Below are 72,089 nucleotides of genomic sequence, written 5' to 3' on the forward strand. Positions count from 1 at the left end.
AGTATCAGTGTGGCGGAACCTTTCCTGGTGTGTGTATTTGTGTGTTGGTGTGGCAGAGTCTGTCCTGGTGTGTGTGTTTGGGTGTCGATGTGGCAGAGCCAGTCCTGGTGTGTGTGTGTGGGTGGGTGTCGGTGTGGCAGAGCCTGTACTGGTGTGTGTGTTTGGGTGCCCAGAAATCAGTGAGAGGAAAAGTAAAGGTTTTGTGTTATTTACTCTGTTTCAATCTGCATATTTTATTAAAAAGGATCAGGTACTAAATTGTGATTTCAGGCGTCCCGTCAATTAGTATTGATAGAATGACATTTAAAAGTTGATAAAAAAAAACAGTTTTTCCTCTGCTTTTTTTAATTATTGCCAAATTAACTGTGTATTAATTACCGTATTTGCTCGATTATAAGACAAGGTTTTTTTAGAGCAAATGCTCTGAAATATACCCCTCGTCTTATAATCGGGGTCATCTTATAATCAGACCTCAAATAGGTCTGACTATGAGACGACTAAGATCCAGATCCCCCGCAGCTGCAGGAGACCTGGATCCTTCTGTCTCCCCCCCACACACACACTTACCGGTGCTTCTGAGTTCCCGGTGTGCAGCCGGGGCAGTGTGTAGATGTCTACGTGATTCGCGTAGACAACTTACGCTGCAGCCGGAAGGAGATGTGGCTAGCAGTGGGGGTTGTCTGCGTCCATCGCGCAGTCCTTCCCCGGCTGTCAGAGATCAGACAGCCGCACCGGTGCGGGGAATTCTCTCTGACAGTCGGGGAAGGTCTGCGCGATGGACGCAAACAACCCCCGCTGCTAGCCACACCTACTTCCGGCTGCAGCGTAAGTTGTCTACGCGAATCGCGTAGGCATCTACACGTTGCCGCGGCTGCATGACAGGGGAGTCAGAAGCACCGGTAAGTTGGGGGGGGCAGGGGAGTGTTAAATGGGGGGCATAAGGCATTTCTGGAGGCAGAGTGCTCTGTGAAATGCCTTTTAACCCCCTTAATGCCACTCTGCCTCCAGAAATGCCTTTTTAACGCTCTATACGCCACTCTGCCTCCTGAAATGCCTTAAACCTCCCAGAGTGGCATATAGGGGTATAAGGCATTTCTGGAGGCAGAGTGGCACATAGGGGGTCAAAAGGCATATCATGGGGCACAGTGGCATATAGGGTTAAAAGGCATATCATGGGGCACAGTGGCATATAGGGTTTATTAGTCATTTCTGGGGCAGATGCGCATAACTGGGGGGGGGGGCAGGTTGGAAAATAGAAGGAAATAAAACCAAAATATTTTTCTCAATCATAGCTTTTATTTAAAAAAATAGTTTACATGAATTAACATTTACTGGTAAAACTTGTTTCCTATAGTCTTATATTAAGTCTTTTTCTTTTTTTCCTGAATTAATATTCAGATTTGGGGGGTCGTCTTATAATCAGGGTCGTCTTATAATCGAGCAAATACGGTAATAAAGGACATATTTTCTCTCAGCGGCCCACGCGCACTTCTGATGAAGTGGCCCACTGCAGAAAAAACTTGGATACCCGTGATTTAGCTCATTTTTTTCCTATGGGAAAAAAAATCAAACCCTATTGTCTTTGGGTTATCTCATGCATCTTATATGGGCTGTCACATTACCTCCCACGGGTTAGATTATGATAGGTCCTCTTTAGATCAGGTTTGATCAGACAAATTTTTGGTTAGATCTAGTCTAATTACTAAGATACCCCTCAACTGAATTTTTTTTTTCTTGGTAGATATTCGTTAGATCAACTGGATTTTTTCATGAGATCTATCACGCAGGAGGCGGTATTCACAATTCTACTTTGTGTGCGTGGGGAATAGGAATACATATATGGGTTGGTCCCCCCTCAAGTGAAATTTGTAATTTATTTTATTGATTTTGGTAGATATTTGTTAGATCCGGAAAGATCAACTGTTTTTTTTCGTTAGATCTATCACGCAGAAAGAGGTATTCACATTCCTATTTTGTGTGCGGGGGATGGGAATACGTATGTATTGCCTCCCCTCAACTGAAATTTTTAAATTTTTTTATTGATTTTTGTAGATATTCGTTAGATCCGCTAAGATCAACTGTTTGGCCCCTGTTTGATATTGGGGAAGCAATATCTCAGTAATTAGACTAGCTCTTATAAAAATTGTGCCTGATCAAACCTGATCTAACATGGAGATATCAAGATCAATAACAGTTTGTTGAAATTTTTGTTGAGGGGGCTGGCTATGGGTTAGACCCCCTGAAAAAGATTATTAATATTGCATATTTTAGAATATGTCTAATGAAAAAACAGTTGATCTAACCTGATCTAACAACTGGAATGATCTTTTGTTAAAAATCTTAAAATGGAGGGGGCTAACCGGGGGGGGGAGGTGTCACATTCCCTAACTCTATTGATATCTACCACTTCTGCTTGAAAATAAGATTGGTAAGTTAACTTTAGAAAACTATATATATATATATATATATATATATATATATATATATATATATATATATATATATATATATATATATACCAAAAACATTTTTTTATCAACTGGATTTCAGTAAGGCATTTGACACTGTCTCACATAGAAGACTTATCAATAAACGACAATCTCTGAGTTTAGACCCCAATATTGTTGAATGGATTAGGCAGTGGTTGAGTGACAGAAAACTGAGGGTTGTATATTCGGAGCAAGGTCTTGTTACCAGTGGGGTACCTCAGGGATCTGTACTTGGACCCATTCTCTTTAATATTTTTACTAGCGATATTGCAGAAGGTCTTGATGGTAAGGTATGTCTTTTTTGCTGGTTGATGTTTCTGGAGGGATAAGCCAAATGGCAAATGATTTAGGGAAACAAAAAATAGTCAGAGCTGTGGCAACTGGCGTTTAATGTGGTTAAATGCAAAGTAATTCATCTAGGGCATAAAAACCCAAGGGTAGAGTATAAAATATTTGATACTGTCCTAACCTCAACGTGTGAGGAGAGGGATTTAGGTAGGTAGACAATGCAATAGAGCAGCAAGAAATGCTAGCAGAATGATTGGTTGTATAGGGAGAGGTATTAGCAGTAGAAAAAGGGAAGTGTTCATGCCGTTGTACAGAACACTGGTGAGACCTCAATTGGTGTATTGTTTAAAGTATTGGAGACCATATCTCCAGAAGGATATAGATATGTTGGAGAGAAGGGCTACTAAAATGGTTCATGGATTACAGGATACAATTTACCAAGAAAGGTTAAAGGATCTTAACATATATAGCCTGGAAGAAACACGTGACAGGGGGATATGATAGAAACATTTAAATACTTAAAGGGAATCAACAAGATAAAATGAGAAATACTACCACAACAAGAGGACATAGTCTTAAGCTAGAAGGGGCAAAGGTTTAAAGGAAATATTACTTTCCTGAATGGGTAGTGGATACATGGAATAGGCTTCCAGCAGAAGTGGTAGATGTACAGTGAAGTGATTTAAGCAAGCATGGGATAGGCATAAGGCTCAGCTACATATAAGATAAGGCCAGGGACTAAGGAAAGTATTAAGAGTTTGGGCAGACTGGATGGGCCAAATGGTTCTTATCTGCCATCACTTTCTATGTTTCTAACTATTGGGTTCTGAAGCAGAAGTACTTGAAAAAGTAAGTGACCTAGGGACTTTTGAATCTTATATGTGTTCTTTTCTTTGCCTGCTGTTTTTATATAGTGCTAATGCTCTGGGTAATATATATTTATGTATTGTTTTATGGTATGTAGTATTTCATTTTGCTTTCTAATTTATTATTGGTATCCTGTCAAGATTGAGACTTTGTACCACATGCCCTTGAGCCAACTGGCAGCTAACCCCCCTACCACCTGCATAATTCCATTGTATTTTGCTATACAAGATTTTTGTTAAGAGGGGGCGTGGCTAGCTGTTGAAGAAAATGGACGCTTGAATCTTGAGCTCCGTTGACCACCCAGTTTGTTTAGCACTTACCACTGTAATTTGCTGCCATGGTTCGAAACAAGCGACCATCCTCGACCCAGTCGACCTCTGGAGAGGGTGCTGCTACCTCCGCGCCGTCTCTGAGGGAATTTTTTCGTACCCCGCCACTGTTGGCCTCCCAGGGCCTAGACGACCACGAGGCAGACTCGCCTGCAAGGTCCCGCGATTCCGATGGCCGGGGAGCCACTTCCCCGTCTGGGGAGTCGGGCATGCCTACCTGTTCGGCGGAGATTCAGCGGCTCTTCTCCTCGGCCTCTGGAGGGCGGACTTTAGCACCTTGCTCTCAGAGCTGAAGCAAACTGTTGCTGAGGCCATCGCAGGCCTCCGTGCTGACCTAGCGCAGGTTGAACGCCGCTTAACTGCTCAGGAAGCTGATGTTGCTCATCAGGCCCAGAGAGCCGCGGCCGTGGAGAGGACTACCGACCATCATGCCTTCTACCTTGCCGACTACCAGAGGTGCCTGGAGGACCTCGACAGCAGAGGTAGGTGACACAATATGCGCATCAGGGGCCTACCCGAAGCCGACCAGCACGCCCCTGAGGATCTTATGGGTGTCGTGGTGCGCCTCTTTTACAGCCTCCTGGGGCGACCCCCTGAGACTGAGATTCACCTGGATAGAGCTCACAGAGCTCTGCAGCCTATGGGCCACCCACGGTCGCCTCCCAGGGATGTTGTGTGCTGCATAACTGACTTCCAGCTGAAAGAGCAAATTCTGCGCAAGGCGCGGGAGCTGGGGTCGTGGACCTACAATGACTCTACCATCACCCTCTATCAGGATCTCTCCGATATCATCCTCCAGACTCGTAGGGTGCTCTGACCTCTCACTGCTGAGCTCCGGAGCCGTGGCATGCAATATTTTTGGGGTTTTCCCTTTAGCCTCAACGTTCACTCTGGGGGCTCTACTTACTCGCTTTGCTACCATCGGGAGCTGCACCTACCTCATATCCGGATCGAGGATTGGAGCTTACCAGACTTACCGAGGAGTCTTGGCGCTGCAGCTTCTGGGCCGAGATCTTCTGCCCAGGAGGGGCGTGGGTCGGGCCGCGACACTCCGTGTGGCCGGATGGACCCGGCGCTTCCTGCCGCCACGGCTGCTGAGGAGTGATCCTTCGCCCGGGAGCTGATGTGACTGGTGGAGCGGCGTGCGGCTGGCTCCTAAGCCTCCTTGCCCTGGACTTCAGTTGCTGGCACCTTTGATTGCCTCCGGACCTGTGTACTAGCTCCCTGATTGCGAGCATGGGTCCCGGCCCTCCTCTCCTTTCTTCCCCTGCCGCCCTGCCAGTAGAGCCCTGTGGAGTCGTCGGTGATGTCCATGCTTTATTTCTTCCTTATTTTTTATGGCTATTTTTATTATTATTTTCTTTTTATTTTCATCGTTTTATTTTCTTATTGCCTTCTCTTGAATGGTATACATGAAAAGCTCATTACAGACTACCCTCTGTTGGCTTTTCTTATCTTACATGCACATCACATACACATACTACAGTCTCCTTCTGGGGTCACTATCGTGTGTTTTGCTTCTTCTCTCGCAGTATTGGGGGTAGTGTATGGGCTTCGGCTACATGTGACTCTTTTTTCCTATCCATATTTACTCTGTTCGCCATAACTACACATTCTTGATTTGCCCTGATAGCTTCGTGACCTCCTACTGTGCTTGCGGGGCTTCTCACTAATGTACGCTATAATACTCGATGCCGCCTTCATGTGGCCGCGGCGGCCCACTTGTGCTGTCTCCGCCATGTTTCCCATTGTGCCGCCTGTACTGCTTCTCGGTCTTTCATGTTAGGGGTTGTTTTTTTTTATCTTAGGGGTGGCTGTTTTTCGACGTTCATGGGGTGGGGGGTTTTGCTCTCGCTCTCCGGCCTTTATATTGTTCTGTCGCCGTACATTTGCTGTCTCCTGTCGATGCTCAGGGCTAGCTCTCCCCGTAGTCGGGATCAATCGCTCTCGCGGGTCCCTTGCCCTTCCCCTAGGGGCTGCGTTTTTACCGTTAATGGTGGGGGTGCTGTGGTGGTATCGCTCGTCGGCCTGTATGGACGGGGCACTATGTTTTGACAGGTTTGGGTTGTTGCTCTCTCTTGTGCTCTGGGTGTTGTCACGGGGTTTCACGTATTTTGCAGTATACCGTTCCGGATTCGTTTCCGGGTGTTGCTTCGTCTCCTGCTGTAGGCGTTGTAGTTACCTTGGTGGGGCGCTGCGGGACCTATTATTCTTGATCCTGCAGTTTCCCTGCGACGGACGCCACTGGTGTTTTTTTTTTCTCCCTTTTTTGTAGGGGTTTTTCTACCCCTTCTCCACTGTTGTTGGTTGTTTGTAGTTTGTTTCCTTCCCTGGTTTTGTATTTCCCTTTCCCTTCCCTCCCTGGAGATCTCTCTTGGTCTCAGAGGACCGTTTGACGTCTAGGGACGTTTGCTTGGAGCTATGGCTTTTCGGCCTGCAAAGCTTACCGTGCTGTCGCTCAATGTTAAGGGTCTTAATGTCCAGGAGAAAGGTTCTGCCCTGGCTAGGGATCTGAAGCGCCAACAGATCTCTGTGGCGTTAATACAGGAAACTCATTTCCGGGGCTCCTCCCATCCCGGTCTGGGGTCCCGGGACTACACTGTTGCTTTCTATAGCAACACCTCCCAATCTAATTCCAATGGGGTAGCCATACTGTTGTCCAAACATTTTCCGCTCACTGAGGTGGCCCATTTAGCCAACACGGAGGGTAGGTTTTTGTTCGTAAAGGGGAAAATAGCTGGGGACACCTACACCTTTGCTAATGTTTACGTCCCTAATACTGGGCACCATAAGTGGCTTTCTAAGACGTTGACCACCCTGCAGGGTTTCCAGGAAGGCTTGTTAGTGTTTGGTGGGGACCTTAATGTCGCATTGCACCCGAGGTTCGACTCTTCCTCGGGCGTATCCCATACCCCCTCCAGGGTTTTGAGGAGAATTCACTCCTTGTTGAGGGCTGATCACTTGGTAGACTGTTGGAGGGCCCTCCACCCTTCGGATAGGGATTTTAGCTTCTACTCCGTCCCGCACAAGCGCTACTCCCGTATAGATTACCTGTTCGTCACACACTATCACTTACCGCTCATAGAGGAGGCCAGGTATGGCTCCATAACGCTCTGACCATGCCCCTCTGACTTTGGTGCAAAGTCCCCCCTGACCCGGCCTACTCATAGCTCGTGGAGGTTGAACGAATCTTTATTGTCTGATGCTGAGTCGCTGCAGTCGATTGCGGATACGCTTCGTGCCTATTTCCTGGAAAACGTGACACCCGACTTGCCCCTCCCTATGATCTGGGAGGCTCATAAATGTGTGGTCCGTGGTCGTTTATTCAACTGGGGGCACAGCGTAAGAAAGCATATGCTTTGCGGCTCAGCGCCCTGCAGACACAGATAGAGGACCTAGAACGGGTCCATAAGGATACTTATATGCGGGACTGTGACTTTGCGTGCTTACTCGAGCTCCGGGCGGAGTTGGCTGTTATCCTCAATGGTCAGGCTCAGAGACATTACACTAGACTTAAGGCCCTTTTTTACGAACATGGTAATAAACCGGGGAAGTACCTTTTAGTGATCCGCCATTATCTGTCTCAATACCTGACGCGTCGGTTATCCTCGGACGATTCTGAGCAGCTGGAGGCCCCCATTTCTTTGGAGGAATTGGCCACTGCTATTAAACTTTCTAAACCTGGGAAATGTCCTGGCCCAGGCGGTCTACTGCGTTAGTACAAAATGTTTCTTGACATCCTTGGTCCGCAGTTGGTAGATGTGTTTAACTCTCTGTTGCGTGGGATGCCTTTTCACCATCACACTTTGGCAGCTACGATCTCGGTGATTCCGAAGGAAGGGAGGGACGCGGATCTCTGTGGTAATTATAGGCCCATTTCTCTTTTAAATGTGGATCTCAAGCTGTTTTCCTAGATCCTTGCTATGCGTCCGGGGCAATTTCTCCCGGCCTTGATCCATTCAGATCAATCAGGGTTTGTGCCTGGTAGGGAATGTAGGGATGGAACTCTACGGGCTGTGAATCTCATACATTTGATTAACCATACGGGTTCTGAAGCTCTCTTGCTATCGTCTGACGCTGAGAAGGCGTTCGACCAGCTTGACTGGTCGTTCATGCTTGAGGTCCTTCGGGGGATTGGTCTTGGCCCTCATATGGTGGGGTGGGTGTCTGCCTTGTATTCTAGACCCTCAGCTAGGATTCGTATTAATGGTGCGCTCTCTGCCTCGTTCTCTATCACTAATGGCACTAGTCCTTGGAACCCTTTTTGGAGGCTGTCCGAGCTAACCCGGATGTCTCGGGGGTCGTGTGTGATGGTTTACATCATAAGACAGTGGCTTTCACGGAAGATATGTTGTTTGCGCTTACAAACCGTTGCTTGTCATGACCTGTGCTACTCAGTGAGTTTAAGAGATATGGTGCTCTTTCTAATTTGAAAATTAAATTGACTAAGTCTGAAATTTTGTACGTCTCCCTTCCTGCGATTGATGCGGAGGCACTGGCCTCATCTTTCCCCTTCTGTTGGTGCGAGCAGAAGTTGAAACATCTGGGTATATGGCTGACGGCTGATGTGTCTCTTTTGTACAAGTTTATTTTCCCTCCTCTCCATGAGGCTATTCGGAGGGACTTTCGGGCATGGAACTCCCTCAATGTCTCGTGGATTGGCAGGGTGAATGCGCTTAAAATGAATGTTCTCCCCAAGGTGCTCTATTTGTTCCAAGCATTGCTGATTGTTTTGCCGAAGGCATTTTTCTCCTCGCTGAGGGCACTGCATAGGCCCAAGGCGGCGGGGGGTCTGGGAATGCCGTGCGTGCGCACTATTTTGCGTGTCACATACTGAGGACGCTGGAGAGGACTTACCGCCCGGCCCATCAGCTGTGGGTGTGCTTGGAGGCAGCTGCAATGTCGGTCCCACTTTAGGCGCTCATATGGCTTGACCCGCCGGTTGCTCGACGTCGGGTGGGCGGGAATCCTTTTGTTTTGGCCACTTTAGCGGTTCTGCATACTGTTTATAGCAAATACCGGGTCTTGACTTACCCTTCACCTCAGACTCCCCTCTGCCATAATCCTGATTTCCCTCCTGGCATGTCCCGGGGACCTTTCCTACTCTCGGCTCCAGATGAGTCTCCCACGTTGAGTTCGTACATGCGGGGTCCTCGGATCCTGCCATTGACTTCCCTGTTTCGTGACGTCACTCCAACTGCGCTTCAGACGCTTCAATACTTACAGCTCAGGGACTATATTGCTCCCATTCCACAAAAACATAATCTTACCAGGGACCCGACCCCTCTTGAAGCTTTGTATTTGTGTGATGTTTTACCTCCCCATGCGATTTCCCTTTTGTACAAATTGCTCCTGGGTGTGCATTCTTTACCACCATATGTGGGCAGATCGGAGTCGGCGCTTGACGTGTCGTTCACCGACGCTCAATGGGAAAAAATTCATTTTGACACATGGCTGTTCTCTCAGTACTAAATCGCAGGAGTTATCTTATAAATTTCTCTTGCGCTGGTACCACACGCCCTTTATGATTTGTGCTGGAGGTGTGGGCTGTCGGTGGGGACGGTGCTGCATATCTGGTGGGAATGTCCTCTTATTGCCCCCTTTTGGAATCCTGTCCATGACACCCTTCGGAAATTCACGGATTCCCCGCCACCTTTCGAACCCGCCAGCTGTTTGCTGCATCACACTTCCCTACCGCTCTCTGTCTATAAAAAATCAGTGGTGCGGCACCTCTTAACTGAGGCGAAAGCTTTGATTCCCTTGAATTGGGGAGAGGCCTCCCCGCCCTCCTTTCGGGAATGGGTCACTAGGGTGGAGGGTGTGCTGGCTGTGGAGGAGTTGGTTGCCAGCTCTGATCTTCTTGGCGAACGACACTGCCGGGCTTGGTTCTATTGGTCCCAATTTCTGTCCGATCTTCATTACGCACCCACTATCGGTCTACCTGGTGCTGCTGTGCTGACTGATGGTGCCGAACCTCCTCCTTGGGGGGGGGGGTTCTGTTTGATGCTGTCATATTGTGGTTACCCTGCTGCATCAGGGTTTTGCTATGTAACTTCATGTCCAATTGCTGTCCTCTTTTTTTCCCTCCCCCCGCTTTTCCACTGTTTTATGTGTTCCTATGTTGTTATAAAACCTAATAAAACTTTGATTTAAAAAAAAAAGACCTTTGTTAAAGAGGAAAATCTTGAATTTATAGTTAAAAACGGAGGCCTCCAAGAATGTGTAACTAGTTAGTAGCTTATCTAAGAAATAAAATAAGATCAGATTGCTGCCTGACAACAATTTACGGAGCGCTTCTTACAATACATATATTCAAGGAGTATGACAAGTATGACACGACTGGAATTGACAGACTAAGACAAACTGATAAATTAGGTGGAGAGAGCCCTGCTCGCAAGTTTACAATCTTAAGAGAATGGGATGAGGACAAACATAAGGAACAGAGAAAGGTGAAAGGTATTGTGGGGTTGTATCAGTGACAGGGACGTTCTAGCAGTTAAGATGGTATGCTTCTCTGAGGAGGTGGGTTTTGAGATCTTTCTTGAATGTTGGGAGGGAGAGTGAAAGCTGAAGGTTTGGGGGAAGTAGGCTCTAGAGATATGGGGCAGCACGAGTGAAATCTTGTGGGAAAAGGAAAGATGTAATAAGTGAGGAGGAGAGCCTTAGCCCATGGTAAGAACGTAAAGATTGAGTAGGGAGTATTTGTTTATGAGTGCAGAAATGTATGGAGGACCAGTGTTATAGAGGGCCTTATATGTTAGTACCAGGATTGAATTGAATACTTAAGGTAATAGGGAGCCAGTGGAGGATTACAGAAGAGGAGCGGCGTGCAAGGAAGATAAATCTAGCAGCAGCATTTAGGACAGATTGCAGAGGAGAGAGTTGAGACATTGGAATGCCAACCAGAAGAGTGTTGCAGTAATCAAAACAGGAAATGATAAGTGAATGAACCAGAGTTTTTGTGGATTCTTGGGTGAGGAATGGGCCGATGCGAGATATGTTTTTTACTTGCAAGCGGGAGGATCTGGCGAGGGACTGAATGTGAGAGATAAAGGAGAGGTTTGAGTCAAGGATGACCTGAAGGCATCAGGCCTGGTTAGTAGGAGAGATAGTCACGTTGATAGATAATTCAGGAAGGAGGGAAAATACCGTATTTGCTCGATTATAAGACGAGGTTTTTTTCAGAGCAAATGCTCTGAAAAATACCCCTCGTCTTCTAATCGGGGACGTCTTCTAATCAGACCTCAAATAGAGGTCTGATTATGAGACTAAGATCCAGATTCCCCGCACCGCTGCAGGGGACCTAGATCCTCCTGTCTCCCCCCCCCATTTAACACCCCCCCATTTAACACCCCCCCCACACACACACACTTACCGGTGCTTCCTGCTGTATTGCCGGGGCAGCGGGTTGACGTCTACGCGACAACGTCCGCTGCAGCCGGAAGGAGGTGTGGCTAGCAGCGGGGGTTGTCTGTGTCCATCGCGCAAATCCTTCCCCGACTGTCAGAGATTAGAGTTAAGAAATCTGATCTTTGACAACCGGGGAAGTTATGCGCGACGGACGCAGACAAACCCCCGCTGCCAACTCCACCTCCTTCCGGCTTCAGCGGAAGGAGACGTCAACCCGCTGCCCCGGCAATACAGCAGGAAATTGGAAGCACCGGTAAGTGTGTGTGTGTGTGTGTGTAAAATAGGGCATTTCTGGAATGCCTTATACCCCTATATGCCACTCTGGCACTTAGGGGGTTAAAAGGCATATTATGGGGCAGAGTGGCATATAGGGAGGTATAAGGCATTTCAGGAGGCAGAGTGGCGTTAAGGGGGCATTTAATAGAGCACTCTACCTCCTGAAATGCCTTATACCTCCCTATATGCCACTCTGCCCCATAATATGCCTTTTAACCCCCTAAATGCCAGAGTGGCATATAGGGGTATAAGGCATTTCTGGAGGCAGAGTGCTCTGTGAAATGCCTTTTAATTCCCTTAATGCCACTCTGCCTCCTGGAATGCCTTATACCTACCTATATGCCACTCTGCCCCATAATATGCATTTTAACCCCCTAAATGCCAGAATGATATAGGGGTATAAGGCATTTCTGGAGGCAGAGTGGCACATAGGGGGTCAAAAGGCATACCATGGGGCACAGTGGCATATAGAGGGTTAAAAGGCATATCATGGGCCACAGTGCCATATTGCAGTGGCAAGCCTGGGGGCAGATGTGCGTAACTGGGGGACAGGTTGGTAAATACAAGGAAATAAAAACAAAAAAAATATTTTTCTCAATCATAGCTTTTATTAAAAAAATAGTTTACATGAATTAACATTTACTGGTAAAACTTTTTTCCTTTAGGTTCGTCTTATATTCAGGTTTTTTCTTTTTTTCCTAAGTTAATATTCAGATTTTGGGGGTCGTCTTATAATCCGGGTCGTCTTATAATCGAGCAAATACGGTAATGAGTTTAGTTTTAGAAAGATTAAGTTTCAGGTAGCGTTGTGACATCCATGAAGAAGTAGCAGACAAGCAGTTGGTAATACGGGACATGAGAGATGGCGAGATGTCAGGAAAAGACAATTGGATTTGGGTATCATCTGCATATAGATGATACTGGAGGCCAAATGAGTTGATTAGTTTGCCATAAGACGAAGTATAAATGGGTAGGTAAGTGATGGACTAAGGGATAGACATAAAGACTTAGCGAGATGTGATGGGATGGGGTCAAGGAGACAGGCTGTTAGGTGAGAGGAAGAAGTAAGAGTGGCAAGCTCTTCTTCAGTTGTAGGGGGAAAAGGCAGTTAGTATGGAATAAGTAGAGGGAGTGATAGTGGGTGCTGTAGGAGGGGGTTGCAAAGAAGAGAGGTCTTGTCTAATAGTTTTGATCTTGTCTTTGAAGTGGGTAGCAAGATCTTGGGCAGTGACAGAGGTTTGTGGTGTCAGGGCCGGCCTTAGGGGTGTGCGACCTGTGTGACCGCACAGGGCGCCATGGTAGCAGGGGCGCCTGCACGGGACTTAACTTAAAACATTGTTGTTGTTTTTTTTGTTTTTTTTTAAACTTTATTTAACATCATTCATTAAAAAAAAAAAAAAAAAAAAAAAAAAAAAACGATGCTTTAATCTACGTCCCGGGCAGGGGGGCCGAGCAATTGCTCGTGAAGTTCTCAGCAACTGCTCGGCGCCCCTTACTCTCCGTGACTCCGTCGCGGTGCTGGCATCTCATGTTGAGCGCCGGACTCAGGGTTTGGGCAAAGCCCCTTAGTTCCAGTTAAGGGTAATGTTAATGCTACAAAGACTTTTAAGACAATTGTATTCTTCCAACTCTGTGGTAACAGTTTAGGGAAGGTCATTTTCTCTTCCAGCATGACTGTGCCACAGTGCACAAAGCAAGGTCCACAAAGACATTGTTGGATGAGTTTGGTGTGGAAGAACTTGACTGGCCCACACAGAGCCCTGACCTCAACCCCATCAAACACCTTTGGGATGGACATGAACGGAGATTAGGAGCCAGGCCTTCTCGCTCAACATCAGTACCTGAACTCAAAATGCTCTACTGGATAAATAGGCAAAAATTCCCACAGACATCCCTCAAAATCATGTGGAAAGCCTTCCCAGAAGAGTGGAAGCTGTTATAGCTGCAAGGGGGGAGCAACTATGTATTATTGTCTATGTATTCAGAATGCAATGTCTTACAAGTTCCTGTTGGTGTTACGGTCAGGTCAATACTTTTGTCCATATAGTACTGTATATAACCATGGCTAAAATAACCCCATCAGATAAATACGAAGGAAAAGATGATATTTAAACTTTTGAGGCATCTAAACTTTTAACGTACTTGAATTATCTTGAATAATGGTATAAATAATACTAAAAATATATATATATATATATATATATATATATATATATACCATAATATTATTTATAGTAAAACTAGAACCAAGGCACAAAATTCTGAATTTCTAGAGCATGATCAGTTAATGGACCCAGCAGTTTAAACCATGTTGACAGCTTAACATGAAAACTAATAGGCAGACGCGATCAAACAAATAATGAGGGTCATAAGCATACCTGGGAACCCGGTTTGACCCAGAGATTGCCAGGTGAGCGCTGATCCGCTGTTTCTCCGGGTCAAGACCCGAATCTTTCTTTAAATAGGAGTGTTTCCCGCTGCCGACGTCATCGGGAACTCCACCCGACATCAGTGGGAACGCCGCCAGCGTCATCGGGAACTCCCGCTGACGTCAGTGTGCAGTCCTGCTCGCAGAAGTTTTCAGGTAGTCCAGAAAAGGTTGTCACGTGATTTTGTATACCAGCGCCCAGAGATAGAGAGAGGGAGAGCGAGAGATCCTATTTGGGAGGTCTTTGAATAATTTAAACATTTTCACAAGCATGACAACCTTTTCTGGACTACAAATCTTATGACCATACCTGGGAACTTCTGCGGGCAGAACTGCACACTGACGTCAGCGGGAGTTCCCGATGACGTTGGCAGCGTTCCCACTGACCACATACCAGTGCCCGGTCATGTGACATCACCCCCTGCTGAAATCTTAAGGGGGTCTACTGGGTCAGATTAAAAAAATAAACCTGCATTCACACAAATAATACTTAAGTACTTATTATTTTAATAAACTGATGGCTGTGCCTGATCCCCTGCTAAATAACTGACTCTTACATCAAGGCGACATTTTTTTTTATTTCGTAAGTAAGGTTACAAAAAAAAAATATACCACCCAAAGTCCACTGCAGAATTATAACTGGCCATTTCCCAAAATACATTAAATATTAAAGGATTATTTCTTATTTGGCATTTTAACACCGCTCTCCTTTTTTGTTTTGTTTAAGATTCTGTTTAAACCTATTTTTGGCATTGAGCTCTAGTTATGATACCAACCCAATCAGTAACACCCCTCATTTTTTCTAAGAAAAAAATATTTGATATCCTTCCTGTGATCTGACAAAGATTATTGCTCTGTTAACCAATACAGCTATGACTATACGTGCTGTGTTGGCAATATGTGACTGTTTTTGCTGAATATGTTTTTTTCCCATCTTTCTATGCTGATAGCATATATATTTATACACAATGTCATTTCAGCTTATGTTATTCTGAGAATATTTGGTGTTTACTGATTATAATGAACATATATGACAAAAATAAATAAACTTTAACATTAATAAAAAAAAACAACTGTCATACCAGAGTAGTTATTGCAGCTTTCTGGAATTACAGGGGTTACCTGTAATTTATTAAATCATAACAGTCTGATGAGGGGAGTGATTGCAAAGTCTGAGCAGATTCCCACATGCATTCACATTTAACATGTTAACTTGGATAGAAATGCTTTTTTCTATTTTAAATACAAATTTATCTGGATTTAAAGCTCATGAATGTAGTTAGAGCTCAACCTGGAACTTATCTGTGATGATTTTGATGGCGATCTATTCACAGGTGTGGCAAAAGTTCTTAAAGTGCCATATGGGGAAAAATATCTGTAGTTTGTTTTTCAGAAACCATGAAATTTGCAGGGTTTAAAGGGATTGTAATTCTGACCAGCAATTCAAAATTGACAATTTAATTGCCACACTCAAAAGGTATTTGTTCAAAACAAAGTCACCAAGCTTTCAATAATACAAAGATGCTAACAAAACTTGTTAGAATAGCACAACATGAGACATGGGTTGCTTATGACAGCAAGACAAAGCCCAGAGAATGTCAAATACATTAATGACTAACATTTAAAGAAGGAAACTGTTGGCACGTTCTGAAATTGACAAGTTGATTAGGGAAGATCAGGGGAGGGCAGAAGTTTTAAGTATTTTTTTTGATAATCAATCATCAAGTGATTTAAAAACATCAAAGAATTAAAATGTTTACATCTACATTATACAGTATATTACAAATAATCAGACATATTAATGGCACATACTAATCAAATCCTAAGTAAATACCTTGTGTCTCCATAACTTTTCCTGTTGCCCTTCTGCCGATGTCTGATCATGTGACCAGACCAGATCACATGATTGCATGATGACATCACACCAAAAAACAAAAAGATTTGGTATTGACAGGTGGTCTCCCATCCAGGTACTAATCAGGCCCAACCCTGTTTAGCTTCTGAGATCAGACGTGATCAGGCGCATTCAGAGTGGTATTGCCTATCTCCCAAAAAGGGAAGAAGGTGTATCGGCAGAACGGTCATCAGGAAGACCAAGTACATAATGTATAAACAATCATTTAATAACATTAAAGAGCCACAACAATAAAGTAAAATGGGGAGAAAAAAAGAAAAAGAAATACTACGAGCAAATATGCAATTAAAGTATTAAGCACATTCCATACTGCCCTATACCCAAATTAGTCCATATTCTGAACAAAGTGCAACTTTAAGTGTATTAAAATATTAAGTCCACAAGGGGGTTAGTGGCTGCGCTCTCACGGATGTGTATGAGATATATAAAAGAAAGAAAAACACAATAGTGCAATATGTCTCAAAGCTTATTTTTGTTTGAAATGAAGGCCACAAAGGGCTACTCACATTTGGTAGGGGCTTCTTCAGTTAGCCCCAAAGTATACGCTTGGGCGATATAATCCTCGCTTTAAAGATTTCTTTGGCAGCACTATGTAATATGGGCTTCTTCAGTTAGCCCCAAGATGTGCATTTAGGTGGTATAATCCTTGCCTTGGAATTTCTTTAGCCTCAGCCTTTGAAGCAGTCTGGAGTGTCCACAGTTCCTTTTTGGTGAGCAATGATAGAGTTGCTCACTCCTCAGCGCATAGGTGGTAAAATCCCCACCAAGGATATAGTTGTGGCTGACAAGATATTTTGTCTTATAAATTAAAAAAGGTCCAGGAGCAAGATAAAAAAGTTTTTAAAAAAACTTATTTATTTTAAACTTTTGGTAATAAAAAACAATAAAAACCAACAAAGGGTTAATATAAAATAATACACAAACGCGTTTCGCCTAGCACAGGCTTCCTCAGAGTGTACACTCTATAAACTTTGAGGAAGCCTGTGCTAGGCAAAACGCGTTTGTGTATTATTTTATATTAACCCTTTGTTGGTTTTTATTGTTTTTTATTACCAAAAGTTTAAAATAAATAAGTTTTTTTAAAAACTTTTTTATCTTGCTCCTGGACCTTTTTTAATTTATAAGACAAAATATCTTGTCAGCCACAACTATATCCTTGGTGGGGATTTTACCACCTATGCGCTGAGGAGTGAGCAACTCTATCATTGCTCACCAAAAAGGAACTGTGGACACTCCAGACTGCTTCAAAGGCTGAGGCTAAAGAAATTCCAAGGCAAGGATTATACCACCTAAATGCACATCTTGGGGCTAACTGAAGAAGCCCATATTACATAGTGCTGCCAAAGAAATCTTTAAGGCGAGGATTATATCGCCCAAGCGTATACTTTGGGGCTAACTGAAGAAGCCCCTACCAAATGTGAGTAGCCCTTTGTGGCCTTCATTTCAAACAAAAATAAGCTTTGAGACATATTGCACTATTGTGTTTTTCTTTCTTTTATATATCTCATACACATCCGTGAGAGCGCAGCCACTAACCCCCTTGTGAACTACTCTACCTGTCTAAGCCAAGAAGAGGAAACCTTGGCAAGTGGTTCTGCTGCTACATCATCATCTATAATAACTTTGTTTTAAAAAGGACTTTTTTTTTTTTTTTTTCGTTTTTTGTTGTTGTTGCTTTTAGCGCTTTTATCCTACCCCTTTTAAGTTTACTATTAAAATATTAAGCATATAAATTTAAAAAGTGAAAAAAGTGCAGTTTATCAAAAAATACAATAATAAAGGAATATAATATTTTCTGTAATTTTCTTTAGAAAATAATGATATTTATGTATGTATTTTGGAATTATTCAGATTTTCTAAATTATAAAGTGATTCATAATAGGTTCTAAATGCCTCTTCTATCTAGGACGGTGATAAACAGTTTTTATCATAAAATTATATTTGCTTAATTCTGTAATTTTGGTTTTGTGCTTTAGGTTTATTGGTTAAGTCTCAGCATATTTGGTTATTGGATGGGGGAGTGAGCCAGGCCAAACAGGAACCAGAAAGTCAGAGAACCAACCGGGTCAGACAGGTAATCAGGATAAGCCGAATTAGAATCCAGAGACGAGGTCAACAAGCCGAATCAATACCAGATGAGCAGGAATCAGGAGCCGAATCAGAGAGACAGGAACGAGGTCACAAGCAAGTAGCAAAATACACCAACCAAGGGTGAACCAGAAGAGGAAGTCCAGGTTTAAATAGGGAGAGGAGGAGGCGTGTCCTGCATGAAGAGGTCACCCGAGGTTATAAGAGCACGTTACAATTGTAACGTGCAATATTAAGTTTGTGGCACCTGTTTGCCGCGTGGTCGGCCATGCGGGGAAGCAGCCTGAGGAGGAAGCGTTGCGGGAACAGCCATGGAGCGGTAGCGGAGAGGCAGGTAATTGCTAAGAATACCTGCCCCCCGAGAACCAGGGTGACCAGGACCCCTTCCGGGGGTACTTGGCATGAAAGTGACGAACCAGACGAGGAGCGCGGACTTCAGAGGCGGGCACCCAGGTTCTTTCCTCCGCTCCGTACCCCTTCCAGTGTACAAGATATTGGAGAGAACCCCTGAAGAAGCGAGAATCCAGGATGGAACGGATCTCATAATCGTCCATGGAGGACCAGGACTGGCCAGCGTCCGTGAAAAACGGTTAAATACCACCAGCTTCAGGAGGGAAACGTGAAACGTACGAGGAATACGGAGGTTGCGTGGCAAGTCCAGTTCATAGGTAACAGGGTTGATACGACGCTGGACGGAATAAGGTCAAATAAAGCAAGGAGCCAGTTTCTTGGAGGGAGTACGTCGGCGTATATGTCGGGTTGATAGCCAGACTTTGTCCCCGGGCATGTAAGTGGGGGCTGGCAACCGTCTACGATCATAGTACTTCTTTTGATCCTGAGAGGCAGCAATGGATGCAGAACGTACAGAGGTCCACACTGAAGATAGCCGCTTAAGATCATCCAACGCAGGAACTCTCGAAACAGGGGATCCCGCAGGAAGAACAGTCGGTGGAAACCATAGACACAGTAAAAAGGTGTATGCTGGGTAGAGCTTTGTACAGCATTGTTTAGACGAACTCCGCAAGTGGAAAAAGGTCAGCCCAATCGTTCTGGTTGTCATTAATGAAAGCCTGCAAATACTGTTCGAGGCGTTGGTTGGATCATTCAGCCGCTCCATTGGTTTGGGGGTGATAAGCAGTGGAAAAGGAAAGGGTGATACCCACAGCTTTGCAGAAGGACTCTCCAGAATCGGGAAACAAATTGGACTCCACGATCGGAAACAATAACCTAGGGAAGGCCGTGGAGTCGTACAACATCTCTGACGAAGATGACAGCAAGCTCCTTAGCTGCTGGTAATTTTACGAGAGGCACGAAATGAACCATCAGTAAGTATAGTGGTGTAGCGATGAGAGGGAGGTAGCTCCACTATGAAGTCCATGGCGATGTGGGTTCAGGGACGACTGGGTACTGGTAGGGGCAATAGCAGGCCGGAAGGGTCTTGGGGGTCTTGGTCGTAGCACAAGTGTGGCAAGATTTAAGGAAGTCTGCAACGTCCTGTCTCCAGGAGGGCCACCAAAAATGTCGGCCTAGAGACTGACAGGTGCGCCGGAGACCAAGGTGGCCCTCAAACTGGAGTATCTTTTCACGGTATTGCACGAACAACTTGTCAGAAGGGGTCTGGGCTGGAGCAGAGAGTTGACTGGCTTGAATACGTTGCAGAAGGGGAGAGGAAACGGCAAGAGTAACAGCAGAGATGATACGGTTAGTAGGTACGATGGGTTCCGGATCAGGCTTCTCCTCTGAGGCAGTACAGAACATACATGATAAACCGCCGGCCTTGGTATTCTTGGACCCCGGACAATAGGAGATTATGTAATTGAAGCGGGATAAGAAAAAGGACCATCGTGCTTGTCAGGGTGTTAGTCGCTTGGCATCGCCAATATACTGGAGGTTCTTGTGATCTGTGAGGATGGTAACAGGAATACAGGAAACCTCCAGAAGGTGACGCCACTCAGAAAGGGCGAGAATGACTGCCAGTAGTTCACGATTGCCTATGTCATAGTTCCTCTCCGCAGGAGAAAATCTTTTAGAGAAGAAGCCACAGGGGTGTAGAGGCCCTTCGTATGTTTTGCGTTGGAAGAATACTGCTCCGGCCCCAATTTCCGAAGCATCTACTTTGATTAGGAATGGTTGCGATACATCAGGATGTACGAGGATGGGAGTGGACACAAACAGGGTCTTTAGTTTATGGAAGGCTTGGACTGCAGCGGTAGGCCAGTTATGGCAGTCAGCTCCCTTCTTGGTGAGATTGGTCAAAGGAGCTACAACTTTGGAAAAGTCCCGGATGAATCGGCGATAATAATTGGCAAAGCCGAGAAATCTCTGGAGGGCTTTAAGTCCCTGTGGTTGAGGCCATTGCAGAATAGACTGTAGCTTGTCAAGATCCATCTCGAACCCTGTACCGCTAATGACGTAATCTAGGAAAGATACAAGGTTAACTTCAAATTCACATTTCTCTAGTTTTGCGTACAACCGGCTTTCACGAAGATGTGTCAGGACCTTCTTTATGTGTGTTTGATGTGAAAGCAGATCAGGCGAATGGATTAGAATGTCATCAAGGTAGATGGCAACGAATTGGTGCAGATAATCCTTAAAACAGTAATTTACAAAGTCCTGAAAAACGACCGGGGCATTATAGAGCCCGAATGGCATTACTGTATATTCGTAATAACCAGAGCGGGTGTTAAAAGCTGTCTTCGAATGAGGTTGTACGCACCCAGTAGATCTAATTTCATGAAAACCTTCGAGCCTTTGAGACGGTCAAACAACTCAGAGATGCGCGGCAAAGAGTAAGTGTTTTTGATGGTGATTCGATTAAGACCTTGATAGTCAATGCACAGACGTAGCCCTCCATCCTTCTTGGAAACAAAGAAAAATCCTCCGCCGGCGGGAGACGTGGAGCGCCGGATAAAGCCTTTTAGGAGATTTTCGCTGACATAGGTCTCCATAGCTTCAGTTTCAGCCGGGGATAACGGATACACCCTACCCCTTGGGGGTACGGTACCAGGAAGCAGGTCGATAGGGCAATCGTAAGGATGGTGTGGAGGCAAGGAGTCAGCCTCCTTTTTGTCGAACACATCAGCAAAGGTCTGATATTGTGGAGGTAGGATGGTGGTATCTAAAGAGGCAACCTTCAATACACAGGGTTGAGGTGAAATGCAAGTGGAACACCGCCAGGAGGTGATCTCACGGGTGGACCAATTGATGTCTGGGTTGTGTAGCTGCAGCTAAGGGTAGCCCAACACTATGGGAGCAGCTGGAAAAAAAATTACATGTAGAACCACAGTCTCTTTATAGAGAACCCCTATTTGGAGACGAAGCGGTGTAGTGTCATGGGTCACCGCTGCAGGTAGGAGAGGCCGTCCATCGATTGCCTCCACAAAAAAATAAAGTTTCCGGCGGCCTCAGAGTCAATAAGGGCCCGGGCTAGGATTGTTCTCTCCTGGATAAACATACGTGACGCCCGTTCGTGGGGAAAAACAGCAGGAAGGCCTAGAGGAGACTCCCCAATCCTCCTGGAGTTTCCTGGCTTCAGGGGCCAGGAGCGCACGTAATGACCTTGTTTGCCACAGTACATACAGAGGTCCTGGCGGCGCCGGGGGGATCTCTCCTCGGAGAGATGTGTAGAGCCAATTTGCATGGGCTCTTCAGCGGGAGGAAAGGCAGGTTCAGAAGGTGCTAGTCGAGGAGCAACATGTACTGGGGGCTTCTTTTGTCGACCTCGCTGCACCTGCCGTTCCCGGAGGCGCAGATCAATGCGGCCTATGTAGGCAATGTGTGATACCCCATATAGAGTTATGTTGCCGCTTCTTTTTCTGGTTATTCTCTAGAAGCATTGTAAAAAATTGTAAAAAATGAAAGAAAAAAAATATGTGCATCCTTCAAGTGAATGACATTTAAAGGGACATACCCTTAACTCGTGTCATATTACATTGAAACAGTAGTGTCAATAACAATATTCATTAGTACCTAAGTGAAACATCCCATTTATGTATTTATTCATTTAAAAAACCCCAGTTATTTAATTTAATTCTAAGCTGTTCGGGGTCATAACAAATATAGATTTTTTCTTTAAAGGTGACTTGAATTTTTACAGGAAATCCCCATGTATAAGGAATGTTATTTTCTCTTAAACATGCCATAAGGTCAGCAAATCTCCTCCTGTTACATCTTGTTATCTGTGAATGATCTGAAAAGGTGATTTAAGATGTAATTGTTTTATTTTTAAGTTGGTTCTTCCTCCATTCTTTAAGAAATAAGTCTTTGACCAAAGATTATTAAAGCGAACTATAATGTCTCTGTTGATGTCTTTTTTAGAGGGTCTAGGAAGTCTAGGAAGTACTGTCCCTACAGTTTTTGGTTCTATATATGTAGCCAAAAGTTCTTAAATATATTGTTCAATATTTGTAATTTCTTCAGAAACCCCTCTAATTCTCAGACTGTTTACTGCAATGTAGATATCTCCTGAGTATGGGAGAGTAGTGTTGCCTTTAAAGTGAATATTTCTTCTTTGTACTCCCTTAAGTTGTTATCCAGGTCAGGTTTGATTTTAGAGTACAATGCTTCTAAGGCCATTGATAAATCCACGCCGATCGTCGGCACCACAGCTCCGACACAGGTTAGCAGCCTTGGCTACGCCCCCCCGCTTTCACACCCACATCCTCTTCACCTCATTACGTCTCTTTTTTTTGTTTTTTGTTTTGGGGGGGTCACTTTCGGTTTTGGCCAAATGAATGCTGAATTTTTCGGTTTCGGTCCAGAATTTTTATTTCGGTGCATCCCTACTAAATACTAAGCCAGACACTGAAGTGGTAGGCCTACACCACATCAATGTTTGGTTTAGTATATAGTGATAGGGGTTATGCTGCATTATTGCCAATGTCTGGCTTAATGTATAGTGATAGGTGTTATGCTGTACCACCATCAGTGTGTGCCTCAGTATATAATGATAACAGTTATCCTGTACCACTGTCAATGTCCGCCTCAGTATATAATGATAACAGTAATCCTATACCACTGTCAATGTTTGCCTCAATATATAATGATAACAGTTATGCTGTACCACCGTCAATGTTTGCCTCAGTATATAATGATAGTTATGCTGTACCACCGTCAATGTTTGCCTCAGTATATAATAATAACAGTTATGCTGCACCACCGTCAATGTTTGCCTCAGTATATAATGATAGCAGTAATGCTGTAACACTTGTCAATGTCTGCCTCAGTCTAAAGTGATAGGTGTTATGCTGTACCCCAGTCAATGTGTGCCTCAGTATATAGTGATAGGTGTTATGCTCTACCACCGTCATTATCTGCCTTAGTATATAATGATAACAGCTATGCTGTACCCCTGTCAATGTTTGCCTATTGATAGAAGCAATGCAGTTTTAAAGTGTGTGTGTGGGGGTGCCACATACATGATCCGCCCCAGGTGCCAAATACTCTAGGAACACCCCTGGTCCAAGGGCCGGCACAGTGAGTTTTAAAGCGGCCGTAACATCGCCTCCGCCAGCCGCTTAATTATTTTAAAGCGGCCAGCGTGCCTATTCCATGCCGCAGGGCCGGACTGGCCCAACGGGATACCGGGAAATTTCCCGGTGGGCCGGCCAGTCTGTGGACCGGGTGGCCGGCAGACCAACAGTCAAAGCCACAGCCGGCGCCTAATGAAATTAAAGCGGTCGGAGTGCATGCACCACACCGCCCAATGTCCATGCATCAGCTCTTCGTCCCACCCCTTTTAATATGTGGGACGAAGAGCTGAGGCACTGCCATTGGGCGGTGGGTGCACAACAGCTACTTTCAATTCCGCTCGCAGCCTCTTAGCGGCTGTCAAGAGTTCCTCGTGACAGGGAGAGGATCGTCACGTTGGAGGAGAGCAGGAAAAAAAATGTAAGTATTACCAAAAAATAGGGTTAAAGGAAAGCAGACCCATATTCAAGGGAGGGGGGATTGCCTTGGGTTATCATTAAAAATCTAATAATACTTGCTTTGAAATGTAGCTGCTGTGGCCTGTCCCAAGTGGCGTCCTTACAAGTGGCTATGTAAGAGCTACACTGGAGTTAAGTGGCCTCCTTATAAGTGGCTATGTAAGAGTTACACTGTAGTTAAGTGGCCTCCTTATAAGTGGCTATGTAAGCGGCTACAGCACCATCGGAACCAGATCAACTCATCCCAATCCAAGCAGTCCTCTCCTATTGTCTCACTTCCCCCTCTTCTCCTTTTGTACCAGTTTGTTATTGTGTATGTTTTTGTATGTGAAATTGTTCTACTGACTGTAACAGCGCTGCAGAATCTGCCAGCGCTTTATAAATAAATCTAATGTCATATTTCCCGTATAGACCTAATATTGGGAAAAGCTGGGTTTACCCGCAATGTGTGTTATGTGTCAGTGTGGTAGAGCCTGTCCTGGTGTGTGTGTGTTTGGGTGTCGGCGTGGCAGAGCCTGTCCTGGTTGTATGTTTATTTGGTCATCTGTTTCCTGGCACCTTACTTTCTGTAAGAATAAATAGAGCTATTTATTTTTTACTTATCCAGAGATAAAACATCCTCCTGAATTTGTAGTCACTTCAGAGGACAAAGGACACTTTCTAGGCCCAGAAATCAGTCAGATGAAAAGTAAAGGTTTTGTGTTATTTACTCTATTTCAATCTGCATATTTTATTAAAAAGGATTAGTGGCACTACATTGTGGCTTCAGGCATCCAGTGTATGATTACTTTTTTTTCGGTATATGAAAAAGTCTTTAAATATGTTTGCAAACTTAAGTTATATGCTGATGATATTCTGGTTAAGGTGACGGACCCTGTTGCATCCAAACTGGAACTGTTGAGTGTATTCAAACTAGAGGACTAGGTGAAATAGCCCAACTAGATTCCAGATTTGGCTTTACATGGACAAGTCTATAGCTATTTAGTAGTTAAAATCTCAGTAAATCCAGCTAAATTAGTAGAAGTTAACTTACTCCCCCGATAAGAGATATAAACAGACAATTAGATCAATGGAAAAAAACGGAGATATCCTGGTGCGGAAGAATAAATTCAGTGAAGGCTTATGTTAGGCCCAAAGTAATTTTTTTACTAAGAATGAGTCCCCTAAAAATTTCCTTCAGTTGGATCAAGATGATTCAATCTGCTTTTACTAACTTTATTTGGGCAGGCAGACAACGCAGAACTTCAATTGACATCCTCGCAAGAAAGAGGAGACAAGGGGGTCAGAGAAGCCCTCTGATGCAGGACTATGCAGAGGCAGTGTTACTCTCCCATGCAATTTTCTCTCAGTCCTTTTGGGCTGAGAAGGAGAGATGGCTTAATTTTGAATCTGCAATGGGGGATGAAGGAAGGGATATTCTTTCACTCTTACCTTGTAATTCAGGTATGAAATTATAGCTCATGGTATATGCCACTCCCAAACAACACCCCAAAATATGTTCAGCAACATACCGAGTACAGTGATATCAACCATGCATGGGTTTGTCGGGTTGTTTGGTAGGTGAAAGACCACATTTGGGAAATGCACATTTTTAACTGTTTGGGACATCTTTGAAACCAGCCAATTCAATTTACCCTATCAGATCATTTATTTTTGAAAACTAGACACTCCAGGGTATTTCATATGCTGGTATTTTAACCCTTTCCATGCACTAATTTCACCACCAGCCTTTGTCAAAATTTGTGGTGGTATTTTTTTGGGGGGGGTTCCCACACACCTTGTACTTCAGGTATGAATTTACTACTCTTGGTATTTGCCATTGTCTAACAACACCCCAATATGTGTTCAGCAACATCTCTTGAGTACAGTGATACCATTAATGGGTTTGTCTGTTTTTTGGGGGGCTAAAAGGCCACATTTATGAAGTGCGCTTTTTTGCCTATGCCCTATGTTTGAACCCACTCCAATTTACCCCATCAAACACACACCTTGGGTATTTGAAATTCTAGTATTTTACCTTTTTCCATATCAGGATTTTTGGGAAGATACAGTGCTAATTTAATAATAAACTTTTTTTATTTTATTATTTTTGGACTTTTTTTAAATTTTGTTGGAACAGGATGGTTCCCCTGATGGTGACATTACTGGATTATTATTTTTAAATGTTACCACTTTTTATTATTTAAGCGATTTGTATTTTTTTTTATATATATATATATTTTTAATATTTTACTAATCACATTGTGATTAGAAAGTTGGGCTCCATTGACTTGCAAGTGGAGCCAGAGATATGGAAAGACCCTCTTGGAAACGTGTTTATTTTTTTAAAGGATGCTCCCATCTAGCGAGTGGTAAAGTCTCTTGCAGTGGCAGTTGTGACCACTCTCTGAAGTGGTCACAGTGCGTCCTGGGGTGGGTGTTCGGTGTCGCTGAATGCCTTAATATCGAGCAACCGCCTCCTATGTGCTTTTAAAATGGGCGTCCGCTGCCATACAGTGTATGACGGATGTTGATGCCGTAGGGAGGGGCCAGACATGGCCCCTGATGCCGATAGTGTTGCTGAATGCCTCAACACCGAGGCATTACAGCAACATCGTTTAATTGAAGAAAGGAATTGTAAATTGTTTCCTACGCTTGTTTAATGTCATGACGTGCCAGGAACATCATTGGTCCTTAACTGACCGTTTTTGCGTAACGTGCCAGGCCTGTCATTAGTCGCTAAGGGGTTAAGCATCCCCTGAAAAATTATGCATGGAGCAAAATTTCACATAATTAAATAATTATTTGGGGGAATTGTTTGGGCAACCATAACGTAAAAGCACAAGCTATAGTTAGTTATAATAAATTATATTAGTTAGCACAGCTCTCTACCTCAAAAAAGACAAGTTTAAACAACAGTTACTGAATTATATTTATGGATTATATTTAGACATCTAGTCTGAAATTCTCACCAGGCTCTGATGCACACTTGTTTATCTCATAAAAATAGACATGGTATTTTCTTTACTTGCCAAAGGGACAATAATTATGCTGCTTTACAATGCTTTATTGGTCTGTCTGGCAGCAAAAGGCCAGCCCGCAAATAAAGTAAAGCATTCCATCAGAAAAGCTGCATTCTTTGAAAGTGGAAACTAGCCAGTCTGTAATTAGCAATTTTCTTTTTTGGAAAGCAATCCCTGCATATAAGAGGGCACATAACTTGAAATTGGCACTTAAGCACTTGGCGGTGAAGTGGTTTGCCAAAATGCTGGTTTCTCTCTGGAGAAGTGGTTAGACCTCTGTGTGGTACATAGTGCATGCAAGTTATCTTGTTTGATGTAGGTCTGGTTCATAACAATAGACTATTTCTGCTCATGGGCAGAATTTTAATAACCTCTTTATTAGCAGCTGGAATAAATATACTGTCAAGAAAAGGCCCTAATAATTTGCTATATTATATATTTACATGAAATTATGAGTACATGAGATCATATGAGATAAGCTATACAACAAAAATATGTCACATACACTCATTCACCCTTTTATACTCTCTAACACTCTCATTCACGTTCTCTCATTGTCATATTGTGTCTTTGTCAGGGTAACCCCCTGAGGATGAGGACACACGGAGGTAGAGTTGAGTTTGGTCCCCTCTTCTATCTGGGCAGGCAGGCAAGGATTCTCCCCATTAGGGTGACTGGAAAACCCTGTCTGGTCTGCCATGACCAGGCCTAAAACGCACCAAATGCCTGAGCGGGACCTAGCCACAAATCCATCGAATTGTGCGGCTGCTAGGAACTGCTGAGATGCCCACCGACAATTGGAACTGCGCCGCTACGGACACATTGTTGTCCCACCAAGTCGCTCTTTTGGGGTTACACTATGATATTGGTGTGGCAACACTCTGTGGTCTTTACGGAGAGGGAGTTAATTTGGGAACCCTGGACTTATTACCTATCTTTAGAACCGGGGTTTACCCAGCCGCGGTTATGGAACTCTGGGCCGGCTGCCGCGCAGACTATTCCTGGGGATGTTTCCAACGCTGTGTCATGTTCTACCCAGGCTGTGGAGCTGCATATTAGACTTGTGCATTCGTCTTCGGGCGAACATGAAAACGAACACGAAGAATCGCGGCACAACCGACAAATTTTCAAACAAGTGTGAGCTGATCCTTGTCTGTCCAATCAGCTCTCTCTTGTGACGTCACGCTAAGAGTCTCGTCCATTGCCTGTGCTGCTGTTTTTTGAATTCAGAAACCACCTTTATAAGACCAGAGCTTGCCTGAGAGATCTATTCATTTTCTGCTTTGGCAACACTGCTGTGCTACATCCAAGCGTTACAGAGAGAGATTGTTCTGTGTGAGACTGGTAAGCCTCAGCCTGCCATTTCTCACAGTGTACTCTTCTTCACTTCAGTTCTACTGAATTAATAATTTAGTAATTTTTTAATTAAATTTTTTTTTCAGTGCTTCTGTCTGTCAACTGTGTAGTGCTGTTGAGTTGACAGTGCACACAGTGCCTCACTGGCACTGGGGTCCCCTTGTCCTGGGCTGGCAGTGCCTACTACCTGCCCTGTCGTCACTTAGTTGCTGAATTGTTAGAATTATTAAATAAATAATAGAATTTATAAATAATAATTTAATATAATATATAATAATTTAATACATTAATATTATTATATATATTGTCATATAATATAGTATACTAGTGTAGAGTGTAGACAACTACTAGTGTCTAATATAAAATCATTAATATTTAGTAATAATATTGTTATAATTCATTTTAGCTAGCTTAATAATTAATTAGCTATATTATTATAGAAACATAGAAAGTGAGGGCAGATAGGCCCATCCAGTCTGCCCAACCTCTGAGTACTTTCCTTTAGTACCTGCCCTTATCCTATATCTAGCTTGGCCTTATGCCTATCCCATGCTTGCTTAAATTCCTTTACTGTATTTACATCTACCCCTTCTGCTGGAAGGCTATTCCATGCGTCCACTACCCTTTCTGTAAAGTAATATTTTCTGATGTTACCATTAAACCTTTGCCCCTCTAGCTTATGGCTATGTCCTCTTGTTGTGGTAGTATTTCTCCTTTTAAATAAAATATCTTCCTTTACCTTGTTGATTCCCTTTAAGTATTTAAATGTTTCTATCATATCCCCCCTGTCACGTCTTTCTTCCAGGCTATATAGATTAAGTTCCTTTAACCTGTCCTGGTAAGGTTTATCCTGTAATCCATAAACCATTTTAGTAGCCCTTCTCTGAATTTTCTCCAACATATCTATATCCTTATGGCGATACGGTCTCCAGTACTGTACACAATACTCCAAGTGAGGTCTCACCAGTGATCTGTACAACGGCATGAGCACTTCCCTCTTTCTACTGCTAATACCTCTCGCTATACAACCAAGCATTCTGCTAGCATGTCCTGCTGCTCTACTGCATTGTCTGCCTACCTTTAAATCCTCAGAAATAATTACCCCTAAATCCCTTACCTCACACGTTGAGGTTAGGACAGCATCAAATATTCTATACGCTGCCCTTGGGTTTTTATGCCCCAGGTGCATTACTTTGCATTTATCCACATTAAATGCCAATTGCCACAGCTCTGACCATTTTTCCAGTTTACCTAGATCGTTTGCCATTTGGCTTCTTCCTCCAGGAACATCAACCATGTTGCAAATTTTTGTGTCGTCAGCAAATAAACATACCTTTCCATCAAGACCATCTGCAATATCACTAATAAAAATATTAAAGAGAATGGGTCCAAGTACAGACCCCTGAGGTATCCCACTGGTAACAAGACCTTGTTCTGAATATACGCCATTTACTACAACCCTCTGTTTTCTGTCACTCAGCCACTCCCTAATCCATTCAACAACATTGGGATCAGTTTATTTATAAATCTTCTATGTGGGACAGTGTCAAAGGCCTTACTGAAATCCAGATACGCAATGTCTACCGCACCACCTTGATCAATTACGTTAGTCACCCAATCAAAAAAAATCAATCAAGATTAGTTTGGCATGATCTTCCTGAGGAAAACCCATGTTGTTTTTGATCTTGAAACCCATGTGACTTCAGATGTTAAACAATCCTTTCCTTTAACATAGTTTCCATTACTTTACCCACTACAGATGTAAGACTTACTGGCCTGTAGTTGCCCGACTCCTCCCTACTGCCTTTTTTTGTGAATGGGCACAACATTCGCTACTTTCCAATCCCCAGGGACGACTCCTGTTACCAATGATTCGTTAAATATATCGATTAACGGTTTTGCTAGTACACCCCCAAGCTCTTTTAATAACTTGGGGTCTATCCCATCAGGCCCCATCAACTTATTTGTCTTTACCTTAGACAACTGAAAAATTACTGCAGTTTTTTGGACATGAAAAAGCTGCAATACTGCACTTTTACTGCAGTATTACTGCACATCTACTGCAGTTTACTGCATTTGTACTTCACTGTACTGCAGTTTTACTGCAGTTATTTTTGTAAGGAAGTAAAAATGCAATAAAGAGTTCGGTGCGGGGAACTCTGATCTCTGACAGTTGGGGAAGGTCTGCGCGATGGACGCAGACAACCCCCGCTGCTAGCCACGCCTCCTTCCGGCTGCAGCATAAGTGCGTGGGATCTACACGCTGCCCCGGCTACATGACAGGGAAGTCAGAAGCACTGGTAAGTTTAGGGGGGGGGAGTGTTAAATGGGGGGCATGAGGCATTTCTGGAGGCAGAGTGCTCTGTGAAATACCTTTTAACCCCCTTAATGGGATGCCACTCTGCCTCCAGAAATGCCTTTTTAACCCTCTATACGCCACTCTGCCTCCTGAATGCCTTAAACCTCCCTATATGCCACTCTTCCCCATAATATGCCTTTTAACCCTCTAAATGCCAGAGTGGCATATAGGGGTATAAGGCATTTCTGGAGGCAGAGTGGCACATAGGGGGTCAAAAGGGATATCATGGGGCACAGTGGCATATAGGATTAAAAGGCATATCATGGGGCATAGTGGCATTTAGAGGGTTAAAAGGCATATCATGGGGCACAGTGGCATATAGGGGGTATAAGGCATTTCTGGGGCAGATGTGCATAACTGGGGGGCAGGTTGGAAAATAGAAGGAAATAAAACCAAAATATTTTTCTGAATCATAGCTTTTATTAAAAAAAATAGTTTAGATAAATTAACATTTACTGGTAAAACTTTTTTCCTATAGGGTCGTCTTATATTCAGGCTTTTTCTTTTTTTCCTCAATTGATATTCAGATTTGGGGGGTCGTCTTATAATCAGGGTCGTCTTATAATCGAGCAAATACGGTTCTCTATCTGGACTTTTATCTAATATATTTATCATGTATGTCTCAGTGTATGTTATATGACAATTAAGAGGTATTAAGATGTATTTCAGATGTCTAACCAAATCAATTGATTTTAACAATGTCTCTGCTTGCATTGGTGTTTTTATCTGTATTTGTAAATTATAGTAAAAATGATTACTGAAGATCTATTTTTGCATCCGGTTTTACTGATATCTCCCTATTTTCTTCCACAGGGAAGATTCTACTTGTGAAATTATATTTGAAGAGAAGTATGAGGCCTTATTTTGATTAGAAAAAAGGTTAATCTGACTGGAGTCAGTCAAGTATTAGGTACTGTATTGCTAAGTAGTGCATGATGTTTTGTGTGAGCATATAAATTGTTTAGCTATTAACAGTGCAACATATATAGTTGGAGATAATCAGGAGTTGATCTTGTAGTGATCATAAACATTAAAATTCAGGTTTAGTTATACATAGCACCAATGAAATAGCTTGTTGAAGTGCAGTGGTGGAGCATGAGTAAAATCAATTGTTTTACACCAGGAGATTCATAAATTGAACCATGAGAGTCACAAACTCTCCAAATCCAAATGGCAGATGAACTGCATGTGGTTCTGGACAAGTAAGTATTGTAGACTAGATGCATGTCTCGCATTCTCTTACTTTACCACTCAATAATTCAGAATGCAACCTCAGTTCTAGGACATTTCCCAACACTGCTGTAGAGACCTCACACCCAACTACAAAGGTATGTAATACCAATGAACCACCACCTGGGACACCAACCGGGTCAGGATGCCCTAAGTTTCTCCACGGGATCAGGGAGAGGATTTTACCACAAGCGCTGCCATTTTCCCAGAAGTTCCTGCTGAGATGCAGAAGAAGACAAAGATGAAGATGAAGAGATAATATAAGAGAAATAATGTGAGAAGACAGAAGTTGAAGAAGATGGAGAAGCGGAAGTGGTCGGCGGAAGTGCTTGGCAGAGAAAGTAGCAAAACATTTAGAGATCGTGAATGAGAGTGTGAGTGAATGTGGACCCACAATTTTGGACGGAAATTCTGAGTTTTTTGCTTTGTTTTGGTCCAAATTTACATAAATTCAGTAAATTTGCAATTCCACAAATCAGAATGGACAAGTCTAGTTTCTATTGCATCTCCACTTCAAGCTATACATATAAAGATCCCTTAGTCTTTCCTGATAATTTCTTATTTTTGTGGCCCTCCTCTGAGCTCTCTTCAGTGTATCAATATCCTTCTGGAGATGGGGTCTCCAGAACTGTACACGATACTCAAGGTGAGCCCAGACCAGAGATCTGTAAAGTGGCAGAATCACCTCCCTCTTTCTGCTACTAATTGATTTTCCCAACATTTTATTACATTGTTTGCTTACCTTTAAGTCATCAGAAATAACTACTCTTAAGTCCCTCTCTTCCGTTGTTACTGACAGAACAGTGTCCCCAATGCTATATTCTGACTCAACCGGTAAAGTGCCCAGGTCATTCGGCCCTAAATGAATTACCAGTATATCCAGAGAGCTGTGGAGATGGGACAACAGCACAAGCTAGGTTGAACCCATTGCATGCCCCAGGTACAGAACTACCTCACCTCTGAAACACTGGGAGAAGACTGAGGCAAACCCCTCCCGGGAAGATCTTCACTTCCCTCCCGGCTCAATATATGTATAACAATAAGAACCATTTAGTCTGTCCAATTTCTGGATACTTTCCTTAGACCCTGGCCTTATCAAGGATAACCTTATTCATATCCCTTGGATTGTTAAACTCCTTCACTGTATTAGCCTCTACCACATCTGCTAGAAGGTTATTCCATTCTCATACTGCCCTCTCAATAAAGTAACATTACCTGATATTACTTTTAAACCTTTGCTCATCTAATTTAAGAATATGTCTTCTAGTTGTGGCAGTTTTCCTTCTTTTAAATATACTCTCCTGTTTTATCTTGTTGATTCCCTTTAAGCATTTAAATGTTTCTATCATAGCTCCCTGTCCTTTCCTGGTAAGTTTTATCCTACAAACCATGAACCAGTTTAGTAGCCCTTCTTTGAACTCTCTCCAAAGTATCTATTTCGTTCTGGGGATATGGTTGCTTGTACTGTACACAATACTTCATGTAAGATCTCACCAGTGATCTGTACGACGGCATAAGCACATCCCTCTTTCTACTGCTAATACCTCTCCCTGTACAACCAAGCATTCTGCTAAAATTTCCTGCTGCTCTATTGCATTATCTACCTACCTTTTAATTACCCTTAGATCCCTCTCCTTGAATGTTGAGGGTAGAACTGTATCTAATATTCTATATTCTGCCCTTGGGTTTTTATGCCGTAGGTTTATTATCTTGCACGGATACACATTAAATGTCCTATGCCTCAGCTCTGACCATTTTTATATCTTAACTAAATAATTTGCAGTTTAGCTCACCCCTCCAGGAACATCAACCCTGTTGCAAATCTTTATGTCAGCGGCAAAAAGACATACCTTACATACCATCAAGACCATCTGCAATATTACTAATTAAAATATCCAAGAGAATGAGTCCAAGTACAGATCACCGAGGTAACCCACTGGTAACAAGACCTTGCTACAAATATACTCCATTGACTACAACCATCTGTAGTCTGTCTCAGCCATTGCCTATATATATATACACAGGAGGATCCAGGTCACCTGCTTCGCTGCAGGGGATCTGGATCTTAGTCTCATAGTCAGACCTATTTGAGGTCTGATTATAAGACAACCCCCATTATAAGACGAGGGGTCTTTTTCAGAGCATTTGCTCTGGAAAAAACCTCGTCTTATAATCAAGCAAATACGGTATTTTAGCCACCCAATCAAAAAATCAATGAGATTAGTTTGGCATGATCTCCCTGAAGTAATCTCATGTTGTTTCTTATCTTGAAATCCATAGATGTTTATCAAACATATCTTTTAACATAGTTTTCATTAATTTCCCCCACTATTGACGTAAGACTTACTGGCCTATTGATTCCCGACTCCTCTCTACTTCCTTTCTTGTGAATGGGCACACTCTTGTTAACAATGATTGGTTAAATATATTTTTAATGGTTTTGCTAGTACACCGCTAAGCTCTTTTAATAACTGTGGTTGTCTCCCATCAGGCCCTATCAATCAAATTGTCTTTACTTTAGACAGTAGAACATTTCCTCTATAAACTCACATGTTTCAAATTACTCATTAGTCTTTTTTTCCTAACTGAGGTCTCTTTCCTTAATTTTAATAACCTCTTTTTATTTTAAATTTTTTATAATTACTAAATGCTAACTTAGTTTTTTTACTATTTTGGCTACTTCTGCCGAGTACCAAGGTGGTTTCCAAGATGCTTTTACTGACAAGCCTAATACAATTTTCCTCAGTTAGTAGATTATCTAGCCCTTCTACTTGTTCACAGGGTATCACACTACATGAGTTAGCATATGATTACTGAAAGTATCCCAAACTGACTTTATATTTGCCTCCCTAACTTGTGTTAGATTAGTTAGATTATATGCTATTTTTCACATAAAGGGCCACCCCTCCAGGGCCGACATGGGAATAAAAAGCAGCCCTGGGAATATTTGGACATATTGTGTGTTCAAGCTCATATGCCCACACGCCACACCAGGGGCGTAACTAGAAACCACAGGGCCCAGGTGCAAAAATTGCCCAGGACATGCCAACTTCAAAAGCAACAAGCCACCTTTGTCCACAAACAGTGTCTATGTGTCATCAGTTCCCCCGTACATGGCTGTGCCATCTTTGTCCCCAGACAGCTTGTCTGTGTCCTCAAACGGCCTGCCTGTGCCATATTTGCCCCTAAACAGCCTGCTTTTGCCATAACTACCCCCTAACTAGCCTGTCTATCTGATCTTTGCCCTAAACAGCCTGCTTGTGCCACCTCTGCGAGCTAAACGGCTTGCCTGTGCCAACTCTGCCCCTAAATAGCCTGGCTGTGCCATCTCTGCCCCTAATCAGCCTGGTTGTGCCATCTCTGCCCCTAACTTGCATACCTATCCCATCTCTGCCCTAAACAGCTTGCATGTGCCATCTCTGCCCCCTAACTAGCCTGCCTATGCCATTGCTTCCCTAAACAGCATGACTGTGCCATATCTGCCTCCTAAATAGCCTGTCTATCCCATCTCTGCCCTAATTAGCCTGCTTATACCACCTCTACCAGCTAAACAGCTTGCCTGTGCACCCTTAGCCCCTAAACAGCCTACATGTGCCATCTCTGCCCTAAATATCCTGATTTTGCCACTTCTGCCCTCTAAACAGTGTGACAGAACGACCTGTCATACAGGGCCCCAAGGTAGACAGAGATGGCTCCAGCCTGGCTGCATAACAAACATGGCTCAAGCAGTTACTCCATTGTGTTAACAAATCCCATTAACAGGATTACTGCCAGGAGGATATTCAGTAGCCAAAGGGGATTAAAGGTTGGGTCGTCTACATGTACCTGTTTATTAATGTTAATTCAATTATGTGGATATATAAGGCTATGTTTTACAACAATAAAAGGTTCCATTTGTTCTTCACAATCATGGTGGTCGTGACTACTTTTGTGATCTAAGACAAAGATCCATCTATTAGCCTTTTGAGGCCGGAGACTATCCTGGAGGGACAGACGAAGGATTCATAGGATATCTATAACCCTAACTAAGCAACCCATTACACTGGTGGCAGCGGTGGGATCCTTCTTCTTACTGTCCCAGAAGGATGGCAGATAACTATCGGGTCCTCAACGTACCAGTCCTGCAGGACCTACTGGCCCGCCGAGGCAGAGAAACTGCCGGAATGAAAAAGAGTGAATTGATCGCAGCCCTGGTAAACCTAGATCAGGAGGACGAAAGACCGATCAGCCCCTTGGACCAGGGTATGATACCCAGCTTCTCGACAGGTCATACGCCTCCCCTTCCCGAGGAACATGATGTGGTCGACCAGAGGGTGAAAAGGAGGCTAGCCAACTATGGGGCTAACCCTCCCTTTGAGGTGGTGGATCGCATCACACAAGCAGCAGAAAGGGAAAGAGCAGAGGAATTGCGGGTCCAACCCAGCGGGAACAGCTGTGGTGACTCTCCAGCAGTTCGGAGCACAAGCACCAAGCACAGACTAAAGGTTACCCATCAGTCCTTTCAGACATTTGATGACCTGAAGGGCGACATCGATGGCTTCCTGCAAGACTTCGAACGTCAGTGCAAGCTCCATGACATTGAGGACCGAGATTGGGTTCCTGTCCTAGCGGGGAAGCTCACGGGGAGAGCCGCTGAGGCGTATCGTGCCATACCCGACGAATGCAGTAAGGACTACTTTGAAGTCAAACAACGACTTTTGGCACGGTATGCTATCACCCCCGAGACTTACCGCCGGAGGTTCCGTGAACAACGCATGGGTCCTAAAGATACGCATGTGGAATGGGCACACCGGATGAGCCGGGCAGTCCACAGCTGGCTGCAGGGATGCGAGGCAGTCACAGCCGAAAAAGTGATCCAGCAATTTTTAATGGAGCAATTTTTTCAACTGGCAGCCGGAGACATCAAGGACTGGGTAAGAGACCATGACCCTACCACTGTGGAAGAGGCGGCTCATTTAGCAGACAAATATGTGGACATCCGCCGCCCTCTGACCCGTACTCACTACCCTTGCCCCGCTACCCAGCCAAACCCTACCATGGCACAACAGCATTCCCCTGCCCCGGGACCCCAGAGACTGTTTTCCACCCCCGTCCCACGTTCTTATGCACGCCCCCCCCGGATCCTTAAGCCTGCCACTGGATGTTTTCAGTGCGGGCAGTCGGGGCACATCAAGCGGAATTGCCCAAACCTATGTCCCCGGCCAGCTCCCTCCGGGCCTCGCTATGCTGGCACCACAACTCCTTTCCTACACCGGCAGGCTCATTGCGTGAGCCATCCCCCTGTGGTTACTGGGGACCTGATGTCTTTTGACCCTGTTGATAACCCTGTCCCAGCTGAGGATTGTACCCCTGTTTGGGGCTATACCCAGGATGTATCCCTCATACAACAGCCTAACATGGATAATAGAGAGCACCACTATCAGCCGGTCCTTATAAACGGGAGACAGGTCGAGGGTCTGAGGGACACTGGGGCTACCCTCACACTCGTACAACCTGGAGTACTGGAAAACATAGAGCCCCTGGATTACAAAATCAACGTTCGAGTAGCAGGGGGACAAGTCCATGAAACTCCCATGGCACGGGTCCACTTGGACTGGGGTGCAGAAAATGGATACCGGGATGTGGGCATTATGCACGGACTCCCCACCGATGTGCTCCTGGGCAATGACTTGGGACTGCTAGAAAGCCGCTTTGTACCTCGCAATCCAGATCTCACAGCCACCTGCTCTGCTGTAACCCGAGCCCAAGCACGCACGGAGGGAACCCCAGTAAGTTCTGACCCTGACCCCCCACCCCTGACTGACTCCCTTCCTTGGCCCAATCCAGACGTGTTCAAGCAGGCTCTCCTGTCTGACTCCACGCTACAACGTTACCGTACTAGGGCTGCCACGGGGGAAATAGGCAAGCACAAGGACCGCATTCTATGGAAAGATGGGCTCCTGTACCGGTCACCCTTAGAAGACACCTCTGATCCCCACACTGTTACACCCCTACAGTTAGTCGTCCCCGCTCCCTACAGAGTTCCCCTCCTCGCCCTAGCTCATGCTGCCCCCTTAGCCGGTCACTTAGGTAGTACCAAGACCCGTCGCCGGCTATCAAAAACATTTTTCTGGCCGAAATTGTCTCAGGATGTTGCACAATATTGCCGCACCTGTGATCTATGCCAACGGGTAGGAAAGCGAGGAGACTCTTCCCGTGTGCCCCTAAATCCCCTACCCCTGATCAGTGAACCCTTTCAGAGGGTGGCGATTGACCTCATAGGACCACTGGCTAAACCAAGCAGGTCTGGTAAGAGGTATATCCTCACAGTGGTCGACTATGCTACCCGATACCCTGAGGCAGTAGCCCTCCCCAACATAACCACTGAAACGGTGGCTGATGCCTTAATAGGAATCTTCACCCGGGTAGGCTTTCCCCGAGAGGTTTTATCCGACCAAGGCACCCAGTTCCTCTCAGATCTGCTACAGCAGGTGTGGACCCTCTGCGGCGTTAAAGCCCTCCACACCACCCCATATCATCCCCAGGGTAACGGACTCTGTGAGCGCTTTAATGGAACACTCAAACAGATGATCCGAGTCTTCATAGCCCAGCACACCGATTGGGAAAGGTTTCTTCCCCATCTCCTCTTTGCCTACCGTGAAGTTCCACAGGAATCAACAGGGTTCTCACCATTTGAGTTACTGTATGGTAGACCCATACGCGGGCCCCTGGACATTCTGCGAGAATTTTGGGAAGGAAAGGGCGATCCCGAGGAGACCCCGGTGGTCACCTATGTGGTAGAACTTAGGGACAAGCTGGCCAGGCTCATGGATCTAGCACAGGGGCACCTCAGAATAGCACAGAAAAGACAGAAAGAGTACTACGATGCCCACTCTACCCCCCGGGAACTACAGCTAGGGCAGAAGGTACTCCTACATCGTCCCACCCGACAAAATAAGCTGCAGACAGCTTGGGAAGGACCATACGAGGTAGTCGCCAAGAAAGGGACCACCACGTACGTGGTAGCAAAAGGGGCACACCTTGAGGTCAAACGCGTGTCCCATATAAATGCCCTCAAGCTATACCACGAAAGACCTGCGGATATAGCGGCCATATGCACCCCCTCTTTTACGGAAGAAGGGAATAAGGCGCTGCCGGACCTACTGGCCGAAACCAAAGCCCCTAGCTCCCTTGATCAGGTCCAAATCGGACCGGCCTTACAACCCCAGGAGGTCACCCTATTACAAAAGATGCTCCAAGCCCGTAGCCCCCTATTCTCAGCCCTTCCTGGCATAACACACTTAGCCACCCATCCCGTAGAGACCCCCGGCCAGACACCACTACGTCAACCCGCTTACCGGGTACCTGAAGCAGTTAAGGGACATATTCACAAAGAGCTAGAGGAAATGAAGGTACTGGGAGTCGTAGAACCCTCCTGCAGCCCATGGGCTTCCCCTGTAGTCCTCGTCCCCAAAAAGGATGGTTCCACCCGGTTCTGTGTAGACTACAGACGACTTAATGAAAAGACTGTCACGGATGCTTACCCGATGCCCCGAGTAGATGACCTCCTTGACAAACTGTCCGGGGCCAAATGGGTATCCACCCTCGACCTAAGTCGAGGGTACTGGCAAATTCCTCTGACCGAAGACGCTGCCCCTAAGTCAGCGTTTATCACCCCGTTCGGACTGTACCAGTTTAAGGTCATGCCCTTTGGAATGAAGAACGCCCCTGCTACTTTTCAGAGGCTGGTAGATCAACTCCTCGAGGGGCTGCAGGAGTTTGCATGTGCGTACCTGGACGACATAGCGGTCTTCAGCAGCTCCTGGAAGGAACATCTCCAGCACTTGGAGCAAGTATTAGACCGTATCCAGCAGGCAGGGATGACAATCAGACCGGATAAGTGTCAGCTAGGTATGGGGGAGGTACAGTACCTAGGACACCGAGTGGGGGGGGGGAAACAGCGACCCGACCCTGCCAAGATAGACAGTATAGTCCACTGGCCGGTGCCACAGACCAAAAAGCAAGTCTTGGCGTTCTTAGGAACAGCGGGGTATTACAGAAAGTTCGTACCCCACTACAGCTCCATAGCTAAGCCCCTGACAGAACTCACCAAAAAAGCCCGGCCCAAGACAATACTGTGGTCGCCAGAGTGCAGCCAAGCTTTCAACCAACTTAAGTCTGCACTGGGAAAAGCCCCAGTCTTAGCAGCTCCTGACTTTAACCGTCGCTTTCTGGTTCACACAGATGCCTCCATGTTCGGGCTCGGAGCTGTATTGAGCCAGGTTAACGACAAAGGGGAAGAGCACCCAGTAGCATACCAAAGTCGCAAGCTATTGGACCGGGAGGTAGGGTATGCGGCCATTGAAAAAGAGTGCCTTGCACTCGTGTGGGCCCTCAAACGATTTCAACCCTACCTCTACGGAAGGGAATTCACCGTTCTTACAGACCACAACCCCCTGGTCTGGCTCAACCGGGTGAGCGGAGACAATGGACGTTTGTTACGGTGGAGTCTCTCACTCCAACCCTTCAACTTTACGGTACAATACCGCCCCGGGAGGCAAAACCAGAATGCTGACGGACTATCCCGACAACTGGATGTATAACTTTTACCCTGAATGTTTTGTTATTGTTGAAGTTGTAAGCCACCCCCGAACTTACTCGTGTGAGTAACCCCGGGTCTGGCTCTCCCAAAAGGGGGAAGTGATGTGACAGAACGACCTGTCATACAGGGCCCCAAGGTAGACAGAGATGGCTCCAGCCTGGCTGCATAACAAACATGGCTCAAGCAGTTACTCCATTGTGTTAACAAATCCCATTAACAGGATTACTGCCAGGAGGATATTCAGTAGCCAAAGGGGATTAAAGGTTGGGTCGTCTACATGTACCTGTTTATTAATGTTAATTCAATTATGTGGATATATAAGGCTATGTTTTACAACAATAAAAGGTTCCATTTGTTCTTCACAATCATGGTGGTCGTGACTACTTTTGTGATCTAAGACAAAGATCCATCTATTAGCCTTTTGAGGCCGGAGACTATCCTGGAGGGACAGACGAAGGATTCATAGGATATCTATAACCCTAACTAAGCAACCCATTACAAACAGCCTGCCCCATCTCTGGCCCAAAACAGCGTGCCTATGCCACCTCTGTCCCCAAAACAACCTGGCTGTGCCATCTGTGCCCCTTAACTAGCCTGCATGTGCCATATCTGCCCTAAATAGCCTGCTTGTGCAATCTGTATCCCTAACCAGCCTGCCTGTGCCATCTCTGCCCCCTTACTAGCCCATCTATCTCATCTCTGCCCTAAACAGCCCACCTGTGCCACCTCTGCCATCCAAACAGATTTGGATATTTATAAAGCACAAACTATGATTTAAACAGAGGTTTAAAGAGAGAGCCAATGATCGATCAATGATATAGATACAATTATCTCTAAAATGGAAGGTATAGAGAGGTCAAAATTACTTGAATATAAAAATAGGGATAAGGACAATATGAATTATGACCACCCTCGGTTATTCTGGTCCATAATAATAAGTCTAATAAAGTCAAAAAAGCATAAAGCATTGGCACATTCTGCTAAAAGATGATGCCTTAAAATGTTCTCTACTGTTCCAAAAATAATATTTAGGGGAACTTCGATTTTAAAACAAGAACTTTTAAAAAGCTATATAAAAGAAAAAAAAAGGGGGAAACCTTTTACACAAACACACACACACACACGCTGGCAGAACTGTAACATTTCCATCTAAAAAAGTAGCAAATGTTTTGATTCCATTATGTTTAATTTCTGTAACTTATTTGGGCCTTTTAAAACTTGGTTTCTGGGATTTTAATACAAATAATGTGATAAAAAAAGAATGATTTATAGTTGTTTGGATGGCAAATGGTGTGACTCGGGTATGTATGAGGGGTGCGTGTGGCTAGAAGAGCTTGAATGTGTGATAAAATATGAGGCTGGTGTCCAAATGTTTCCAGGGCTGTTTTTTTTTAGGTAGGCAGGGAGAGGGTTGAAAATATAGGGTTAGCTGAATCCTATACCTCTGGAAATACACTTCCCCTCCCTAGTCTAATTTTTAACCCAAAATGATAACCCAAGATTTTTTAAGGTGATTTTTGAGTATGCTACGCAGCTACCTAGTTTGCCTAACAACAATCACACATGTGCACATTGGCATGAGTGTATCTTTATTTTCATATTATAATATTATGTTAACAGTTACGTTTTGTTATTGTCTAGTCATCAGTAGGATCTAATTAGCATGCAGTCTACATGGATTTGCGATCCTTTCTGACAGTGGCAGTGTATCTTGGTATGATCTTTCTTGGTAAAAACATATTTACATAGCGCAGGGCTTTCTTCTGTGTGTTTGTATTTCAATTTTGTATTTCACAGCTAGGTTACTATTGCTTCCGCCCACTCCATGTGGTCCCTATTAAGGGCTAATAAATGTGTAGGGGTTTAGAGAATACCCCTCTCTGTCTCATTAGAGATTTTTACCTTTAGCTCAAAGCAGCGAGGTGAATTGTTCAGTGTAGGACTCGCCTGAGAGGTTTGCCGTGACGTGGCAGGCGAGCTTCCATTTTAATGGCTATTGGAGTGAAATGGCACAAGTGTTTGGGATAGTGCGCGGGTAACTATTTTTTGGTGTTTGTTCATAGTAATCCCTAATGGTGTTCAGCAAAGTTTTTAAAATTTCCACCTATTTGGGGGAATTAACTTTACAATCAAGATAATTTAAGGAACAGGTGCGTCCCTGGGTCACCATATCTCCACTATATGTGTACAGTAAAATAACATATATACAATGCTATTTTATTGAGGCTCCTTGTTTCCTGGGTATACTGTCTGCCCCAAGCACAAGAGTGCTGCTGGGCTCCTCCTATTGTGGTTCGATGGATACCTCAATCAAAACCCGTTTTGCACAACTATTATTCAACAACATGGTGATAGTATGTCATTGACAAGAGTATATCATTTTTTTTTTAAAATACCCATATTTATGGTACAGAATGAAAATATATTCTTTATTTTCATGAGACTAACCACGTGTAGCCAGTAAATAATAACACACTATCTAGACCTATTTGTAGCTTAATGCTGATATATGAATTAATTTACTAGTGTGGCAGAGTAAGGTTTTTTTTAATACAGGTACTTTACAAAAATTAGAAAAATAGACACCCTTCTTTTCTTTATTTTCTTTGTGCTATTCGGTCTTAACTGATACCCACATGTTCAGCTCAACTGAGGTGTTATTCTACCTCTTGCAGTAGGGTAATGACATAAGTACAAGAAAGTGCCAATACAAAATGAAACTGTCTTTGTCTCTAATTTTGTGCTGTCTGCTCTTATTTTAGGTTTGTTGAAAACAATGTTTAATTAAGTTATTAGTATGTTATTGTTTAATAGATCATAAGCTGTTATGTACTATGATATTATTTATTGTTTTATAGAGTAAATAAATATATATACCGAAGTGCTTTAGTGTGTTTACGGTGCATTTTACAAAACAATGTAGGTGTTTGAACTGAATAATTGAAAAACCACTCTCAACACATTTGTTTTAAGCCTCTTTGTAATGTTATTGTTAAGTATATCAATACACTATATAGACAAAAGTATTGGGACACCTGACCATTTATTCTAAATACAAAGACATTAATATGTAGTTGGCCCTCCCTTTGCAGCTAAAGTATAACAGCTTCCACTCTCCTGGAAAGGCTTTCCACAACATGTTGGAGTGTTTCTGTAGGACTTTTAGCCCATTCATCGAGTAGAGCATGTGTGAGCGTCTAGTAGGGCATTTGTGAGGTCAGGCACTAATGTTGAACGAGAAGGCCCAAACTGTTCCCACAACGTTGGAAGCATAGCATTGTCCAAAATGTCTTGGTATGCTGAAGCATTCAGATTTCCCTTCACTAGAAGTAAGGGTCCTAGCCCAATCACTGAAACCCCTATCATTATCCCTCTTCCACTAAACTTTACAGTTGGCACAATACAGTCAGGCAGGTAACGTTCTCCTGGCATCCACCAAACCCAGACTTGCCCATCAGACTGCCAAGCAGAGAAGCGTGATTCGTCACTCCACAGAACAGAGTCCAGTGGCAACATGCTTTACACCACTTAATTCGACGCTTGGAATTGTACTTGGTGATGTGAGGTTTGCATGCAGTTTGGAGATCTTCAGCTATGGAATCATCAGAGCTATGTGACTTTATGTGGTTGCTGCTGTTCCTAAACACTTCCGGTTGCCAATAATACCACTTACAGTTGACCATGAAATATTTAACAGGGATGAAATTTCACAAACTGACTTATTACAAAGGTGGCATCCTATCACAGCACCTTACTTGAATTCACTGAGCTCTTCAGGACAACCTATTTTTTCACAAATGTTTGTAAATGCAGACTGTATGACTAGGTGTTTGATTTTTTACACCTGTGGCAATGGGTCTGATGGAAACACTTGGATTCAATAATTAAAAGGTGTGTGCCAATACTTTAATCCATTTAGTGTATGTAAATGCATCAAGAAGAGACTCACTACCTGGTGACAACCTAGAATTAACAGGGGTGACAAAGCCTCTTGTGGGGACTGCAGGATAAGCTGATAATACAGGTTGAGTATCCTTTATCTGAAAATTATTTATCCAAAATGATCCCAAATTTTATATTTTTTTTATTTTCAGATAAAGGAAATTCAGATAAGGGATACTAATGACTGAGAAGGGACAGGGGGAAGTTGTCTGATCTCTCCTGTAGTGGATCCCTGTGTCCTTTTCAGCTTATTCCTGCTGTCAGCTACATTGTTCATGCTTCTTCCCACGGTCCCAGAATCAGAGGCCTCTCCAATTGAAACGCTGTCCTATTCTGGTGCTCAGCAGTAAAGCAGAGCACACCGTTGCAGAGCAGTCCCACCAAAGGACCTTTGCCCCCTGACTGAATAGTACCCAGATCAGCAGGCAGCCTTGTTGTTAGCTAATGACTTCTAGCAGAGGTTTTGGATTCATAGAAACATACAAAGTGGTGGCAGATAAGAACCATTCGGCACATCCTGTCTGCCCAACCTCTGAATACTTTCCTTAGTCTCTGGCCTTATCCTATATCTAGCTTAGCCTTATGCCTATCCCATGCTTGCTTAAATGTCTTCACTGTATTAACATCTACCACTTCTGCAGGAAGGCTATTCCATGCATCCACAACCGTTTCAGTGAAGTCCTTTTTCCTGATGTTACTTTTAAAGCTTTGCTCCTCTAGCTTAAGACTATGTCCTCTTGTTGTGGTAGTATTTCTCCTTTTAAATAAACTCACTTCTTTTATTGTGTTGATTCCCTTTAAGTTTTTAAAATGTTTCTATCATATGCCCCTTGTCACGTCTTTCTTCCAGGCTATATATATTGAGATCCTTTAACCTTTCCTGGAAAGTTTTGTCCTGTAATCCATGAACCATTTTAGTAGCCTTTCTGGAGATACAGTGTCCAGTACTGTACACAATACTCCTGGTGAGGTCTCACCAGTGTTCTGTACAACGGCATAAGAACTCTCCTCTTTCCGCTGCTAATACCTCTCCCTATACAACCAAGCATTCTGCTAGCATTTCCTACATTGTCTACCTACTTTTTAAATCCTCTGTAATTATCACCCCTAAATCCCTTTCCTTAGGACAGTATCAAATATTCTATACTCTGCCCTTGGGGTTTTATACCCTAGATTGATTACTTTGCGTTTATCCACATTAAATGCCAGCTGCCACAGGTCTGACCATTTTTCCAGTTTACCTAAATCATTTGCTATTTGGCTTATCCCTCCAGGAACATTAACCCTGTTGCAAATTTTTGTGTCGTCAGCAAAAAGACATACCTTACCATCAAGACCTTCTGCAAAGTTGCTAACAAAAATATTAAAGAGAATGGCTCCAAGTACAGATCCCTGAGATATCCCACTGGTAACAACAGTGACGGCAGTTAAGAACCATTAGGCCCATTCAGTCTGCCCATCCTCTAAGTATTTTCCTTAGTACCTGCCCTTATCCTATATCTAGCTTGTCCTTATGCCTGGCCCATGCTTGCTTAAATGTCTTTACTGTATTAACATCTACCACTTCTGCTGGAAGGGTATTCCATGTGTCCACTACCCTTTCCATAAAGTAATATTTCCTGATGTTACCATTAAACAATTGCCCCTCTCGCTCATGACTCTTGTTATAGTAGTATTTCTCCTTTTAAATAAAATCTCTTCCTTTATCGTGTTGATTCTATCATATCCCCCCGTCACGTCTTTCTTCCAGGCTATATATATTAAGATCCTAACCTTACCAGGATAACCTATCCTGGTAAGGTTTATACTGTAATCCATGAACCATTTTAGTAGCCCTTCTCTGAACTTTCTCCAACATATCTATATCCTTCTGGCGGTACGGTCTCGAGTACTGTACACATTACTCCAAGTGAGGTCTCATCAGTGATCTGTACAACAGCATGAACACTTCCCTCTTTCTACTGCAGTTTATTTATAAGGCCTTGCTCTGAATATAGTCATTGACTACAACCCTCTGTTTTCTGTCAATCCATTCAACAATATTGGGATTTCAACTCAGAGATTGCAGTTTATTTATGTCTTCTGTGTGGCACAGTGACAAAGGCCTTACTGAAATCCAGATACGCAATGTATGTTGCACCACCTTAATCAATTACTTTAGTCACCCAATCAAAAAAATCAATAAGATTAGTTTGGCATGATCTTCCTGAGGTAAACCCATGTTGTTTTTGATCACGAAACCCATGTGCCAGATGTTCAACAATGCTATCCTTTAACATAGTTTCCATTAATCTATCTGCCACTGATATAGACAGACTCCGTTACCTTGCCACAATCAGGGGAGGGCTGGCAGCCTAAGGCTTGGGGGACAAGTATAGTCAAGTGGCCCATTGCGCCACCAAAGCAGCTGCGAGCGACATGGAAAGCGGCCGTCGTGCGGCAGTCACTCCGCCGGCGCCTAATGAAATTAAAGCGGCCGGCATGCACGCACCGTGCCGCCCAATAGCCGTCCCTCAGCTCATTATCCCACCCCTTTTAAGACGCGGGATGAAGAGCTGAGGCATGGCCATTGGGCCTGATTGCCGCACGACGCAGGGGCGTACCTAGAGTATGTGCCCCCCCACACACACTTTAAAACTGCATAGTTTCTAGGGTTAGGAAAACATTGACAGGGGTACAGCAAAATTGTTATCATTATATACTGAGGCACACATTGACAGTGGTACAGCATTTCTGCTATCATTATATACTTAGGGATTACGCTGTACCACTGTCAATGTGTGCCTATACATTGAGCAGACACTGACAATACTGCAGTACAACCCCTATCACTTCAGTGACTGGCTTAGTATATAGTAGGGATGCACCGAAATGAAAATTCTGGACTGACACTGAAAATTCAGCATTAATTTGGCCAGAACCGAAAAAAAAAAATTAAAATATGTTAAAAGTAACACACCAAAATTAGACAAAAAAATCAATAACAATATTAATATATATATATGTTTATATATATATATATATCTCTAATTAACCGCAATCACAATCCTATCATGCCCAGGTTCTAGCATGTGCTGGCTGACTTAGCATGAGAGGAGTGTGATTGCTGTTTGCAAATATATATATATATATATATATATATATATATTAATACTGTTATTGAATTTTTCTGTCCAATTTTGGTATGTAATTTACTTTTAATAAAAGTGTTGTTAACACACCGCAGTTGGACAAAAAAAAAAAATGATAACAGCAATCACACTCCTATCATGCCTAGACAGCCTCCCTATGCCATGCTATCCCCCACACTTCCATGCAATCTGAAACCCTCATTCACAAACATTCATCATAAACTACAGCATAACACCCATCACTCTCACACACTTACTAATATTTTCCTACCTTTTCTCTGTCACTGTCACTTTTCCTCCTCCTCTTCGTTCTTCCTCTTCTTCTTCTGTGTCCTGTCCTTCCGGTGCAGAGAGCGCGGAAGATGGTGGGCGTGGCTTCAGTGTTGTTTGCTGGGATTTGACATTAAGTCCCGACCCACAGCCACAGTTGCCGCGTGCATCGTTTTTGGAGGCGTGCCGGCACCCCTCAGTGAGTGGCACCCCAGGCGGACCACCCCCCGTCAGGTATGCTACCGGCATACCGGTCCCGGTGGCAGCTGCTTAGTTTTGATCTTTGCAGATGCTTTGAATGTCTCCCTGCCCCCCCGGCCCAGCCCACCCCTGGCCACAATATCTATATGCATTCAACTTGCTCAAGTTGAAATACAATTTATGCTTTATTAATTGTTTTTGTAAGTCATTTAGCAATCCCTCATGTTTCCTAATCTCATCTTTTGCCATGGAAATTAATTTACTTGTGACAAATTAAACTGCAGTGACAACATTTTTGAGAACTAATTTGAGAAACATTAATTTGAGTTCCATTTTCTAGTACATTGATCTCTATTGGATTTTTTAAAATAATAATAATAATAATTTTTTCAATGTGAAAAAAGTCAATTTAAATAAAAAAAACTTTATTTATGAGCAAGTTCTAAAATCTTTCCAAAAATCCTGAATGGAAAAGTTAAAATACTGGCATTTGAAATGCCCATTGGGGGGGTGTTTAGTTTTTAAAAATATATGGTCTGATGGAGTAAATTGAATTGGCCAGCTTTAAAGTCTCAAATAGGACATCTTTGAATGAGGCAAGATGACCCGATGTCAAAATTAGATGTTTCAATCAGACCCATTGCCACAAGTGTAAATAATCAAGCACCTATTTGTGAAAAAATGGTCTGTTCTGAAAAGCTCAGTGAATTCAAGTGTTGTACTGTGGTAGGATGCCACCTTTGCAATAAGTCAGTTTGTGAAATCTCATCCCTGCTAGTTATTCCAGAGTCCATGGCAGTCTGATGTGCACGTCTAAGTTTGAGGATGCCAGGATGCCTAACTGCTTTGTGCCAACTGTAAAGTTTGGTGGAGGAGGGATACTGATAGGGCGCTGTCTTTCAGGGTTTGGGCTAAGCCCCTGACTTCCAGTGAAGGGAAATCTTAATGCTTCAGCATACCAAGACATTTTGGACAATGCTATACTTCTAACTTTGCAGGAACAGTTTAGGGATGACCCTTTTCTATTTCACCATAAATGTGCCCCAGATTGCGAGACATGTCTTTTTATTATCCAACATCAATGCCTGACCTCACAAATAGTCTACTGCAAGGGCATCCAACATGTGGCCCGTGGGCCAAAAGCGGCCCGTCTGACCTTGAGCTGTGGCCCGCGTGAGATCCACAGGCAGAGCAACCGGCGTCGCAGAATCGCAAGGGCCCTGTTGCTTTCCTGTGGGATGCTCGCACAGCAGTGTCTTTTGTACTGCACAGGGGAAGCGGAACCCAGCGGGGTCACGTGAATTTATGTCACATCACATGACTCCGCTCCCTTCCTGCTTCCGCTGTTCGGCACAAGAGAAGTTGCTCGCAAGCTACACAGTGGGAAGCAGCAGCCCCTGTGTAAGTCTGCGAGTGAGAGATCTGCAGAGGGAATGAATCTGTGAATGAATGAGTATATGAATGAGTGTATATGTGATAGCACGGGTGTGTAAGTGGGGGGCATAGCACAGTGAGTCTGTAAGTGACCCCATACTGCTGGCAGCTAGACAAGTTTCAGCATGTATTGGCTGACTTGGAATTATAGGAGTGTGATTGCTAACAGCAACCACAGTACTATCATGCCCAGGTTCCTGCATTTACTGTTAACAATCACAATCTTATCATGCCAGATCAGCCAGTACATGCTGGAACCTTGGTATACTGGGCATGGTATGCTGTTAGCAATTTTATATATATATATAAATAATTTTTTATAAATTTTGGTGTGTTACTTTTATTAATAGTGTGTTTTTCATTTATTTATTTTATATTTAAAGATGGGGGGGAGGGCATTTTCGGTTTCGATCCAGAATTTTCATTTTGGTGCATCCCTAGAATAAATAGAACTATTTCATTTTTACATATCCAGAGATAAAATGCCCTTCTGAATTCATAAGTCACCAGAATCAGGAATCTGCACTCACTCCCCACAGGAACTCAGGTGCTTAGCTGTGCCAGGAAGGGCCAGCTCCCCAGTAAATCAAAATAGAAAAAGGCTCCAGGCACTCATGGGTTCCATCAGGCAGATGTCGTCTTATATTAGTTTCAGACCCTCATAATTCACATGATTTCATTGATAATTTAATAGCACTGTGTCACTTTAAGGGATTCTGTGCAAAATAAAACTTTCTCCTCTCTAAAATACATCACTGAATGTGTTACACTTTTTCGCTGACCTCTACTATCAATGCACTTTATTAACTTTCTTAGAATTGGTTACATTTTATGCCTACTTTGTACTTTATTTGATTGTGTCACATTATAACATACCATTGTATATTAATATAATTTATGATGACTTTGCCATTTTTGGTTTTTGTAAATATTCAAGTTTTTTTATCTATATTATAAGAACCAGTGACTTTTATTTGTTTTATTCACAATATTATTCATATAACTATTTATTCCTTCACAATAGATCATTTTTACTATTTGTTTGGTCTTTACGATAACAGATGGCGATCTGATGATACATGCACTTGGTAATGCACTTTAGAAATACACCTGCACTATTTTATCAGAGATAATGCTCTTGCGCATGCATGGAATGAGCTTGCGCATGTGCAGAACGTCACCACGCTTTAGTGCTGACACGTTTGCCTTTTTTTTTTTTTTTCTTACTTTAATCAGCATATTTGCTTTTGCCGATTTGGTTGTTTGGTTTGATTTAATTCACACTTTTTTTGGAGTATTAACACTGATTGTGTTTACATGGAACTGCACTAGTTAAATCTCTGTAAGTGTCTATTACAGACACTGATTGCACATATTTTATGGGTATCTTCTTAATGTATTCCCTTTGGTTATTTAATACATATGGATCTTAATATACTTCTTTATTTGTCACTGGTTTCTTTTAACATCTGCAAGTATCATTTATTTATTATGCGTTGTATACTTTTGAATATTTACTTATGTTAATACATGATTATCAATTATATTACACATGGTGTTAGATTAGATCGGTCTTTTGATTGGCTATCCATTTATTGATATGTGCTATTTAAACTTTTACTTTTTACTTGTGTGGTCAACTTGATAAAGACCTCATCGTGAGGTCGAAACGTTGTTGTTCATCTCTTCCAATAAATCTGCCTGATGGAACCCATGAGTGCCTGGAGCCTTTTTCTCTTCTGAATTCGTAGTTACGACAGAGGACAAAACTTTCTAGGCCCAGAAATCAGTGAGAGGCATTGTAAAGGATTTTGTGTCATTTACTTTCTTTCAATCTGCATGTCTTATTAAAGGCTGTTTTTTCTCTCAGTGAAAAATGAGTGCGGCCCCGAACATATACATTTCTGATGAAGTGGCCCACTGCAGAAAGAACTTAGACATCCCTGGTCTGGCAAAAATCCCAGCAGAAACACTTAAAAATCTTGTGGAAAGCCTTCCCAGTAGAGTGGAAGCTGATATAGCTGCAAAGGGGGGACAAATAACATATTAATGCCTATGTATTTAGAATAACCAGAATGAGGAATCTGCACACTCCAAAAGAACCCCAATGCTTAACTGTGCCAGGAAGGGCCAGTCCCCCAGTAAATCCAATAGATAAATAAAGGCTGCAGCCACTCGAGAGTTCTTTTTCAACTTGAAAAAGACCTCATTGTGAGGTCAAAACGTTGTTCTTTATCTCAATAAATCTGCCTGACATTGGAACTTAGGTGCTTGGAGCCTTTATTTATTATGTATTTAGAATGTGATGTCATCAAAGTCCTTGTTGGTGTAATGGTCAGGTGTCCCAATACTTTTGTCCCTATAGTGTACAGCCATAACATTATGACGACCTGCATAATATTATCTGGGTGTCACTGTTGCAGCCAAAGCAACCCTGACCCACCAAGGCATGGACTCCACTAGACCCCTGAAGGTGTGCTCTGGTACCTGCCACCAGGACGTTAGCAGTAAATCCTCTAAGTCCTGTGAGTTGTGAGGTGGGGCCTCCGTGTATGCATCCTGATGCCATGTGTTCTCCAGGTAAGCAACACACATGCACCTGGCCACCCACGTGGTGTAAAAGAAAACATGACTTATCATACCAAGCCACATTATTCAATTGCTCCATGGTTCAGTTGTTATGCTCATGTGCCCATTGTAGGCAATGTCAGCAGTGGACAGGGGTCAGCATGGGCACCCTGACTGGTCTGTTGCTACGCAGGCCATACGCAACAAATTTCGATGCACTGTGTATTCTAAAACCTTTCTATCAGAACCAGCATAAACCTTTTCAGCAATTTGAGCTACAGTAGCCATGACCCAGTTCTTGGTTCACCATTTTTCCTTCCTTGGACCACTTTTGGTACTGCAATGACTCCACTTTGAAACCAGCACATGTTCAATGACTTCTTTTTTGAAACAAGCACATGGTCATTGGACTTTACCATGGCTTGATATGTTTACAGTTCTATCCCTTACTCTCTTTTTCACACTCTCATTTAGGTTTAAGTGATGGTTTTTGCACATTTTGATTTTACGGTTTGCGCTTGCCATTTTTTAAACACAGAGGTTATTATGAAACTATTAGCGCAAAATTCTTGCACAAACAATTCCTAATTCATCCAAAACACAACAGTGAAGTAAACAAATGATTTTAGATCTGACTACATCTGCTATATCAGCACTAATCATTAAAGCCATAGTTGCTTACTGGAGATGGAGTTGATCTGAGCATTATATAACAGGAGCTGTTTTTAATGTTTTAGGAATTATCTCCTTGGATATGCATTCTTACACTGAGGAAATCTAGATGAAAATTGCCACTCTCATGTAGTAACATTTCAAACTATCATTATGAATTTACCTTCTAGAATAAGAGTTTTGAAATGGAGACCGTTTACCTGAAAAAGGGCTTGACTATTTAATTAGATAACTTTACCTTGTACATCCCCACATTTCTTTTCAGATTTTGTAAACTTAAACAATACTGATAATTTCCATAATGATATACAAACATATTCTGAGACCATTCTACTAAACCTCTGTTTATTCTCTGACAGCATGCCTTCAGCAGGGTAAGTGAACTACAAATGGGAGGGGGTAGAGGAGGGGAGAGGGAAAAGATAGTGAGAAGGAGGAGCGGTCGATAGTAAGAAAGGGGGTTAGTAAGAATATTAAAATAAACAGAGAGAATGAGTAAGAGACTGAATAATTAATGTGTGGATGAATTGTGTGAATGAGTGAGAGAGAGAATGATTGTGTGGATGAATCATCTGAATGAATTAATTTGTGGATGAATTGTGTGAATGAGTGAGAGAATTAATAAATTAATGTGTGGATGAATTGAGTGAACAAATTATGTGGATGAATTAATATGTGGATAAATTATGTGAATGAATGAGAGAATGAGTGAATTAATTTGTGGATGAATTGCTTGAATGATTTTTGAAAATGCATTAATGAATATGTAAATTATTTGTATGAATCAGTGAGAGAAGTAATGATTGTGTATGAATGATAGAATTAATTCATTAATGTGTGGGTGAATTATGTGAATAAGTGAGAGAATGAGTGAATTAATGTGTGGATGAATTGTTTGAATGATTTTTGCCTTAATGAATATGTGTAAATGATTTGTGTGAATGAAAGAGTGAATGAGTGAATGGCTGTATTAGTAACATAGTAACAAAGTAACAAAGATGTCTTCCACTGGGCTATTTGGGGGCTAGGATGGATCACGCTGGTGTGTTTGGGGACAAATATAGCTCATGCTGGGCCAATCTGCACACATGCTGTCCTATGTGTACAAATTGGGTGGTAGTCAGGTTCTATGTGGGCAACATGGATGCCAGGGCTGGCCTTTGGGTTGTTCAACTTGTAATCTTTGCCTGTAATTTAGGGATTTATAGTTACACATTTCATGCTGAGTTTACATGTAATTACCAATTGATCTATACCTGCAAAGCTGGGTTTGTGTGTTATTTTGTTGATCTATATCTGCTATGCTATGTTTCCATACATTATGTATACCTGCAAATATGGAGTTTGTATGTCTTAGTCAGTTGATTTTCACATGCAAGTGCTGTTTACATGTGTTTGTTTGATCTATACCTGAACTACAGGGAGTAAGTAAAAGAGAGGTGTGGTTTAGTGAACGAGGAGACAAAGGCACTCCGGGGATTATTACAGCGGAGAGGACCTCTCAATGTCACAGTAGGGTCAGAAGCAGGGAAGACTGCACTGACTCTCACAGTCTGACTTCCCCTAATCTGCAGTCAGTGTGGAAAATATTTTTCTTTGGTGTGATAGCAGAGGGAGTGGTTGCATGCTAGGGAGCGTGGAGGGGGCACCAAAAAAATCCCTGCCTAGGGTCTACTTCTTGATATTTAATGTATTTAGCATACATTATTGTTACCAGTATTTTCCAGTTATATATTCTTGTACTTCTTTGCATTCACACCTAAATAATCACTCACTAAACTAGTTGTTACAAGATGTTTTCCTTTTTTTGTGGGGTGGGTGGGCACCAGAGGAGTAGTCCCCACAGGGTGCCTGAACACCGTTTCCAAGCTGATACTTCCGTTCCGCTGCTGCTGTGTCTCCAACATCAGTCCCTCAGCGTTAGCTAAATAGCTTAGTTGCCGGGGGGGTATACGGCAACAAACCTATTTGTTTAGCTGAGGGACTGAAACAAAACAAGCTTGTTCCATTTCTGTCATGGCAGGGGAGGGTTACATGGGGGAGTGTGAAAGTTTTTTTCTGACCAAGGCGACTGCAACTCTGGTTACGCCACTGCTGAATGTCAAATGTCTCTGCCATAGTAAACTTTTGTTATGTTCCCCATCACCCATTGAACTCTTATATACAACTTAGTAAACAAAAATACCGTATTTACTCAAATATAAAACCATTTTTTTCAGAGCAAATGCTCTGCCAGTTGCCAGAGAGGAGGATCCCTCACAGCACTGTTGGGTACCTGAATCCTCCTCTCCGGCAGCCGTTGAACGTCTGTGCAATGCACAGATAACCTCTGCTTCTGCCCAGCACTTCCGTGGGGCTTCTATGACAGAGCGCCAGCGTGACATGACCTTCCGGTGCTCAGTCATAGGAGCCCCAGCGTAAGTGCAGGGCAGAATCGGAGGTTGTCTGCTCACGTCGGCAGGCGTCCACCAGCTGCCCCCACTAGACATCAGTGAGTCTGGAGCATGGAGACAAGTCTGGAGATTGGTAAGTCTGGGTGGGACGCAGAGTGGCATATAGGGGGTAAAAGGCATATCTGGGGGCAGAGTGGCATATAGGGGGATATAAGACATTTCCGGGGGGCAGAGTGGCATAAAGGGGGTGTAAGGCTCGTCTGGGAGGCAGAGTGGCATATAGGGGCAATTAAGGCATATCAGGGAGGCAGAGTGGCATATCAGGGAGGCAAAGTGGCATGTAAAGGGGGCAGAGTGGCAAGCCTGTGGGCAGATGTGCTAAACTGTGGGCAGATGTGCATAACTGGGGGGCAGGTTGGCAAAAAAATGGAAATGAAAAATAATTTTTTCTCAATTATATGAAAAACTTGTTTACATGTGAATTAATATTTACTAGTAAAACTTTTTTCCTTCTGAATCTAAGCTTCTTTTGAGTTTTCAATCCACTTTCTCCCATCTGCATACCTGCCAACAGTTTTGGATTTCCCAGGACAGTCCTGTTTTTTTTCAGTCCTGTCCCATCAAATTTGGGTAAAGTAGGTATGCAAATGTAGGTAGAATAAATGAATATATTACATTTAATAACTTTAATAATATAATAATAAATTAACCCATCATTTTTAATAACACCTATTAAATTTAAAATTAGATGAATTAATAATAGATCTTTAACCAAACCGGTGCACTACTAATATCCTTAACCTTGCCTTAACCCTACAACTCTAAGCTTTTTTGAGTTTTTGACCCTCTTTCTTCCATCTAAATACCTGCCAATAGTCCTGAATTTCCACAGGACAGTCTAATTTGTTTAGTCCTGTCCTGGCAGATTCAGGTAAAGTAGGTATGCAGATGTTAGAAGTATAAATTAATATAATACATTAAATTTAATAATATAATTAATGAACCCCTTATTTTTAAAAACACCTATTAAATTTAAAATTAGATAAATTAATAATAGATCTTTAACCAAACCGGTGTTCTACTACTATCCTTGAGCTTACATTACCCTATAACTCTAAGTCTAAGCTTATTCTGAGTCTTTGACCCACTTTCTTCCATCCACATACCTGCTAACAGTCCCAGATTTCCCAGACAGTCCTCTTGTTTTCAGCCCTGTCCCGTCAAATTTGGGTAACGTTGGTATGCAAATCTAGGTGGAAGTAAATAATACAATAAAAAATGAACCCCTTATTTTTAATAACACCTATTAAATTTAAAATTGGATAATAAATTAATACTAAATCTTCCTGAGCTGTCTTTAGAACGCTACCCACTAGACTCTCCCATCACAGTCCCCTTCACCTCCCGTTGCACCACTAGATAACCTGAGGCTTCACTTCACCAGCCACCAGTCAGGGCCCCCCTCTACAAGATGTTGCCCCCACACTCAGACAGAGCCCACCTTGACCCACCACCCCAGGGACCCACGCTCCCCCAATGCTTTCAGAATACCCTGTGTACTGCTGACCCGCAGGGCCAGATTAAGAGCATCATGGGCCTGGTGCTGAGGATTTTAGTGGGCCTTTTTATGGAAATAAATAAAATAGGCAGAACAGACAGAATCTTAACTCCTCTGCGCCTCAATGGGCAGTAGCCCCTTTTGCCCTGCATTAAAGACGGCCCTGGCGGCAAGGCTGGACTGAGAATGAAAAGCAGCCCTGGAAATATTTGGACACCAGCCCCATCTATTGTATCGCATGGCCAAGCTCTTGTGCCCACATGCCACATTCCTTACACATGCCTATCTGAGCCACCCTATTTACTATCCAAATAGCTATAAATCATTATTTTTAAAACTATATTAAATTGTTCCTTTACGATAACAGAATACCACATTATTATTAAAATCCCAGGAACCAAAAGTGTTAAAAGGCCCAAATAAGATTCTGTCCATTCCCAGGTACTTAACTCCTCACTATCCATGTGTGCTGATTAAAGATGACATCAGAGCTTGGCAGATGTATGAGATACAATCTTATGTGATGGGATTGGGAGTACATCCATACACTAAAAAGGTCATGATACACCTGAAGCCACAATTTACTGCCACTAATCCTTTTCAATAAAATATGCAGATTGAAATAGCATAAATAACACAAAACCTTTACTTTTCCTCTCACTGATTTCTGGGCCTAGAATGTTGCGTCCTCTGAAGTGACTACAAATTCAGGAGGGCGTTTTATCTCTGGAAAAATAAAAATTAAATTGTTCTATTTATTCCTGCAGTAAGTAAAGTGCCAGGAAACAGATGACCAAACACATCGACACCCAAACACACACACACCAGGACAGGCTCTGTCACCCCAACACCCAAACACACACCAGGACAGGCTCTGCCACGCCGACACCCAAACACACACACCAGGACTCTCAAATTGGGGGAAAGGATGACACCTAAAGCACCATTTTGCCCTCATTTGAATTTGCCCTCACCTCATGTGCAGCCATTTTAGGCACCACATGTGCCGCCATTTTAGAGGAAGTTTACGACGTGAATCATTTTTGGTCCATTTGCACGTAAAGCATCCAGCACTGGTCCACCAATGTTTTGAAGACCCGACTACACTGTGGATTTGGTGTTTTCAGTAGTGACCTACAGACTGATGCTGTCACGGACCGGGTCCAAAGAGATGACTGAAAGGACCCAGCGCTCCCAAAGATTGCGTGCAGGAGTTACAGTGCAGTAGCGGAGTTAGACAGGGCCTAGTTGCAGGGCGACCACACTCACCCAGGTGTTGAGCACCTAGGGAGGTGCAGCCAAACACCAGTGCCCTGATATAGCAGTGGATGTAGTCCAGAACAAAGTCAAATACTGCAGGTACCCTGGAACAGGCATGAGACATCACACAAGACTCATGTGCGGGATGCTGCAGGCTGGGAGTATGGAAGCTAAGCAGAGAAATATAGAAGACACATAACAAGCAAGGGACAGGGAGACCAAGCACGAAACATAACCAGACAAGATATACATGTTACTGAGCACAACAGTGAACAAGACAAGGAATAAACATAACCAGACAAGATATACATAACACAGGGCACAACAGGGAACAAGACAGGACACCCCGCTGCCGGGGATACAGGACAGACTGACACACATAAATACAGAAACTAGCCTAGGACTGATTGATAACTATTGGAGATTCCGTCACATCTTATAGCCATAGTATGCTTAGCCCACCACTACGCCAAAGTACTCCAATGACGGTGGGTCCTAACGCTAATCCCTGTTGACAAAGATACAAAACAAAACAAACATGTAACCAAACACATAGCACTGAGACATACCTTTAGACTGCAGACTGAGACAAACAGAACAAATGGGTGGGGCACACCTTATAAAGGAAACAAAGCTGAAGCAAAGAGCCGAAGCAGAAACAAGGAATGGAAGATCAGAACAGAGCAAAAGGAAATCCAGGAATGGATTGAAGCAAAACAGGGAAACTGAAACAAGAGTGAGATATGCAGCTCTGCAGCCTGGGTAGGACGTGACAGATGCCTTTTATATGTTTATATGTGGTTTATGACATTGGAAAGCCTGTAAGTACCACTATTGGTAGCGGGGCAATCATAATAAATATACTACACTATAAATTAGACTAGTGCACAATGGGTAAAAAAATTTTTTTACATTTTTGGTGTGTTTATTTTCTGTATCAAATTTTGTTTCTCAGCTGTTTGTCTTAAATGAAACTTGGGGGCCTTTTTTATTCAGAACGACATTCGGGGAGGTGTTGCTAAAGGGGGATTTCCCTGACACCTTCTTGACTCACCATTCATCATAGCAATTAGAAAAAGGTTCCCCAGACTAAGAACTAAGAAGAGGAGCAGTAGTGGTAGTACAGCATTGGACTTGGGCACCTGCAGCCCCGTAGAGCAGGATTTAATTTCCCCAATATTACAGAAATTTAAGAAAAAGGCAGTCACACTGTGTGCAAGCCCAGTAAATTACCTGGTTTTGTCAACAATATATATCAATGAAGAATAATAGATGATACGATAGAAAGATGATAAAAAAAATTTTACTTGTCCACAATAATAGGTTTGGTTGGTACTAGTCTAAATGGGCAACATTCTTAAACTATTCAGGAACAGGTTTTACATTTTAAACAATTAAGAATCATATATTATATGATAGAAAGGTAATAAAGAAATTAACTTGATTATAAATTATAGTTTGGGAGGGGGCACAGGTGGATTCCTGGGGAGACTCATTACCTGTCTGCCCAGTCCCCTCTTTTGTCTAAGTAACCCTGTGCTCATTGGGGGCTCAGGGTGAACCCCCATCTGGTCTGCCTGAACTAGACTCCCATGAACTAGCTGGAAATGGGGGCTCTACAGGCCAGGAAACACTCAATGTGCCTGACCGGGACCTAGCCGCAAATTCATGGAACTGTAGGTCGGCTAGGAACCACGGCAATGCCCGCTGACAATTGGAACTGCGTCGCTAATTGACGCCTTGTCTCATCACATCTCTCTTTTGAGGTTAAATTAAGCTTGTGGTGGACAACACTTGGTGGTAGCTACAGAGACCGGGATTTACCGAGCCGCAGCTATGGAACTCTGGCCTGGCTAACGTGCGGACTATTCCCGGGGGGAGTTTCCGACGCTGTCGCTCAGGGTCGCAATGTCGGATCACGGCGCTTTTTGTACCATAACATCTGCGGAGCCTGAGCTCTCCATTGGTACCTCAGGATTGACGCCGTTCCCTCGAGATCACCCCAATATTGTGACTCTTTGTCGGGTGGGCATTGCTGGCCATAGAACTCTATGGAGGTGCTGGGCTGTCTGATAGTTGATCGGATTAAACCGCTAATCCTATCTTGTTTGTGTATAAATATCTGTGCTGTCCTCAATAAACTGAGTTTTGTTTTACCCCTAAACTAAGTCTCAGCTAGTGCTTGGGGGAATCTGAAGGGTTAAACCACTGAGCAATTGAGCTATCAGTGGCAAGCGGCAAAGAAATCTAAGGCAGATCTATTCAGTCTACATTTGGTGACAGCGATGGGATGTCCTTCCTTGCTGAGGGATATTCAAACCACCATCAGGATACCTTCCTCATCCTAATATGAGTTACAGCTAATGGAAAAGCATTACTAGAAGCTCAAGTGGTGGAACGCTTTACTTTCTACCGGGATTGAACAACAGGACGGCAGACTTTGGTCGCCTTGACGGGGACATGGATGTGGCAGCAGAGTTCCAGGGGCTGCTGCGGGTCATCCTCTCCTGCTACATCACTTCTCTGCCTCTGGAACAATACAAAAATATAAACACCAAAACCTATTGCAAGGAGAGCACGTAAGGAAAAAAGGTATATACAAAGTAAATCTTTATTAAACAATATGATTTAAATACATATAAAATATATATATAATATAAAAGCATCTCGGCACCAAGATACATATAGGAAGGTACATATGAACAGAGGCACAAGACTACAGGTACTAGGATGGAAATACGTATGTATATGAAGGCACAAATAAGAAACACAAGGATGACCACAGCGATAAAGTGAAAAGGAACAAATGAAATAACATACAGCAATGGTACATTAGTGCTCAAAAGTTACAAACCAAACCTAGAAGAAAGGCTGAAAACAGCAAAAAGCCTGGTAATGAATGGTGCCAAGTCCAAATGTACTAACCCCAACGTACGTTTCACTACAATGAGCTTCGTCTAGAGCTGAGGCAACAGATTTCAGGGTCACTATGCGAGGTGGCACTCCAGGAGGCTGTTATAAACTGGGGCCAGTGTTTTCCAAGCTCCGGACAAAGGATTAGAGACCATGGGAGCGATGGGTATCCGAATTGAACAAACTGGTCCAACAGGAGGTAGAGCTGGACAATCGATATTGGGCTCTGCAGAGCAAACATATTTGGGGTCTGTGACAGAATGGTCTCCAGAGGACTATGATTTTGACCATCCTGGATTGTTGTGGGAGAGCCTCACTGATTTCTTTGAATTCGGCAGTGAGGGGGACTGTGATCTGGAGGACATTGGGGAATACAGAGAGGCTATGCATGGTCTTGGAGAAGTCCTAGAGCTAAGACTTGATCTGGACTATCCAGTCATGAAAGAGCGGCAGCTGGAAAGTGCATACAGAGAGCTGCTAGATGTCACGTCCTATCCAGGCTGCGGAGCTGCATATCTCGCTTTTGTTTCAATTTTCCTGTTTTGGAGGAGATTGGTCTGCTAAGCGGCAGTGCTGGTCATCGAAGGACTCCTAAGTGATTTCAGATTCCTGAGTATGCAGGTTCCTGGGCTGCCTTGTTGACGAAGTTCTTCCATCAGAGAGCGGGCCTTCCTTCTATTGATGTTCCTGTTCGCATCCGGAGGCCGCTCGTTTGGAGGGGGATACTGTCACGTCTTACCCAGGCTGCGGAGCTGCATATCTCGCTTTTGTTTTAATTTCCCTGTTTTGCTTGCTTCTGCTTCAGCTCTTTGCTTTTGCTTTGTATCCTTTATAAGGTGTGTCCCTCCCGTGTGTTCTGTTTGTCTCAGTCTGCAGTCTACAGGTATGTCTCAGTGCTATGTGTTTAGTTTACATGTTTGTTTTGTTTCGTATCTTTGTCAGCAGGGATTAGCGTTAGGACCCACCGTCATTGGAGTACTTTGTCGTAGTGGTGGGCTAAGCATACTATGGCCATATGATGTGACGGAATCTCCAATAGTTATCAAACAGATCTAGGCTAGTTTCTGTATTTATGTGTGTCAGTCTGTCCTGTATCCCCGGCAGCGGGGTGTCCTGTCTTGTTCCCTGTTGTGCCCTGTGTTTTGTATATCTTGTTTGGTTATCCTTATTCCTTGTCTTGTTCCCTGTTGTGCCCTGTAACATGTATATCTTGTCTGGTTATGTTTCGTGCCTGGTCTCCCTGTCCCTTGCTTGTTATGTGTCTGCTGCTTAGCTTCCATACTCCCAGCATGCTGCATCCTGCACGTGATTCCAGTGATATGTTTCATGCCTGCTCCAGGGTGCCTGCAGGATATCACTTTGTTTCCTTTTGGACTACATCCGCTGCTATATCAGGGCACTGGTGTTTGGCTGCACAACCCTAGATACTCAACACCCAGGTGAGTGCGGTCACCCTGCTACCAGGCCCTGTCCAACTCCACTCCTGCACCGTAACTCCTGAACACAATCTTTGGGCGCGCTGGGTCCTCTCAGTCATCCGTTTGGATCCAGTCCGTGACACTAGACAGCATTTAGCAGACTGCTCCAGAGCCAGAGGATATTACAAGACAGCTGGTCTCTGCCCACTTCTGACTGCGACAGTCCCACACCATCCAGCCCTATCGCCCCAGCTGAAGTGCTGATATCCTGGCAGAGTGTTGCCAACCTCTGTCCTCTTCATCGGGGAGATGGCGCAGCCGGCCCTTCTCCCCAGCAGCAGCCAGAGCACCAGCGTTATTCTCCAGCAGTTGAGTGAACTCCAGGGAGAAAGGGCAGTCGGCACTTCCCTCCAGCGGTGAGTATGTTCATCAGGAGAGGCAGAGAATGGGCTGGTGAGCACTACCCTTGTAGGGGCAATTGGGCTAGGGGACCAATGGGGACTGGATGGACTGACCCTAAATGGGCAGGAGCAAGTGGTTTTTGGCAAAAATCCTTGGACCGCTCTTGCTGTCTAGTCTCAGATTCACTGTTACTTCCCTAATCCCTTAATCTTGTTTGTATATTTGCCATTGTAGAACGTATGAGGAGAATAGTTTAGAGCCAATGTTGTCGGCCATTCTGTTCTGTGTCAATTATGTTAATCCTTTCCTGTTTCCATTGTTTGTTGATTTCACTTCTGGTAAATGGCTATATTTCACTTCTCCAGGCCCAATAAAGTGTGTTCTCTTGCATCCTGACCAGTGTGTCCTGTCATGACAGGTATTCTTCTTTGGGAGACCCTTTTTCCCCAGGGAAGCAACTTTTCTCTGAGAATTCTCTGAGAGTGATCTAGTAGCCAGCTTTTGCTACGAGGAAGGATTCAATGACAGCTAGAGGCATCCCGCTAGGTTCTTGTTACAGCTGCATCACCTTTTTTGACCAATATTGTTTGAATTGATTATTATAAGGGAAAATGGAGACACCTATGTACTTCCTGGAAAATGGTAAATTGTGAAGAAAAAGTGAGAATAATATATTGCTTACAATACTAGGAGGCAAAGGGTAACATCAGAAGTTCATGAAAATATGTATAATATTGTTTTTAAAATAATTTGTGGCATTACAGTATGTGAGTGTTAATGCGGACTTGATAACCTTTACAAATTACAGTTTCAGGACTAGCACAATAAGATGCAGAGATGAACTTAAGTCTGTCTCTGAAATTCCATTAAAATAAATTATTTGGACACATTTCAAACATAGGTTAATATGTCTGGATTTTTTTTTATGCCCGCCATAAATAAAATGAGCCTTTTATTATGTCCAGTAACCATACACACATGTGCTACTAACGTTTCCTGACAAGCAATAATTTGTGGTTTTTAATTATAAACAGAAAATATTTGTGGAGTAAGAGGAGTGAATAAGAAATAAGAACTGAACTGGGGAGTTTATATTTATGATGTTTTAGGTTATTTTTAGGTGTTATATTCCAGTTTCTCAGCAACCATGTTTCAACAATGTTGGTCAGAATACATTCATGTAACTCATTTTGCTAAGAAGGATATTATTCCATTTGCACCTACAGGCATATAACTATTACTTAATCTGCTTCTCTCTAATCCACTCCATATCTACCCCTTTTCTACCTTTTTATAGTACTGCTTTCTATCCCACACAGACTGTATTTTGTTCTGAACCTCTTACACTTACCATGCCTGCTATTCCACCTAAACCAAACTATTACTGCTGCCTCATACCTACTCCCAGTGTTCCTCTTTAACCTACATAGTGTCTTACCCTCTTCTCCATAACTCTAGTATAACTCTGTAATTTACACAATTTTTTCATCTTCTATCTGCTCATAGTACTCTTCCCTAGCTCAATGTGATTTTTGCTCTTCATTTACCTTCTCCTGGTACTCTATTCTATTCCACAATATGAGATCACCTCTTAATCATTACAAGAACAGCACTTGAATTATCAACACTCGTTTCCTAAATATTTTTCTTTCCTAATGTGCAGGTGGCTGCATGTAGGAGAAGAGGAGGAACTTACCAGCTCTAAAATTACCTTCTGTAAATGTATGTGTCACTATTGGTGGCAAACAACTTTTAGTGAATATATTTTGAGAGTGTTAGCAAGGTATGCTGCCCCAGTCAAGTCAACCCTTAAAACACCCTTCCCTCTCAGGAGCACCCCTATCCAATCACCTGGGACAGCTGAGCCTCGTTACATGAGTTTAGCCCTGCCCTTTTATACCTACTCTGCCCTTCAGTCTGGGCCTTTGCATTTGTTTGGCTTGGGTCCCTGTTAGTCTGCTTGCTGCTAAAGATCCGTTTACTTGTTTCAAATCCCTGTGCCCTGCCTCGTGCCCAACCTGTGTGCCCTGTCCTCGCTACAGTTCCCTGCCGCGTGCCCTGCCAGTGGGCTTCCTGCCGCGTGCCCTGCCAGTGGGTCTCCGGTTACAGGCCTGTCCGGCAAGACTTTCTAGTCCATGTATTACGATTAATGGTATCCTGTTTATGCTTTATTCCACTGTATATACCAGTCCTGTTCCTGATCAGCCAGCTTTCATCAATACAATCTATTCTTGTATACCAGCCTGGTGTGAGACTGTTATCTCTTGTCTGTACTTACCTGTCTGTCAATATGTCTCGGAGTACAGACAGAGCCTCAGATATCCCCTGCAATTGGGCTCATACTCTACCTGCTGGCCTGGGTCACTAAAGGAATGCTCCTTGTGATGGACATTACCATTAATAGGCACAGCTTTCCACTGGTTAATATGTATGCCCTTATAAAGCCTAATGATGTGGACAATGGGAAACAGTTTTTTCTCATTTGATAGTAGGAAGTGATCTAAATTCTTCTGGCTGTTTTTTAGGGTTTCGTCTAAAGCCCATTGGTTCCCTTGAATGGTAATGTTAATGCTACAGCATCACAAATGCTCATTTACTTGCATTGGCAAAAATTCCCACAGACACTCGCCAAAATGTTGTGGAAAGCCTTTCCAGAGGAGTTAAGGCTGTTACAGCCACTTAGTGGGGAACTCCATACTAATGCCCAAGGTTTTGGAATGGGATTTCAGTAAGCTAATAGGAGGTGTGATTGTCAGGTGTCCACATACTTTTTTCATATAGTGTATATTGATTACTTAGGTATTAAGTTACCCCAAAACCATTATGCACTATATTACCTCTAACATATCTCCTATAATCTAAAATGTTTTAAACTAACTCTCTTTGCCTAACCCTTACAAATAGGGCTCATCTCATTAACATGATCAACCTCCTTGTTCAGGTTCTCCCCTTCCTGATTCACACAGCTGATGATAAATTGATTACAGCATTTGTTTGATTAGAAGACTAGGTTTTTTTTACAGCAAATGCTTCCTTGTCTTATATTCTAGAGGTCTGACTACAAGAGTAAGATCCAGATCCCCTGCAGCGCTGCAGGGGACCTGGATCCTCCTCTCTGGCAGCTGGTGGGCATCTGTGTGATGCGCACAGAAAACCCCCGCTGCTGCCAGCACTCCCTCTGGGGCTTCTATGATGGAGCGCTGGCGTGACATGACCTTCCGGTGCTCCACCATAGAAGCCCATGCGGAAGTACTGGCCAGCAGCAGGGGAGGTTGTCTACGCGCATTGCGCACGTTCAGAGAGAAGGATCCCCAGCAGCGATGCAGGGGAACTGGATCCTCCTCTCTGGGATGGTGAACATCTGCACCATGCCGGAAACAACCGCTGCTACCCGACACTTACGCCGGGGCTTCTATAACGGAGCACCGGCATGACGTAACCTTCCAGTGCTCAGTCATAGAAGCCCCAACTGAAGTCCCGAGTAGCAGCGGAGGGTGTCTGTGCGCATGGCGTGGGGGCATATAGGGGGGTAGAGTGGCATATAGAGGGTATAAGGCATATCTGGGGGGGCAGAGTGGCATATCAGGGAGGCAGAGTGGCATATAGGAGGGTATACAGCATATCTGAGGGGCGGAGTAGCAAGCCGTGGGGCAGATGTGCATTACTAGGGGGCAGGTTGGCAAATAAAAACAAAAAATGACTTTTTCTCAATCATAGTTTTTATTAAATATGAAAAAATACATGTGAATTAATATCTACTAATACAACTTTTTTTTTTCGTTTATAGTAGTCTTATATTAAGGCTTTTTCTTTTTTGTCTAAATATTCAAATTTTTGGGGGGTCCACTAAGTCAAGTGAGTAAGGTGCAAATCAAAATTTGAGAATATATATATGTTTCAATATTTTTTTTTTGTATTGGTATAGTGTGCACACAGTAAACCACAAATTCTTGAGAGAATAGCCCAGGCCACATAAAGACCAAAGAGCTGCATTAGGGGTAGTTCCAAGGAATTTCCTGAGTTTGGGTAGGTGTTTGTAAGAGGGGTAGGTCTTGTCTTCGGGGGACAGGATATGGTGCCCTATTTATACCAGGCTTCTCCATCTTTCTTCTTCGATGGCAACATGTGGTTATTTACTGTATTTTTCTTACAGGATTATTATCTGTGGCTGGAACGGAAAGTTGGTAGTGCTTCTAGTGCGAGGGCTGGTCTTGTGCGAATGAGCTTGGTAGTGGTGTCTCCCCTCCATGGGTGGTGTCCCTGGTTTGCCTGGTTAAACATTGCTGTGCTTAGGAAAGCCAGTATGTTTATTTCAATGTTTGCAAAAGTACACCTAGCCAGCCAACCCCCAAAAAGATGGGTGAAGCCAGATTATGCCAAATCTTGCTAATTATGTTTTGGTCAGTGCTGAAGTCCTTAATAAACACAATGTTGTCTCTTGGGTCTTTATTTGAAGAGAATGGCAACTCTTAGCATTTCTTCATTTGTAATACCACCATGTTAAGGGTGGGGACCAACCATTTTATTGGTCATTCATAGCTACCAGCTGGCACAGATTCACACAGTCAGTCTATATGTAGTATCCATTAGACTTGTGCATTTGGATTAGTACGGATTGCAAATTTACAGAAATTTTTAAAATACAGTGATTCGTACAAAGCCCCAAAAACGAGGCCAGTCCTCCCACGAATCTGATGAAAAGAAAGCAAAAAGCTCACATTCACTCTCATTCTTGTTAATTTCCTCTCTCACTTTTTTTTTTAGATGTCTCCCTACCTTTTCTGCCGACCACTTCTGCATCTCCTTGTTCATCTTCTATCTTCTCCCTTCTCTTCTCTATTCGGTTTTACATATTCAATCCTTAATCTGCGTTCTTCTTTCTTCATCCGCATCTGCGCAGACCAAGGGATAATGGAAAGAAAGGCTGGGTACTGAAGCAGACCTAAGGGTGAGAGGGAGTTTATTTTGTTTGCAGATTGGAGAGTAAGAGGGGGTTAATAAGGGGACAGGAGGTTTATGATGGGAACTGGGGACCGGATCAGACCGAAAGGTGGGAGAAAGGAAGTTTATTTTATTTGCAGAACAGAGGGTAGCAAGGGGTTAATGAGGGATCCACGTGAGTTAATATTGGGATAAGAGAGAGAGACTGGGGACCAGATCAAACCGAAGTGTGGGAGGGAGTTAATACATACCTTACAACAGTCTGACGCTCCAAAGTAGCATCCAAAGTCTGATGTAAGTTAAACTTTAGCTTCAAAACTGTGTATATACCGTATTGGCTCGGATATAGGCCGCCCCCGTATATAGGCTGCACCCTAAAAGTTTGGTGCTTTTTTAAAGAAAAAGTTTTTTTCTTTAAAAAAGCACCAAAAAAAAAAAAAAAATTCTGCCACTCTGTCTCCTCCCCCCTGAGATATGCTGCCACTGTCCTCCCCCCCGAGATATGCAGCCACTGTCCTCCCCCCCCGAGATATGCTGCCACTGCCCCCCCAGAGATATGCTGCCACTGTCCGCCCCCCTCGAGATATGCTGCCACTGTCCTCCTCCTCCCCCCCCCCCGACTTGCCGGAGCAGACTCCCGGGTGTCTTGCGGGGCCGGCGGGGGGCATCTACGCAGTACGCGTATACAACGCGTATTGCGTAGATGTCCCCCGCCGGCGCCCCGCAAGACACCCGGGAGTCTGCTCCGGTAAGTCGGGGGGGCAGAGGTAAAACGCATCGTGTGGACGGTCACCGGCTACGGCTATGCAGGTAAACAACCCGGAGGCTGTTTACCCGCATCGCCGCAGCCGGTGACCATCCAGACGATGCGCTTAGACAACCTCCCGTGCCGGCACCCCCCCCCCGTGGAAAGTGCTGGCAGGGGAGGCTGTCTGAGGACATCCGAGAGTAGGATGCAGGTCCCCTGCACCGCTGCGGGGGATCTGTTCCTAACCCCGCTGCCTGCCCGGCGCCCAGGACTACATGTCCCGGGCGTCGGGCACTAGACCCCGAATATAGGCCGCACCCCCACTTTAAAGTCTTAAAGTGGGGGAAAAAAGTGCGGCCTATATTCGAGCCAATACGGTATATGTTGTACCCAGACCAACTAATCAAACGACCAACTAATCGATAATGAAAATTGTTGAAAACTATTTCCATAATCGATTCCATAATCGATTCCACCGATGTGAGTACAACAAATGTGAGTACTTTTTTATTTTTCTAAAGCATATCCCATTACCACAGTATCATTTATGTCTCTACATACCCACTCTGAAAACTTGTGACCTAAGTATATGATCAGAAGAAGCCACACCCACAAGAACATCCACAGGTGGGGATTATACTGCCCATGCTGTTACAATAGAGCTACATTTAGCTCTATGTAGTGTAAGTGTTTCTTGTTATTATTCACATTGGCTCCATAAGACATACTGCACTATGTTTCATTTTTTCTTCATTTTACATATCTCCATCCCCTGGTTATATTGGAAGACCCTCACAGCCATCATACCCTTAGGCGCGACTGCCACGCCTATCCCAAAGAGTCATAACATTATGACTACTGACAGGTGAAGTAAATAACACTGATAATCTAGTTATCATGGCACCTGTCAGTGGTTGGGATGTATTAGGCAGCAAGTGAACATGTCCTCCTCAAAGTTGATGTGTTAGAAACAGGAAAAATGGGCAAGCACAAGGATCTGAGCAACTTTGACAAGATGGATAGACGACAAAGTCCAAAACTACAGCTCTTGTGGGGTGTTCCCGGTCTGCAGCGATCAGTCCAAAGTTCTCCAAGGAAGGAAAAGCTGTGAACTGGCCACAGGGTCATGGGTGGCTAAGGCTCATTGATGCACGTTGGGGGGACGAACCTTGCACCATGTGGTCAAACCCAACAGACGAGCTACTGTAGCTCCGATTGGTGAAAAAGTTAAAGCTGGTTCTGATAGAAAGATTGTGTGTGGCTGCATAGCGGCAGACCAGTCAGGGTGCCCATGCTGGCCCCTGTCCATTGCCGAAAGCACCTACAATGGGCAAGTGAGCATAAGAATTTGACCATGGAGCAATGGGTGAAGGTGGCCTTGTCTGATGAATCAGATATCACAACACACCTTCAGAGGTCTAGTGGAGTCCATGCCTTGACGGGTCAGGGCTGTTTTGGCGGCAAAAGGAGGACCTATACAATATTATTATATATAATATTATCAATTAAGTTGATTAGTTGTTTCAGCCCCATAATTAACATATTGGTATCTAAAGGAAGTCCTTCTTCTCCAGAAAGAAATAACGTGTAGATACAATGAGAGAGATAAATTACAGCTAAACACAAGCACTGTAAAAAGTTAAAACAACCTCAGTTAAAAGAAAAAAAAAACAGCTTGGTCCTTAAGTGGTTAATGAAGACAACAGTGTAAAAATCAGTCAGGATATAAGAAAAGAAGAAAAAAGAGAATGGTAATTAACATACATACTAAATAAGAAAACCAGAAACATAATTTTAAAATACAAAGATACTAACAAAAATAGAAGCAAGAAAAGAGAAATGAAAAGCCAATGACAGCAAGACAAACCCCCCAAAATGTTTTAAATACTTTTATGACAAAAATCTAACAACGATGAATCTGTCATGGATGCTGGGCAAATCGTTGAGGCTGCAAAGTCCTTTCTTGTTAACCTCTGACTGCCGCTGGGGATGAGGCTCTTCTTCACCACATCCCTGCATATCTGACTGCTGCAGAGGATCTTGCTCTTGCACAAAGCATTACTGAACCTCTAACTGCCGATAGGGATTCTGCTATTTTGACCCACATTCCTGTACTACTACTGTCGCCAAAGACGGGACTTTTCCTCCATGCATCCCTATACCTATCTACCTGATGACTTTCTGGAATTCAATGAGATCTTACACCTGGAGGAAACATTGATTAACATTGATCAAGAGGCTGAGAGGTTCCATGCAAGCTATAATGAATGCCCCCGGAGTACGTGCTGGCCTCCCACTGTGACTGTCAGGGTTCTACCGTGTTAGCCTGGACTCTGTATTTAGTTATAGGTGTCATATCTGTGGCAGCCTCTAGAGGCCGCCTGTCTGATCACAACACTCTGTGGACTAACCACCTGACCAGCTGTATCTCCTTATCTGGGTGCAGCCCTCCCCTTAAGTACCGGCTGATTCCTTCATTCTGGGCATTTGCATTGCGGTGTATCTGCCTGGCCCTGTTCTCCTGCTAGCAGCAGTCTGTTTTGGATTAACCTGTTGTGACCTGGCTTGCTTCTGGCTTCATTCCTTGGTTCCTGTTTTGGCATATCCTCTGTCTGTGTTGACCCGGCATTGACTACGTCTGTCCTGCCTGAGAGTGCCCTGATGTGTGTCCAGTGCCCTGCCTGAGGGCTTCCAGCTGCGAGCCCTGCCTGAGGGCTTCTAGCCGCCTGCCCTGCCTGAGGGCTTCCCGCCGTGTCTACAGCCTGTACTTGCCAGCTTCTTCAATACAGACCATCTCTTATTAAGATCCAGCCTGCTTTGTGTTTCATTTTGCCTGTCTGTACCTTCCTCCTGGTAAAGACGTGGAGTACAAACTGAGCCTCTGCTATCCCCTGCAACTGGGCACTTACCTGACCTGCTTACCCGTGCCCTGACCCAACCCAGGGTAAATTGGCCCTTACAAAAAGAGCATGCTGAGCGAAGGAGAGGACACAGCTGTGTCCACACCTGGAAGAGCAGATGGCTTTCTTCCATGTGGCTGGATGTGTCTGTCTGCCAATTCCTGCCCAGTGTCCTACTGTTTCTGCTGTCACTCTTTCACCTTCCTTGGATCAATTCATAGGATTCAATTCATTGTCTATTTTTTGGAGAAATTCAGTCCCATACAATCAGGGCCTGCCCAAGACATTGTGCTGCGAAGTATGAAATGCTAAATAGTTAAAGCTAAAAACTTATCAAGAAGTGAGAATTTACATGCAACAGCAAAAAAAAAAGGTGAAATTAAACTATATTTTGTCCAGGCTCAGCCTGGGAGTAGCCCAACTCAATATAATACATATAATATCTGTCACTGCTGGACACCGCTGTAATTGTTGTCAGCTCCAGGATTCACTCTGAATGAGCGCTGGCGTGATGCCTGAAGTCACCATGCTCTCCAGAAAACGCTCATTCATGGTGTCACGCGAGAGATGACCTCCAATCATGGAGAAAAAGACGCTCTCAGCGCAGACACTCTCTTGGGCGGCAGACAAGCTAATAATAGCTTGCTGTGGCGTCCAAAAGCATTTCTTGGGGCTGCAAAGTGCTGCCTCTTCAAAAGTGCCGCCTGGGGCCAGGGCCAATTCAAGGCTCTGGTGGGCCCTGGGCAAACGATATAATAGTGGCCCCCCTCCCATCCTGTAGTGAGGGGGCAGG

This window comes from Spea bombifrons, chromosome 7, assembly GCF_027358695.1.
Source record: "Spea bombifrons isolate aSpeBom1 chromosome 7, aSpeBom1.2.pri, whole genome shotgun sequence".
Lineage (NCBI taxonomy): Eukaryota > Metazoa > Chordata > Amphibia > Anura > Pelobatidae > Spea > Spea bombifrons.